The sequence below is a fragment of the Mytilus galloprovincialis genome, chromosome 12, assembly GCF_965363235.1.
Source record: "Mytilus galloprovincialis chromosome 12, xbMytGall1.hap1.1, whole genome shotgun sequence".
NCBI lineage: Eukaryota > Metazoa > Mollusca > Bivalvia > Mytilida > Mytilidae > Mytilus > Mytilus galloprovincialis.
In genome coordinates this window covers 33,023,595-33,095,540 of record NC_134849.1, presented here as the reverse complement: position 1 = coordinate 33,095,540, position 71,946 = coordinate 33,023,595, and the positions used below count along the sequence as shown (strand labels likewise).

At 32.7% G+C, this 71,946-nt stretch overlaps 4 protein-coding genes across 5 annotated transcripts in view; 2 read left to right on the top strand and 2 right to left on the bottom strand.

Annotated features, from left to right (window-relative positions):
• The window catches only part of LOC143055567 (clavesin-2-like), a 12,618-nt gene extending 10,717 nt beyond the window's left edge, over positions 1-1,901 (top strand). For both annotated transcript variants that reach the window (XR_012972087.1, XM_076228722.1), the window contains one exon: positions 1-1,901. This exon is cut by the window's left edge. The gene's annotated coding sequence lies outside the window, so the exon portion shown is untranslated.
• A 3,410-nt stretch (positions 1,902-5,311) lies between these two features.
• On the bottom strand, positions 5,312-11,509 carry LOC143055566 (kelch-like protein 24). The gene is made up of 2 exons (XM_076228721.1): positions 11,428-11,509; positions 5,312-7,129 (listed from the first exon to the last, which is right to left on the bottom strand). The coding sequence occupies exon 2, from the start codon at positions 7,097-7,099 to the stop codon at positions 5,372-5,374; it is 1,728 nt and encodes a 575-aa protein (XP_076084836.1). The 5' UTR covers positions 7,100-7,129; positions 11,428-11,509; the 3' UTR covers positions 5,312-5,371.
• Positions 11,510-19,848: 8,339 nt separating this feature from the next.
• Positions 19,849-22,653, top strand: LOC143055565 (perlucin-like protein). The gene is made up of 4 exons (XM_076228720.1): positions 19,849-20,093; positions 20,707-20,789; positions 21,344-21,425; positions 22,198-22,653. Exons 1-4 carry the CDS (start codon positions 19,991-19,993, stop codon positions 22,422-22,424), a joined length of 495 nt encoding a protein of 164 aa, XP_076084835.1. The 5' UTR covers positions 19,849-19,990; the 3' UTR covers positions 22,425-22,653.
• Positions 22,654-33,120: 10,467 nt separating this feature from the next.
• LOC143055564 (kelch-like protein 3) lies at positions 33,121-44,126 on the bottom strand. Its single transcript, XM_076228719.1, has 7 exons — positions 44,020-44,126; positions 39,921-40,448; positions 39,055-39,563; positions 38,359-38,587; positions 37,468-37,608; positions 35,277-35,469; positions 33,121-34,732 (listed from the first exon to the last, which is right to left on the bottom strand). Exons 2-7 carry the CDS (start codon positions 40,318-40,320, stop codon positions 34,510-34,512), a joined length of 1,695 nt encoding a protein of 564 aa, XP_076084834.1. The 5' UTR covers positions 40,321-40,448; positions 44,020-44,126; the 3' UTR covers positions 33,121-34,509.
• Between the last annotated feature and the right edge of the window lie 27,820 nt (positions 44,127-71,946).

The window sequence follows — 71,946 nt, the reverse complement described above, 5'->3', positions numbered from 1 at the left end:
TTAATAGATAATGTATATTAATCATCACGTAAAATTAATATTTTTTTGAACCTTGGATCAATATAAATTTTGTTGAATTCCTGGGTTAAAAATTTGATTTTTTAATCCATGACAAGAATGAATAGTTGTTATTAGTAAAAGGGGACAAACATTTAGACCAAAGATGAAGTTTAAAGAAAAAAATTAGAGGGATAATCTCATAATTGTTTATCTATTGATTTGTAGTTACATTGTATTCAATTGATATTTCATTCTCAGACCATAAAATGGCAAAGAAGGTATTATGTTAATGTGTTATTTTGTTTTTTTATATCCTGTTTTTTTCAACATATATAAGCGATTTTTATATTTTCTGAAAATGACAAATTTATCAATACTGTCATGGTATGATGCAAATTCGTAGAGGAAGCAAAGAAAAATGTACATGTATTTTCCTTCCCTTTTTTATTGAAATTATTCCATTCTTTTTTGGCCTTAAATTCTCCAAAATTAAAACTTTAAATTCATTCTTGCCTAAGAAACAATTTTTATTTGAAATTTATTCTTGTTTTCTTAATTGTTGTTAAAGATACTGTTTTGTATTTTATAATATAACTTATACATGCCTCCAGCCATAATTGTTGAAGATATATTTTTAATTTATCAACTTTTTCAAACAAAATGATATCCCCAACGTACTGAACAGTCATCCAAATAAGACCTTATCTTTTATTTTTACTTATTCTAGATTAAAGTTATTAAAGCTATTATTAAAGTGGCGGAGGAATAGACCTAAATTTGTGGTGGCGCAAACTTCTGAAACCAGTAACAAACAAAAAAAAAACAATATGTAGTTCAAAAGATTAAAAGTTTCAGAACCATCTACTCAAGTCTAATCATAAATGTTATGGTTAACATTGGCATAAATGCACTATGCATCTCATGACTGTGTATGAGGGGCGTTTTTTTTTTGGTTTTTTTTATTTGTTGGGTTTTCTTTTGTAAATTGTTTAATTTTTAATGTCTTGAAATAATAATTTTCGTCGAAAGGGAGGCAAATGTACATGTGTAGCTAATCTTATAACATTACACTGAGGAAATATATCAAAACATTCTGTCAAGGAAATTTTAGCTTTAATTCCATATCAGTGGATCTAAATTGCAAAAAGTATATTTTAACTTAAAAGTTTATTTTAATGGTCAAAGAACCTATGAAAACTATTTACTAGTTATATTTTTTTTAAGCTATTTTATAAAAAAAGAAATCAGATATCAAACTCTAAGGTCCTTAACAGGTCGATAGAGTTCTCAAAATCTTTTTATATCTGGTGTCAATCCTTTGCAAATTTTGGTGGTCGATAATCTCAATAATTTAAACTTGCATTTTGAAATTTTTTATATGAATTAAACAGGGGTTTTCTCAATATCACACAAAATTAAATCGTATCTTAGTCTAAATTAATGAAATGGCAATAATCAATGCAAACACTAATTTCTGAATTTACAAAAATTGATTGTGACCATTGACCTTGAATCATAAATGTTGGTACATGTACTTATAAAGTTGCATGCAACTAAGAGTACCTCCGCAGTTTATGCACAATTTCAAAAAAGATTTTTTAAATCTTTGAAACTGCTTTTCTACTCTTGAAGAAACCCTTTGACATTTCTAGGCAGAGGTCATAAATGAGCTTATAAAAAATAAAGATTGGTAAATGTATTCTTAAAATTATCTTTTTTAATGGTTCTTAAACAGGCCCTTCCATTTGTTAAAATTTTCTATCAAAATGTGTAGTTTATATATATTTTACATACAGTTCTTTTATTTATACATTTTAGTGATATATATTGTAATATATTTCTGCTTTTGCATAATTTGTTTTAGTCTACAAGTTTTATAAATAAATCATAGAAGAATTTTACATTGCTTTTTAGTTATTTTTCCAAGTACCGGTAAGAACTCCTTGCTACATTGGGTGTGTTTGGATATATGCCTAAGGCGTCCTATGGTTACCCATAGGTGCCTGTGGTTTGATATTTTGTGTATAAAATATCAAACCATAGGTACCTATGGGTACCCATAGGACCCCTCAGGCGTATATCCAAACACACCCATTGTTACACAAGTATTTTGTGTACTATACATAATATTATAGATATACTTTGAAACTTCTTCATGTTCTCATAGGCTCTAAATAGTACCTTAAGCTTCTAACAATTAAATTAATCAATTTTTATTTTCATAAGAATGACTTTTGTGAGTTCCTTCATAAAGTTGTTTTTTTCTGTGTTGCATTTGTTCCACTGTGTTGGAAGAAAGAGAACTTGGAGTTATAGGACCACATGTTGACAAAATAATTACATTTAACTTTTTTTAGGGGCAGGAGAGGGGGGGCATGAGCCTGGTGCTTCCAGTCTGAATCCACTTATGTGTATTTGTGTATGTATATGCATACATCTGAACCAGTGGCAAATTGACAATACTAAGACAGATTTTATCAATCAGATCACCAGTGATGGTGAAACCAGGCTGGAAACTCATTCTGTATATATAATTCGTCTTGATAACAGCCCAATGATATTTAGATCTGTAAATTTGCGGAAGGAAATTTATGTTTTTCCCTGCCAGGATTTTAACTATATAATACATACATACATAGTAGTTTGGTGGTTGTTGTTGTTGGATCATGTTTGTCATGTTTGTATTTTTCATAAAAAATTTTGTTATAAATAGCCCATGAATTTTCTCAATTGAGTTGTTTCATATTTTTCATGTTGGGGCATTTAATTGCTGACTTTACAGCCTATTGCTTCATGTTTAAGGCCTAGTTTTGACTTGGAGGACTATGAGGGGAGGTATGAGTTTATTGCCTCTTACTAAAGGTCTCATTTTGGTTTTGAGGTCTATGATGTGAGGTGTGAGCCTATTGCTTCATGTTGAAGGCCTCATTTTGACTTTGAGGACTATGAAATGAGTTGTGAGCCTATTACTTCATGTTGAAGGCCTCATTTTGACTTTGAGGACTATGAGGTGAGGTGTGAGGCTATTACTTAAGAGATAACTGTATTGTATTTGAAGCTTTAAGGACGTCCATCGGTAGTTTTACTGTCGCAAATGTAGTTTACCTGGCGACGCGGAGCGGAGACAGGTAAACGGGTATTTGCAACAGTAAAACTACCGATGGACGTCCGCAAAGCTTCAAATACAATACAGTTATCTCTATTCTAATGCAAAACAAGTTTATAATTAAATTTCAATCATTATTTCAGTGTAAAATGTTCATTTAAGAAAATTCCACGAAAAGATGTTATGTTCTTTGATCCCTACACTAGGTGACGTCATAGGTATGCTTCCGGCATCAAACATAAACACCGGGCGTTTTCTGGTTTCTGTGCCGCTTCAGAATGTAATAAAATTTGATAAAAAGAAGATTTTTAGGCGCAACAAGTGAGTTTTTTGTTTATTATTGTAGAAATAACATGTCAATACATTCCGAAATTCAAAATGTCGGCTTCCTTAGTTACAGACAAGGAGATAGAGAATTTTACGCTTGCTGTTATCCAATCAGAACAATTGTTACAAAATAATTGCATTAGAATTCCCTGTTGAAGGCCACATTTTGACTTTGAGGGCTATGACATGTTGTGTGATCCTATTACTTCAAGTTGAAGGCCTCATTTTGACTTTAAGGACTATGAGGTAAGATTAGAGACTATTACTTCAAGTTGAAGGCCTCATTTTAACTTTGAGGACTCTGAGGTGAGGTGTGATATTACTTCAAGTTGAAGGCCACATTTTGACTTTGAGGACTATGAGGTGAGGTGTGAGACTATAACTTCATGTTGAAGGCCACATTTTGACTTTTGTGGTGAGGTGTGAGCATATTGCTTCATGTTGAAGGCCTAATTTTGTCTTTGATGAGGCGGCTACTGCTTCATGTTTTTGTTTAAACATATTTATTTATAGTGGATTGGGAAACAAGTTTTGCAACTTATATTAATCCCTTTCCACTTTGCGGGTATAACAAAGAAGATGAGGCAAGATTGCAAATGAGACAACTGTCCACAAGAGACCAAAGAACTGATTTTGACTTTGAGATGAAAATCACCTATAATATATAACACTGTTAGACATGTTAGAATACAAATGGAATAATGTGTCATTAATCCATTCTCTGTATTTATATCATTTCTTCTCCACTATTTATCAGTGTTCTCCCCAGGCCGTTTTAGCACAGCGATGTTCAGCGCTATCCTAATTTACCGCTGTGGTATTTGGGCAGACCCAAAAAATCCTGGGGAGAACACTGTTTATACATTGAACATGCTGAGTATAATTATGCAAACTGCAGGTGGCCATGTATGTAAATCAAAGAAGGAATGTTTTAGGATGTTCAATATGAACTAATTAATGAGCAAGCAGCTGATAATTTGGTTTAAAACAAGTTGAGTTTTAAATAACTATGCATTAGATTTTGATAATGTATAATGAAGATTAAATTAATTCATATAACATGTATAACTTAATATATATTTCTGTTTGGATTGCGTTCTGATAAAATTGTCTCGAGTCTTAACACAACATGCATACATTGTCTTATCGGGGCCTTTTATAGCTGACTATGCGGTATGGGCTTTTCTCATTGTTGAAGGCCGTACAGTGACCTATAGTTGTTAATGTCTGTGTCATTTTGGTCTTTTGTGGATAGTTGTCTCATTGGCAATCATACCACATCTTCTTTTTTATATTTAGGATGTTCAATATGAACTAATTAATGAGCAAGCAGCTGATAATTTGGTTTAAAACAAGTTGAGTTTTAAATAACTATGCATTAGATTTTGATAATGTATAATAAAGATTAAATAAACTCATATAACATGTATAACTTAATATATATGAATATTTCTCTTTTGGATTGCATTCTGATAAAATTGTCTCGAGACTTAACACAACATACATACATTGACTAATGGACCCTTGAACATGATTCTTCATCTTTTGTTACAGAAAACCATCAAAGTACTGATGTTTACTTTCCGGCAATTGAAAAGATAAATTACAAAACAGCTGTTTCCTCAATTAAGAAAGGTCTATACCATGTACATGTTAACCAAATAAATATTTCAGTTGTTATACGTCGGTTGCACCATCTATTGATAATTTAAGTACGTACATGTTTGTACATGATCCTAAGACCTGTGACTTTGATATGATGAATAGCAATCTGAGTCCTGTTCTTTTATATGGGTTTGGCAAGTGCCTAGTGGGTCAGAAAAGTCAACTATACCATTTATATCAACTATCCCATTTCTTAATTTTACATAGAGCAAACATGGCAAAATAAAATTTATTATCATGTTAATCATGTTAATGTGATTTACATGTTGTTAATCAGCCTATTCTATTAAATTTAAAGCTGTAAGTATTTTTAGAAATTACTAATTTATGACAATGGCAATCAAATTTAGTATTCAAAAGTGGGTTGTGATCCACTGTTTTCTCTCCAGTTTTCAGATTAACCTCAACAACTGAGGTTATAGATCGGTCTTCAATATCGTCACTTTCTTCACTGTCATTGATAAGTAGGAAAAGAGAATCACCGTGTTTGATTATTCCGTATGAATCCTGCAACCTCGGTATAACCCGAACCGGTTCAAAAGCATTGTCGACAATAAACTTCATTACCTTGCCACTTTGCCGTCCTATGATATAGATATTGTCGTTTGTACCAACAGCATCAATAAGATCATACATGTTTGGAACTACACTGACAATTGTTGTTGTTTTAGTGACTGTGTCATAGCACTGTACCATTTTTAGTATGTCAAAGTCTGGAGAAAATCCGCCAAAAACGTAGATTTTGTCATGAGCTGTTGCAACGGATGAGTCGTCAACGGCCATTTGGAGATCACCGCATCTTTCCCAAGTGTTTAAATCTAAACAGAATCTTTCAATAGCATTTGTTCTCCTACTTGTAGTCCCACCTAAGATATAAATATAATCATCCAGTCCTACCATGCAATGTCTACATCGGGTTTCGGGTAAATTCTCCATTTGTTCCCACCGATTATCTGAGCCATCAAATTTAAAGAATGTGCTTGCTGTACTACCACCAGAGAGAAAAATAGTTGATTCACCATAAGTACATGTGGAAAAACCTATACCGGGGTAAGATGGAAGGGAAGCCATTTTCTCCCAATGTTTTTCGTGCAATCCATAGCGCCACATTTCGATGTGCAATCCAGCATCACTAACATTCTGTGCAAAGCTTATAACAACTATAGATGTTTCTCTACTAGATCTTAAACGGAAATCCATGGCAGAGGTCAAGTTATCTAGCTGAACTGCTGGATTGCTTTGATAAACAATAGCATCCTGCACGAAAGGTTGTAAACAGTCCTCGCGCATTAACGGAAAGTGTTCTATGAATCTTGTTAAGCAGTCACCAGAAAGAAGAGGAAAGTTACTGCATTTGAATAAGTCCTCCAAATAACATTTTCTGTTCTCAAGATCATGTTGAAACCAATGCATCAAAAACTCACATACCACATCCTCGGTTGGAGCACACAATTCTTCATGTTGTAACAGAAATATGACTTCATTTGGTTCTAAATGCAATGCTTCATCTGAGTTTGAAAAATCTGAAAAGTTTGATAGCATATAAACTTCACAAAAGTTCCTAAGAATAGTGCATTCTGGGTATTCTTTTGATGACATGTTCCATAATCGTATAACGTTGGAGTTATCTAAATTACTTCCTAAAGTCAACTCGCAAGTTTCTCTTAAACAGTCGATTTGTAGATAAACGGCTATCGCTAAAATGTCCTCTGCAGCTGTTGGATCTATGGTTATATTACCATAGAGATAATCTAACACCTTCGATATACATTTAGCCTCCAAACCTTTCAACTCAATAATATTTTTGTTGCTTTCAACCATTCCTGATACGAACATTCCCCGGAAGTAGTTTGAAAATGCACTAAGGATAACTCTGTGACAAGGAAAGGTTTGACCTTGGACATCAAGGACAACATCATGGAACAAGTTATCTTCCCGGAGATGTTGCATTCCATTTTGGAAATCTTTTAAGTAAAGTTTAAAAGGGTTGCAGGTCTCCATATGATTTATCCTTAATATGGATTGTTACCCCTGAAATGATAAAAAAATAAGATTATCTATCTTTAATCAACAAACTTTAAATTAATTTCATATTATTATGATCAATGATATTGGTGAAGTGATTGACAGCTACATGTATCAAAAATATCAACAAAATTCATTTATAAGGGTTCTGTGGAACCCTGTGTCTGATGCCTGCAGTTGCTGCCGTCAATGTAAAAGTGGAACAGTAAAATATAGAATTTTAAAAAAAAATCAAACTTTTTCTTCAGATACCTTTCCTTGGTCTTAAAGATAAGCTTCTGTCCAAGTTCCATAACAATCCATGAAAGTTTCTAAATTCAGATGTCAAAAATTTCATTTATTAGAACAAAAATGAAAATGAAAAAAAACATGTTTTCAAAAGTTTGCTTCAGACATTATAACGTCTCTAAATCATAAAAGCTTAAATTCTGCCTGGCAAAGTTTCATAAAATCCAATGAAGCTTTGACAAAGCATCAGATGTGTAACAAACTTCAATCCCAGACTGTATCTACTTAGTCATGTTAGTACTTGTTAACTGTAAACAAATGGTAAAAATTATTAAGTCCATTTATCTATAATCATGGTAAAATATGAAAAAAGAAAATAGATATTTTTCAAAATTTTCTACATAGCCTTTTTAATCATCCAGCTTCCGTCCAAATTTCATAAACATGATAAAATTCCATGAAGGTTTGACAAAGTTATCGATGTCTAAAAAAAACTTTAACCACACAGACTGAACATTTATGTTGACGCCACTGTCAGAATATTGGATCGATATGATTCGCTTTTGTGACATAAATGTTGCAGGCTAGACAATAAGAGGATGCAGTTAGGATTGCCAACATTCATGACTGATTCCGACACCTTCCCATCAATTTACATGATTTAAACTAAATGAGGTAGAACTTTTCACCATAGACTAAACATGCTAAATGAGGTACAATTTTAGATCATTTGGGAAACAGGCTTTGAAAAGTAATATATGACATTTTTAAGCGGTTATATTTGTGCAAAGTGATTACAAAGGAGTAGGTCCGGTAAGGATCAATTTTGGCCTCAAATTTCAAGTTCATCTGACGAATGAATTTGACCTCTTTTTAAACACTTAAGTGTCTATTTCATTTGAATCAATTAGTTTATGTGAAAGATTTTAACTGATTTAGTCATTGAAAACGATCCGATTCAAGCTCAAATATGAAAAATCTACCAAATATGTCGAAAAATGTCACTTTTTAGATAGTTTTTGTCAAAAATGAAAGTGGCCGCATCCGTGTTCATCCAAAATCTTTATATATGTTATGTATTATCATAAAATACAACTTACATTTCAATATTAAGGATGAACACGAATGCGGCCACTTTCGTTTTACACGAAAACCGTCTAAAATTTAGCTAAAATGATAGAATTGTGAAGATTTCAGTAACTTAGCGTGACTTAATGGTGCTAGTACTCGATATATGTGCATTGTATTGCCAAAAACAACCAATATTTATGTAGCAGAAGCATTCTACTGTCCAATATATATTTAAAAGTTTACATTTTAACAATTTTGTAAAACTGCTATATTTTGGGGCCAAAAAGGGGTCTTACCGGACCTACTCCTTTTCATATAACATGTATTAAAAAATGTACATGTTTTCGTGCTTGAAGCTTATAATATAAATGATACATACAAATATGATAAAAACTAATGTGTAAATGCTATATTTTTTTTTGGTGGCGCAATGGCAATTTTAATTCCTGTGACATGCGCTGACCATATATAGGTGTATGGTCATGACCATATGCCTGGTATAGACAAATACATCCCAGCTCCTTTGTTCTACCAGGGGTGATCCGAGCCGGATCACTCCTACCAGATCACCCCAGCTTGAGTTTCTTTGTTTTGAGTGCTTTCCTAAAGTTTTGAGACATTTTGGGGTGAATGTCAAATCCACTATAAAACTTAGAATTGTTTATTGAGAAATGACACACTTTCAAAATTTAAGTAAAAAAGCCATTGTCAATACTGGGATTCGAACTCAAAACCTTTAGCATATCAACCAAAGACACATACCCCTACACCAGGAAGACTGGCTACCAACCCTCAGTAGCTTAACATATTTAAAGGAAGCAAGATATTTTTATAAGTGGGGGCCACTTGACAGACCATTATTTAGTGGGATTATAACATTTTTCATAAATAAGGCAATTTTTCAGACTGTTTGTTCAATAGGATTTTACCCTTTTCATAAGTGGGGCGAGTTAATTAACAAGAGTGGGGCGATTTTTAAGAAAGTGGAGATCAAGTGTGAGACAATTGGTCAATGGGGTGAGTTGATATGGTTTCATATTTAAACATCGTGTTAGGGGGTCACAAAGGGTATAATAGCAATATATGAACTTCATATATTACTATATATTGGCGACTAAGGGGAGCCATGAAGGGGGGGAGGGGGAAATACTTTCTATCATGCTACACTGTACGGCGTAGACATGGTTTGTGATGGTGAAAGTTCCTCCATCGTTCAATTTTCATCCATGGAGATCCCTGATGAAGTATATTATAATGGTTGTGGGGCATTCAAAACTAGATTTTATGAATTGTATATGTTTTTTGGTCTAATATGATATAGCTGGGATGTAAAATAGTTATCCCATTTCGACTTGGTATTTCCAAACCTAAACCAGCAGAATTTATATGTACTAGCTTAATTCTTTTATGTTACTCCCCCTGTAACTGTATCGTATGCCCTTTAAACACATTAGCTACATGTACAATGACGTAGCACCCCATAAAGCATAAGCATAAAAGATTTATTTAAAGTCGGTTATACATATAAATCTTTTATGCTTATGCTTTATGGGGTGCTACGTCATTGTACATGTACATTGTAGCTAATGTGTTTTAAGGGCATACAATACAGTTACAGGGGAGGTAATGACGTTGCTAACGTCAATTGTTATTTTTTTTAATGTATTTATATTCAATTTGCCCCTTGGATCTGTTTCATGTACCCTAGCTATAATAATTTTTTATTCAATTGTTTGTTGAATAAGATATTTTTAGAGGTACATGTACATGTATATATCAATATATTTAACAAAGTTTTAATCAACACAAAAGTTTATAAAAAGGATTGAACAAGAAAAGGACAAATGGAAATGGTGAAATTCTGAAAGGTTATTTTTGGCAAACAGATCTTCTTCTTCTTTAAGTTTTCCATCTGAATAAAGATGATTAATAACTGGTGCATACATGGCATATTTATTTAAAACTAGTTAATATTTTAGTTATTTATACAAAAACAGTCATGACAGTGCAGAGAACAGATGTACATAGTGGTTAAAATTATGTACAGGAGATGAAACCGTAGGATAGGCCAATGGTCTGGACTCGGGAACATGAATTATTTTTCTGTTGATGTGTTGTGTCTTCTTCTCTTTTTATGGAACCAGGGACCCGGAACCACCCCCCCCCCCCCCCCCCCCCTGGATCCGCCACTGGAACTGTTAAAAAAATAAAACACTTGGTTATACAAAACTTGCTATATAGATGATACTATTTATCACATTAAACAAAGTCCCATCACAGTGAATACTAGTTTCATGATTATTTTTATTCATGCTTTACATTTTCATATTGTCTATCAAATACTATTTCCTATGTACCAGTATACAAGATTTGTAATCAGCATGTAATCATATAGTCCAAATAATTATGACGTCTTGAAAGGCTATTATAATAGCCTTTCAAGACGTCATAATTATTTGGACTAGTAAATTATGAATCATGTATGTTATCTAAAAGTAATCATGATTACACCCATTTTTGGCAATGTAATCGATTACATTACAATTACTTGTAATCAGAAATGGCATGATTACTGATTACATAGGATTGCACTGCAAAATGTAATCGATTACAGCTGATTACGATTACCCCATGTCTGTATGGAACACCCCTTTTTTGGGACGATCAATGCATTTGAATGGGGACATGTAGTTGGAACCGTTACCCCCTTTTTTCCGGGTTAGAAACACCCCCTTTTTAAAATGGCTGGATCAGCCCCTGCCTACGGGCCAGGAAATACTACCGTGCCACCCAATGACATTGTCTGTAGGTAGTGAAGTAGTCCAAATAATTATGACGTCTTGAAAGACGTCATAATTATTTGGACTAGCAGTGAAGCAGAGCCAGGGTAAGAAACTTTACTTTGATATTTTGATCACACAGAATTATCTAATTCTTGTAAATTGGAATAAAACACGAATTAATTTCTTTAAACTTCTTCAAATGAACAAAAATATATTTCTTACATTTGGTCTCCTATTTTTAAAAGTATCAAATTCGTGTTTACACAAGTTTTGTTTGTTTACAAAGGGAGATAATTGTCATCTGTCTCACAATATCGGAATGGATGCAAATCATTTCCGTATTTAATTCCGTTGATGTACAAAGAAGTTATAAAACTGTATCACGGGCACTAGACTTTCTGTCAATAGTAATCACATATTGGCAATGGGAAGAAAAAAAGTGTCCATATATATAACAGAGTCGGTAATAAAATATTGGCAATGGGAAGAAAATAGTGTCTTTATATATTTATAAAAGAGTCTCTTTTATGATATCATATATATATGGACACTGTTTTCTTCCCATTGACAATATTTTATTACTATTGACAGAACGCCTATAGCGCTTGTGGCTGTACATAATCACAATTAACTGTAAATAATCACCAAATGAAAATTTAACCGTGTCAACAAGTGCATCTGGGACCACAGGGACTCAGTTAGCAGATTAAAATTTTGTAATCAATGTTTTTTTAATATATTTTTTTGTATTTCCTGTCTATTTGTAGAACTTTATTAACGTATTTGACTTTGACATCACTCTTTCTTTGTTTTCTGGCAATGTGCAGTTTACTTTCCATATCAACGCTAACGGAAGCCGAAAATTACCGTTTGACGCCTGACGGTAAAAGGCATTCCTATTCTCTTAATTCAACAGCATTTGGTTCCAAAAACATACTGTTACAACCAAAAACCTTCAAAATTTCGATGAGTAGTTCTTGTATTGGTAGATGCGTTGAATGCCCTTGACTGCCAAAACAGGTCTCGCATGGACGACTCGAACATTTAGGCCTTTGCCGGTAAACATTTATATAATATTATTTGCTTGGTGGTAAATTTGGTCAGGATCATTGGCGAAGTCGCATTTATTTGCAAATTGTCTATTGCGTTCTATTGATTCAAATCTCATTTAGAAATTGATCTCTGATTTTGTTATACTATATTAGCTACATATGAGTATAACGAAATCAGAGATTAATATTTTAATTAGATTGTATTGATTCTGGCTGAGACATATGTGTATATGTCTCTGATTCTGGTCTATGATTTCAAAATAAATTATCTTATTCATTCAGCCTGCATTGCTTCCACCCACTTAAAATGTCCGTAAACTAAGGATCACTTTGTAAAAGACCTGCAGATAGAAATATATTTCTAGGTTTGAAGGTTTGGTTATTTTTCAGAAAATACATTAAATTTGCGTTTTACATTTTTGTGTTGTGGTCCTATCTCGAAAAGTAAGTCATGAAGGTATTGTTTGTTTGCATATTTCGAAAGTACCTATCAACATGTTAAAATTTCAGGGTCAAATTAACCCGAATAATTCAGTCCCTCCTCGTAATCGATCTCTCCTACTTGCGAGTAGTTAATGTAGAAAGCGGAATATAACGACTGAATTATTAGGGTTAGGGTCAAATCAATGTAATATATGCTATTTATCACAAACAAGTTAGGGTCAAATCAATGTAATATATGCTATTTATCACAAACAAGTTAGGGTCAAATCAATGTAATTTATGCTATTTATCACAAACAAGTTAGGGTCAAATCAATGTAATTTATGCTATTTATCACAAACAAGTTAGGGTTAAATCAATGTAATATATGCTATTTATCACAAACAAGTTAGGGTCAAATCAATGTAATATATGCTATTTATCACAAACAAGTTAGGGTTAAATCAATGTAATATATGCTATTTATCACAAACAAGTTAGGGTCAAATCAATGTAATATATGCTATTTATCACAAACAAACTATCAATTTACATCAATTGTGGCGGAAATATAAAATGTGCATGTATGTTGGTCTAGTATACTGTTTAAACTTCCGTGTGCACAACATTTTCAATTGGAAACGTGTTAAAAAGTTTATAATTCTTTAATCGTTTCACGTTTTTTTGTTTCATAATCCAAGAGTGGAGTTTTCGAAAGTATTTTAAGATTCGACTTAAGTCATATCTAAAACCAATTTTAGGATGGATCCGACTCAGGGGCGGATCCAGCCATTTTAAAAGGGGGGTTCCTAACCCAGAACAAAAAAAGGGGGGGTGGGTTCCAACTACATGTCCCCATTCAAATGCATTGATCGTCCAAAAAAAAGGGGGGTTCCAACCTCGGAACCCCCCTTTGGATCCGCGCATGGGACTTAGGATCATTGAAAGGCATGAACTACAATGTAGACAGGATACATAACTCAATGACACGATCAATGCATTTGAATGGGGACATGTGGTTGGAACCCCCCTTTTGTCCTGGGTTGGGAACCCCCAAATGGCTGGATCCGCCCCTGAGCTTACATCATCTGTCACGTCAAAATGCAATTACTCAGTAAATATTCGGTGTCAATTCTCAAAACACTTCCTACTGGAAAGCCCCTTAGAAAGTAGATTATCGATCTAATTAGAATATAGATCTCCAACTTTGTTATGCTCATACTACTTTGAAGAGTAACAAGTATTAAATTTTCGATAATAATTAAGGTCTTTCCTTTTTCAAAAGGGAAAGACCTTACTGTATTTCTTCTGTTTATTATTATTATTCTTCCACCAAACTTTGACAAATTTATCCGCGTTAACCGTAAGACGTGTCACTTTCATGTTCACACGTTGTATCGGTGTCATGAATACCTATCCGGAACTCACCCTGTGAGTCAAAATATTTTGTCGGTTCGGAGTAATCCCTCCAAAACCCCAAAACCTTGTTACCCTTCCAACACCGTAACCGTAATAGGTAGAAAAAAACAAAGGGTGAAATTTGTTCAGGACCAGACCCAGGTTCTTCATTACATTTGGATCGAAAAGATTCAACGACTCATTGGTAGAGTTATGCCCCTATTAAAATTAACCGGTGTCGGTTGGCCACCAAAACTCAGAAACTGTAAGTCGTAAACACAAATGGTTCTTCACCATTCATCATCAATTCATGTGACTTTGAAAAATATCTCAAGGTCAAATGTGTATATTAACCTTGACCTTTGACCTAACACCTTGCTAGCGGATAATCTCAGCAACCTTAATACTTTCAGAAGTGTTGTATAGTGGAAAATGTTTGGGTCATTAATGCGCAACTTTGTTACATTTTGACCGAAGAGATTTGACCTTTCTGTAAGGGGCATAACTCTTGTTTTAGGTTTCTGAAAAGGCAAAATCAGCTTTTACTATATGACCAAAGGTCCTAGACCCATGGAGTCTTCAGCAATGACATTGGGGACCAATGACCTTGACAAAAGTCAAAAGGTCAAAGGTCAAGGTCATTTCCCATATAGCGAATTATGTGTTTTTGACATTATTTAAAGGATTTTCAGTGTGTTTTAAAGCTTTTCAATACATTCTACGTCTATTGGAACATGTATTTTACATTACAAAAGGAAAGACCTCTCAATTGTTCAAGAACAATTGACATTTTAATTATTTCTCTATTTCTTACCCGATTTATCCTTATCCTGACCTGTTGAATATATTTTTAATTAATCAGCATGTGGTTCGTTTGATCTAAGTTACTTTACTTTTTCAACTGACTCTATATGTTATTTTATCACTGAATAAAGATGTTAGCAGTCAATATTTGTCTTATTGATAGCCATTGAAAGTTCTCTTGAAGACTGATACGCTATAATAAAATGAATCATTGAACTTAACATATACTAGTATTTTTTTGCGAATAGTATATTCACAAGTCTCTGTGTGCATGTGGGCGACATCGGGAACTGACAGGCCACAAAAAAAACAAAAAAAACCCAGATAAAACAGAAAACAATAGTCTAAGAGTCAGCCATTGTTCTCTTTCAATTTCTTATACATTTTTATTTTATTTATACTTATTCTACTGTTTATGCCAACTAACAGTTCAAAATAAAGCATTTTTTAAAATGAATTACAACTGCCCAAAAGCAAATTTACCACTTTGAAAACAATTGTGATGGAAATTACTTTGAAGTTGGATTTTGAAACAGACAAAAAGATCAAAATAAGATTTTAGTTTACTAGTGCAGTATTTTTGTTGTTAATGTCATAATACTGGTAATAACTTTGAATTATTAAACATAAAAATGAAATATATCAAAGAAATGCAAAAACAAATTTTAATATTAAATATTATCTGAAGTCTTTACATCACCTAAATTAAGACAACAGTAGCATACCGCTGTTCAAATACATAAATCGATAGAGAGAAAACAAAATCCTCTATGTCAGTTGTATTTTAAAAGATGTAAAAAAAATGTATCTACTTGCTAATGGGCATCAGTTAATGATCTTGTCTGCATTGATTCAACTCAAAACTATTGTCTGATCGGTTGCCAGGTGGAATTTTCGAAAATTCTTAAACATTTAAAAAAAAACTCCCCATCCGAATAACAATTTAAACAATTATAGGTCCAGGTACGGTCTTCAACACGGAGTCTTGGCTCACACCGAACAGCAAGCTATAAAAGGCCCAAAAAATTACTAGTGTAAAACCATTCAAACGGAAAAACCAACGGTCTAATCTATATAAAAACGAGAAACGAGAAACACGTATGAACTACATAAACAGACGACAACTACTGTACATCAGATTCCTGACTTAGGACAAGTGCAAACATTTGCAGCGGGATTAAACGTTTTAATGGTACCACATCTTTTGATAGGTTGGGAAAATCATGTATTATCCTCCTAACCCAGCACAGTGGTTTTATTGCACATCCTAAAAAAGAGATAGACATCAGTTGAAAATAACATAACTCATCGGATTCATTCAAAGCAGAAAAAATCTAGCAAAAACATTAATGGCACAATAAGTAAAGATCTGGGATTATTCAGTTACTGAAAACTATTTCAAAGCCGATAACAACTATTCAAAACAACCATGGATCACAGCCATGTTTAATGTAGTTACTTGTTTAGTAAGTTTTTTTGCTAGTATTTTGATGGCTAAAATACTAAGAAATGACACATATTAAATGTCCTGGTAATTTTTTTTTGTTGATAAACATTTAACAATCCAGTCATGTTTTGAAATCTATCAATTTTGAAAATTTCTGCATTTCCTAACTTTCAAACTTCCAATTCACCACACTCTTCTTTGAATAACCAACGTTTCAGAAATTAAACAAATAATGGTCTTAAAAATGAAAACATAGTCATGATAATCCTGTCCTCTAATAAAGACATTGTAGTATTTATTTTCACTTGCTTAGAATAAAATACTATAACATATTTCACATCTAAAAGCAATGCACAATTTCATTATTTCTTAATTTGCATATTCAAAAGCCTTAAACAGGAAGTAGTCGAAAGTACAACGAAATATAATGAGCTATCAGACTTGTATGTCTGTACTACACATTATAGAAACTTTTCAAATACAAAATGTCTATCCTGGTATCTAAGACAAGTTTATTTACCATTTTTTTATTCAAAAATCAAACCTCTCGTTTCAACTTTTGAAAGCCACTATTTATATGTAGTATATACTAAATTTTCAATAATTAATTGATGTTTGTGTCTGATTAATAAACACATTTCTGAATTTACAGTTGATCATTTTTTTATACTGTTTGTCGGCCATTGAACATGTTGAAGGAAGTAAAATATTCCCAATAACTGAACTTTTATATCCCACCTAGGGACATTATGTTTATGGGACTGCACGTCCGTTCGTCCGTTCGTTCGTCTGTTCCTATTCAGGTTAAAGGGTTTTAGCCAAAGTAGCTTTTGATGAAGTCTAAGTCTAGTACACATGTTCTGTATGATATGATTATTCGAATTTAAATGCCAAATTAGAGTTTTGGCCCCCAATTTCACGGTCAATTGAACATAAAAAATAATAGTGCGAGTGGGGGCATCCGTGTACTATGGACTCATTCTTGGATTCTATATTTATATTTCGTTGTAACAGTGCATACAAAAATAATAAACTTGATTTTCATAAAATTTGTTCGTGGACGTGGTAAGAAAAGACTTTTATTGTCTGCATGATGAACCCTAAGGACCTATGCATTGACATTTTGGTCATTCTTGAATAGTTATATTACATGTATTTTTCATTAGAATCCATTATTTTGATTTGTTGACAACAATTTTGAGGCAATTTAATAACATATGTCATTTCCGTTTATAAATACAACAGCTTTGACACCATGTTCGATCCGTTACAATGATAAAATAACATCAACAATGGATTAAAAAAGAATACGTCAAATGATAAGCTTGTTATATTATCTTTAATGTCATGGTTGCAGCATGAAAATGCAATTATCAGAAACAAATGCGTCCTTTCATAATTCTATAAGAATCACCTTGTACACATTTTTAGTATGAAGCGCATCTACGCTTCTACAAAATGTGTGTTGGTCTTCGCTTTTACACCTCAATAAAATATAAAAACAAGTACGGATCTTCGACTTAGTCAAAAAGTCATTACGTGTGTGACTCACAACTATCATGTAGCAAAATAAAATGAAAAGGTTGAAACAAGCAAGACAATGTGTAGAATTGTAAAGCAGAAATACATGCATGTCTGAACAGGAGGTCACATCTGGAGGAATAAATTGTAAGTCAAAGAGACATTGGTCCAAGAATATATTTAAAAAAAAAACAGAATAGACAAGTGCCGTCTCCAGTAAAACTCTACCATATTAATTAATATACATGCATAATCTGAATATAAAACAAGCAAAAACAATTATTAAAATTTTAACAATCAATGATTTTCTCAGATATTATTGTTTTAGTATCAAGTTTGCTGTTTACAGTTATCCTATTCATTATTGTAACCAAGATAATTGTATCACATTTATAAATTGCATTCTCTATCATGTAGCTACTTACGTTTTCTGCTTATATATTGTAGTTTCAGGATAATTGACATATATGCTTATATTGGTAAAAACAATCATCATCTACTTTTTGTTATTTCATGTGGATTTAGTTTCAGTTATCTGAGACGCATCTACACACGGGGATGTAAAAAAGAAAAGAAAATATCTGGTGGAATTCAAGTATTGTCAAAGGAAACTACATGTTGAATATTCAACACGCGAAATTTACTGGGAAAGAGGGTTCAATAAAAATGCTCAACATTACAAAAAAAACTAGGTTTTCTGTTCTTATGAACACATGAACCTCCCTTTGTAAACGATATTGGAGTGCTTCATCAATGATTTTAATATTGAAACTGCAATATGTAAAAAACATATTGATTCGATGAGACTGGCTTTAAATGCTGAAGCGACGTAAGGACCAATGAACACTTGGTTAAGACCGGATGGAAATATCTCTTTTCGTTTAAAGGGTTTATCTTCGGAAAACAAAACTTTCAGTTTTACATGAAAGATGCTGACTCGAAAATTAAGTCATGGAGGTATTTTATGTTTACATCATTCGAAAAAATGCGTATCAGCATGTCAAATTTTCAAGGACAAATCAATGCAAACCTGTTGTTTATTATAAACATGCTATCAATTTACACCATTGTAACGCAAACATAGAATTCATGTATATTGATCTATAGATAATGTTTTGACTTCCGTGTGTACAACATTTCCAATTGGAAAATTGGTGCAACAAAGTTGATAATTCTTGAAAATCGTTTTACATTTGTTTTTAAAGTTGTTTCACTAATTCATAATTTTGGCCCTAAAAATCTGGGTATTTTTTTACTGCGAAAATGTTTGTACAAAAAGACAACCACATATGATTCAATGTCTTATTGTTTAAGCTTAAACAGATATATCCACCAAATGTGTCATAAATAAAACATTTGGGACGTCATAAATATTGATGAATTTCGCTATAAAACCTGGTTTTATGTTAAAAAAAAAATATGAAAACAAATTACAGTGCATGACAACGCCCCGCTTCATTTAAGATAGTTACGAAAAGAGTCTTTATGTATATACTATATTCTCTACTTTTTAACCCATATTCCAATGAGCGAAGGGTTGCACCTCATAAATAATCAAGAAAAAAATGTCTTCAAATTGATACAACTTTAGAAAATGGACAAAAATAATATATTTTTCTTTTTTTATACTTGTATTCTATAAATATGAAGTAGCTATGCATTTTCTCTTATTATACTTTCGTATTTGTATTTCGTACTAAGCAATTATACAAACACAATACATTAATTCTAACAATTCAAATTTTAGTTTAAAAGATGCACCTTTCATGTATTGAGGTTAGTTACTATCCTCTTTTGAAGATTCATAACTTCTGCATTTTGGTGTCTTGGTTGCACATACTGTGTGTATCGTATCTTGAGCCAAGAAAATGAAATGGTGATACTATGTACAAGCTATCAGCTTACATAATATGTCATGTTAATATGCAATTATTCAGTAAAGATTCGGTGTCAATTCTCTAAACACTTCCTGCTGGAAATCCCCTTAGAAAGTAGATTGTCGATCTAGTTAGTTTATATATCTCCAACCTTGTTATGCTCATATGACTTTGACGAGTAACAGAGTTTCGATAGATCGGAATAAGAATCACATTGTTTAAGTGTTTTCAAAACGTTACACCTTTATTCAACCTAACGAATAATGGTTTTTATCTTTGTTTTCTTTGTGGTGTTGCTTACAAGTTGTAACTTATCTTTAGCCGAAGAAAAAAGGAATGGGTCTTCATGGTGGAGGACATGGTGGGGTTCGTGTTGCTTAGTCTTTAGTTTAATATGTTGTTTCTTGTGTACTATGATATGTCTGTTTGTCTTTCTTTTTTTAGCAATGGCGTTGTCAGTTTATTTTCAATCTATGAGTCCTTCTGGTATCTTTCGCACCTCTTGAATATGTTACAGTCTAAACTAAGTACATTGAACAATTGCAAGTATACGCTTGATAAAAACTTACCTTATGATAAAACGTTTTCAAAATTCATGCAAAACAGGTATTTTTGTATGTAGATAAATCTTTTCAACTTTGATATATTGGTAAATTGCTGTCTCGATCGTTGATGTGAATCGTTAATTGTCGTTCGGCAACCCTGTGTAAAAGTTACTAAAGTTATAATCCCGTCAGCTAAGAAACGTAATGACAATGCTTTAGAATATTGTTAAGGTTGCACTATTATTCATACCTTATTTGAAAGAAGAAGTGGAAATTTAAGCAATTGTAGTACGAAAATTTATGTTGCATTTGAAGGACATTTTCTTTTTTTCTTTTCTTACATTTCCGAAATTCAAAAATGGTAGGTTAGTGAATCAGCTCCTAAGGTCTGGTCGACAAAGAGTATGTCATGTTTTTGACTTATATTGTTACAGGGGGATGTCCTAATGGCTGGAAGTCATTCTCTGACCACTGTTATTTGTTTGTTTACAAACAAATTACATGGATGAATGCTGGGGTAAGTGAACTATATATCTTCATTCAAGAATACGACTTGGTGTATTGTAAATTTGTGTATCAAGCAGAAAATAAAATCCGCGGGGGAGGGTTGGTTGGGTTGGGGTCTTTGATTTTTTTACTTATGTTTAAAAGACTTAGTGCCTTTGCTTGAATATTGATCGGATTGTTGAAAATCGGGTGTGGGAGTTTTCAAAAAATCTGAAATATATTTGAATCCGTAACGTTTAAATGCAAGTATTTGTAGAAAAATATTTAAACTGTCTGGGTAATGAATAACTATTTTAACTTGTTTTGGCTAAGTAGGCATGCGCATATGGAGAAGTGGTATATACGTCAATGAGCACTGAGCTTCATAACGACAGAGAAATAACAATAAAAGGTATAATATAGAAGTCAACATTTACTCCGCAATAGTCAGGCGTCTATACAATATTTCAGGCGTCTATACACATATGTCAGGCGACTGCTTATATTGGTTTATCTTCTTGTCCTTTTATATATGGCAATTGATTACCATAATGTAATTTGTAAATTACGTATTACTTGTTATAGATTGAGTGTCATAACAGAGGCGGATATCTTGTACAGGTTGATAATAGTCACGAGGAGAGATGGTTGACGTCACAGTTGAAAGGTATTGTAACTATTATTTAATCCTCTGCTTAGAAAGTTGTATGCAGCATTAAATACAAAAAAAATGTTACATATAATGCATTTAAAAGATACGCAGCCCGTATTGGGAAATGGTCTCTCTCTGTAAACTCTTTTGCCGTGTAATTTCTTTTCACAGTATATTAAATTGATGAATGTTTCACTTGTATAATCTACAAGAAATTAGGTATTTGGCACTACATTAAGCTCAAAACAAACTCCGTACATGACCCTTTTACAATATTCAAAAACAAGTGTGCTAACTTTATAAAAATAGGATGCGCTATACTTTCCTGAGAGACAACTATTCTCAAATGTCCAGATGGCAAAGTTGTAGGCAAGAGTAGGCATCGTTAAACAAACTGCATACCGTATAGTATAAAACAATAAAATAACCCTACGTGAAAAATATGAAACAATTCGACCGACTAAACCATTCATTAGTTAACGTACAAAACAATAAATGAAAAGAAATGCAACATATCATCATTTGCAGGATTCCAATTTGAGACAGGCACATACAGAATGTGCCGGGATTAACACTGACTTTAATGTACCTTTTCGCAAACTATAAAATAATTCTGTAATTAATTTTCCATACGTCGCTCGAAATACTGTTAAAGTTTTTATTCACCGTTGACAAATAGATAAGCTGTAATTTATTTTAAGAACGAACTGTCTTGTAAGTTTGTTAAACATATTCTCTTTGTACTGTCATATTTCTTTAGTTGAAATATCTTCCTTGTCTTCTCCAGACGAAGTATGGCTTGGAATGAACGACATTCAGAATGAAGGTCATTGGCGTTGGTCAGATAACTCTTTTGTATCGTATACCAATTGGAGGTATAGTGAACCAAATGGTGGAAGATCGGAAAACTGTGGATGTTACTGTAAAAATTCCTGTTACTGGTCCAGTTTCAATTGGAATGACAGACCTTGTTCCTACCTAACAACTGGATATGTGTGTGAAAAGAAAAAATGAGCATATCTGTTAATTTGAATTGACTGTCATACCTTTATGCGTAGTTTTTTGCAACAAAATTTTAAAAAGATAATAATTATAAAACCTATGTAAGCAAGCCATATTGGTTTCTATACCGCAATGAAGTTAATAAGTTAATAGGCCAATCTATTATTTACTGTTGTATTTCTACTTTTCAACTCACTCGTTAAATGTTATTTTATCACTAAATAAAGATGATAGCAGTCAACATTTGTTTTAATGATAGCCATTGAAAGTTATTTTGAAGACTACATACAATGAATTATTGATATTAACATATAGATATAAGAAGATGTGGTATGAGAGCTCAAAAGAAAACTTTCAATCAAAGTCATACTTACTAAAAGTTAACCAATATAGGTCAAAGTACTGCCTTCAAAACAGAAACAAGCTACAAAGGGCCCCGACATGGACTGGTGTAAAACCATTTAAACGGAAAACCAACAGTCTAATCTATATAAAAAAAAACATGAAAAACAAGAAACGAGAAACACTTATTAACCACATCAATAAACAACAATTTCTGAACATCATATTCCTGCATTCAGCTAAGGTTCAAACAAATGCAGCGGGTTTAAACGTTTTAATAGGTATCAACCTTCAAACTTATTTGAAACAAAAGTGTAACAAAACAGCATAAAACACAATATAACAACATAGAAATACTTATTTGCGAATAGTACATTCACAAGTATCTCAGTGCGTGTGGCCGACATCTGAAATTGACAGGCCACAAAAACAGACAAAACATAAAACAATAATTTAGAAGTTTATTTTGCCAAAAAAGTCAAAAGAGGGGGGAAAACGCCAAATATCCCGTCTACTACACCCCTGATACTCTCTGTGTCTCTGAAATTGCAGTTGTAAACTGTAGTTTAAGAACTTTGAACAGATCGTTGGAAAGATAGATCTCGATATGCTGATAAAGTTAAAAGGAGAACATATTTGAACTTTTTTTACTTGCATCATCAGTAAGGCTATATAAAAAAGAAGATGTGGTATGATTGCAAATGAGACAAATGTCCACAAGAGAGCAAAATGACACAGACATTAACAACTATAGGTCACCGTACGGCCTTCAACAATGAGCAAACCCATACCGCATAGTCAGCTATAAAAGGCCCCGATATGACGATGTAAAACAATTCAAACGAGAAAACTAACGGCCTTATTTATATAACAAGAGTGCACACACTGAAATGTCTCGCCTTCTTTACTTATCATTGATATAATGTTGATAATCCTAAATATCAAGCTTTATTACAACTGTCACATAAACTTAACATTAACGAAGAAAATTAAACATTGACCAATGAACCATGAAAATGAAGTCAAGGTCAGATCAACCATGCCAGGCAGGTGCAGCTAACAATTCTTCCATACAACAAATATAGTTGACCAATTACTTAAAGTTTAAGTAAAACCGACCAAAACACAAAAACGTAACACTTAGCAATGTACCTTAAAAATGAGGTCAAGGTCAAATAAAACCTGCGCTACTGACATATTGATCATGAAATATTTCCATACAATAAAAATAGTTGACCTATTGCATATAGCACTAGAAAAAAAGACCAAAACTCAAAAACTTAACTTTGACCAATAAACCATGAAAATGAGGTCAAGGTCAGATGACACCTACCAGCTAGACATGTTCACCTTACAATCATTCCATACACCAAATATAGTAGACCTATTGCATACAGTATAAGAAAAACAGACCAAAACACAAAAACTTAACTATAACCACTGAACCATGAACAGTGAGGTCAAGGTCAGATGACACCTGCCAGTTGGACATGTACACATTACAGTCATTCCATACACCGAATATACTAGACCTATTGCTTATAGTATCAGAGATATGGACTTGACCACCAAAACTTACCTTGTTCACTGATCCATGAAATGAGATCAAGCGAAAACTGTTTGACAGGCATGAGGACCTTGCAAGGTACGCACATACCAAATATAGTTATCCTATTACTTATAATAAGAGAGAATTTAACATTACAAAAAAAAATTAACTTTTTTTTCAAGTAGTCACTGAATCATGAAAATGAGGTCAAGGACATTGGACACGGAAACTTCGTATCATGAGGCATCCATATAAAAAGTATGAAGCATCCAGGTCTTCTACCTTCTAACATATAAAGCTTTTAAGATGTTAGCTAACACCGCCGCCGCCGTAGCCGCAGCCGCCGGATCACTATCCCTATGTCGAGCTTTATGCAACAAAAGTTGCAGGCTCGACAAAAAAAAGAACCAAAAACAAATATGTAACACATAAACAAACGACAACCATTGAATTGCAGGCTCCTGACTTGGGACAGGCACATACATAAATAATGTGGCGGGGTTAAACATGTTAGCGGGATCCCAACCCTCTCCCTAGCCTGGGACAGTGGTATAACAGTACAACATAAGAACGAACTATACAAATCATTTAAAAAGGCTTAACTCATCAGATGGACAAACATACAGGTGGAGTACATCCCGACAACAAAAAGACACTAGGAACGGATCTGGGAGTGCTCGCAGTTATCTGACAGCTAGTTCAAAGCCACTAACAACTAATAAAAAAAAATCATGCATCTAAGACTAAACTATCAACCCGTACCATCTATGCATGACATTCATGTTTTCTATAGAAGTGTAGTCAGTGGTGCACCGGTGAACTATTAATAGTTTTATAAAACATTTATTTTTCAATAAGATTTTATCTTCTGGAGGCGTCCGCCACCTAGACCCTCGGCTTAAATTTTATTTTTCAGTGATAATCCACTGAAAGAACTAGCTCCAGTAATTATTATTATATTGATGTTTTGGGAGGCGATTTTCCTGATATGGAACTTGTTCCAGTAATCAAGATCTAGCAGACTAAGCAGTGCTTTACGACCATGGTCATTTTATTAAGAATTTGAATAAGATGGCTTTTTTTATAGCATCAGTATAAAATGAAAATAAGAATATAATAAAGTGCTCTCGACCAATGAAATCGTAGGATTTGGTGTATCTCAATTTTTTAGAAAGAATGAAATCATGTTCTTCTTAAGGGATTATCTTATTGTCTTTGCCCTCTTACAGTTCAGAACAAAGCTTTTCCTTAATTGATGAGTTAAAACTGCTCCACAGCAAATTTACCACCTTGAAAGAATTTGTGATTGAAACTTACTTTAAGATGGATTTTGAAACAGACCAACAAACCAAATTAAGATTTTATTTTACTAGTGCAGTATTTTATTGTTGCATTGGTACCGTTAACTTTATCATGATACTATTAATAACAACTTCAAAAAACTATACAAAAAAAAAACATATCAAAGAAATGCAAAGAAAAGAAATTGTTAAAATGTAATATAATCTAGCTTATACTCTTTCAAAAACTGGGTCAGCGGTTAGTGAGAGTAGACATTTCCGGTATTGAAATTTAACAGGAATTAAGTAAAACTTTAGAATATATATTTTAAACATTAAAAGGCATTCTATTCGAACATTACCCTAACGTAGTGAGGAAGTATTTGATGCAAAGGCATGGACCAAAATATTTTCCGTTTAATACTTCTTTAAAAAAAAAATTTGTACAAAATAATGATACAAAATAGCATCAGATTGATACCAAACAGAAAAACATATATATCAATAAAATTAAAGGCACACAAAGTACAGATCTGATAGTAATTAGTTACTTAAAACTAGCTCAAATTAAGTCAATAACAATATTAAAAAACAATCATGCACCAACTTCTGGTTTGATTTAGTACTGGTTACATAAGTTCTTTTCTGGTATTTTGACTATAAGATACTAACAAATGACACATATTAAATGTCCTGGCAAAATATATTTTTTTGATAAACATTTTTTTGATAAACATTTAACATTCTAGTTAATGTTTCGGAATCTATCAATTTGGAAGATTTCTGCATTTTTTTTAAACTTTCTAACTTCCAATCTATCACACTCTTCTTAAAATAATCAACACTTCAGAAAGTAAACAAATAGTTTTCTTACAAATTGAATCATAATCAATATTATATTCCTTTGATAAAGACATTGTAGTATTTATGACAGCCAATAACCTTCAAAATTTCGATTGGTACTTATTGTAGTGATAGAGGCTTTGAATGTCCATGACTACCAAAAAAGATCTCGAACATTAGGAGCTTTGATAAACATTTACATATGTACAGCTAACAATTCTTCCATATAACAGATATAGTTGACCTATTGCTTAAAATTTAAAAAAAAAACAGACCAAAACACAAAAACTTAACACTGAGCAATGAAACGAGAAAATAAGGTCTAGGTAAAATAAAATCTACGGGACTGACATATAGGTCATAAAATATTTTCATACACCAAATATAGTTGACCTATTGCATATACTGTGGATTCATTTATTTTCGTGGGTACCAATGTTCGTGGTTTGAGGAAAACTTGCAAATTCGTGGATGTTTAATTTCTTGGTTTTGACAAAGTATGCCTATATTCCTTTAGAAAATTTGCAATTCGTTGAATATTTAAATTCGTGGTTTCCCGGTACCCACGAAATCCACGAAAATTGGTATCCAACGAATATTAATGAATCCACAGTAGTATAAGAAAAAAGACCAAACTCAAAAACTTAACTTTGACCAGTGAACCATGAAAATGTGGTCAAGGTCAGATGACACCTGCCAGCTAGACATGTACACCTTACAATCATCCCATACACTAGATAGAGTAGACATAATGCATACAGTATAAGAATTTGTTTTTTACTGATAACCACTGAAACATGAAAAGGAGGTCAAGGTCAGATGAGACCTGTCCGTTTGACATGTACACCTTACAGTGCTTCCATTACCGAATATACTAGACGTATTGCTTATAGTATCTGAGATAAGACTTGACCACCGAAACTTTACCTTGTTCACTGATCCATGAAATGAGGTCGAGGTCAAGTCTGACGGGCATGAAGACCTTGCAAGAGACGCACATACCAAATAGAGTTATCCTATTACTTATAATAAGAGGGAGTTTAACATTACAAAAATTCTTAACTTTTTTTTCTCAAGTAGTCACTGAATCATGAAAATGAGGTCAAGGACATTGGACATGTGACTGACAGAAACTTCGTAACATAAGGCATCTATATACAAGGTATGTAGCATCCAGGTCTTCCACTTTCTAAAATATAAAGCTTTTAAAAAGTTAGCTAACACAGCCGTAGCTGCCGCCGCCGGATTACTATCCCTATGTCGAGCTTTCTGCTCAACAACAAAAAAGATATCTAGTGGCCGCAGGCGTCTATATAATATGTCAAGATTTCTTGGGCGACTGGTTATAATGGTTTAATTTCTGTCCTTTTAAATATGACCATTGATTATCATAATTTTTAACAACGTTTTACTTGTTTTAAACTGATTGTCAAAATAAAGGCAGATATATTGTTAATGTTGATAATGGTCAAGAGGAGACATGGCTGAAGTCAGAGTTGAAAAGTATTGTAACCATTATCTAATCATTTACTCAGAAACTGTGTGAAAACATATGTTAAACAGATACGCAACCCGTGTTTGGAGATTGCCCCTCTCTGTAAACCCTTTTGCCGTGTACTGCACATAATTGGGTGTTTTTCTTGTATAATCTTAATAAAATAAGACAATTTGGCACTACATAAAGCTCAAAACAATCTACGGACATGGACCTTTTATCATATTTAAGAACAAGTATGCTACCACTCTATGACAATAAGATGTGTTATGATTGCCACAAAGACAACTTTTCACAAGACCGAATAGTCCTGTTGGTTTAACTGTAAGCAACTATAGGTTATCGTTGAACAACTCTCTATCGTATAGATAGCAGTAACATAATCAAACATGACAAATATAAAACAATTCGGCCGACGGAATCATTTATGGGCTTACGTACAAAACAATTAACGAAAATAAATATTCAACATACCATCACTCACTCAAATGCAGGCTAATGATTAGAGACAGTCACATACAGTATTTGATGGGATTAACACTCGTATGTATATTTTTGCAAACTATGAAATAATTCTGTATTTATTTGTCCATCGACAATCCTCGAACTACCATTATTGAAGCTGTATTGTGTTTTAAGAAAGAACTGTAAGTTTGTAAAACATATTCTTGTTCTACTGTCATATTTGTTTAGTTGAACTGTTTTCCTTGTACTCTTCAGACGAAGTATGGCTTGGAATGAATGACACTCAGAATGAAGGACATTGGCGTTGGTCTAACAAATCTATTGTGTCGTATACTAATTGGAGATATAGTGAACCAAATGGTGGAAGATCGGAAAACTGTGGGTGCTACTGTCAATTTCCTGTTACTGGACTAGTTTCGATTGGAATGATAGACCTTGTTCGTACCTAACAACTGGATATGTCTCCCTTGGATCCACCAATGTACGTTTACTTTTTAACTGACTCTTTATATATGTTATTTTATCACTGAATAAAGATGAACGCAGTCAACATTTTTTTTTTATTGATAAACATTGATAGTTCTCTTGGGGACTATCTATTAATACAATGGACCGTTGAGCTTATAGATATAAGAAGATGTGGTATGAGTAAAAATGAGACATGTACATCTCTCCATCCGAGTCATAATTTGTAAAATTAAAATTATATAGGTCAAGGTACGATCTTCAACACGGACCCTTGGACTACACTGAACAGCAAGCTATACAGTGCCCAAAATGACTAGTGTAAAGCAATTCAAAAAGGAAAACAAACGGTCTTATCTATATAAAAAAATTTGTAAGGGTTCCACGGAACCCAGTGTCTCGCCTACTCTTTCTGTTTATCACAAGCTCAACAAAAATGAGGAAACAAATCAACAAAATATTACTATATGATACTATCTTTTGATTGTAAGAAGCTTCTGTCCAAGTTTGGTAAAAATCCAGGATAGTTTATGTAATAAATGTTTAAAAAAATTAACTGCACACTGAATGTAATGTTAACTAGAAGAAAACAAAATTTCCTTCTAGATACTAGCTTTTGATCATAAACAAGCTTCTTTCCAAGTTTGGTACAAATCCAAAATAGTATAAGAAAGTTATTAAAATTTTAAAAAGTTAAACCACAGAGTGAATGTGTTGTTTCGCAGCAAATCTAAGTCACTTTAAAAGTAAAATACAAAAAAATAGATTTATTTTTTTACAAAATTTCCTTCTAGATACTAGCTTTTGATGATAAACAAGCTTCTGTCCAAGTTTGGTACAAATCCAAAATAGTATAAGAAAGTTATTAAAATTTAAAAAGTTTAACCACAGAGTGAATGTATTGTTTCCTGGCAGAACATCTAAGTCCATTTAAAAGTAAAAAACAGAAAAATGGATTTTGTTTTTAAAAAATTTACTTCTGGATACTATCTTATGATCATAAACAATCTTCTGTCCAAGTTTGGTACCAACCCAGGATAGTTTAAGAAAGTTATTAAAAATTTTTAAAAACTTTAACCACAGAGTGAATGTAATATTTCCCGGCAGAAAAACTAAGTCCGTTTATAAGTAAAATACGGAAAAAATGGAATTTTATTTTTACAAAATTTACTTCTGGATACTATCTTTTGATCATAAACAAGCTTCTGTCTAAGTTTGGTAGAAATCCAGGATCGTTTGAGAAAGTTATTCAAATTTCAAAAACTTTAACCAGAGTGAATATTTGTGGACGCCGCCGCCGCCGACGACGACGACACCGACGACGACGGAATGTAGGATCGCTTAGTCTCGCTTTTTCGACTAAAGTCGAAGGCTCGACAAAAACGAGAAACGATAAACACTTATGAACCACATCAATAAACGACAATCACTGAACTACAGGTTCCTGACTTAATCTAAACATTCATTTATATACTTACTGTGGAATAGGAGTAGAATGAAAAGTCTCTTTCTCTGTGTGTGGGCAACTTTTGAACTTCTAGTTTGTTATTGAACACTTTCATTTTCATGATATATGTTTATTTTGTTTTCGCCAAAACGTCTAGAGGGGACAAAACAAATATCTCCTACTCCCTTGATACTCTCTGTTTATTGAAATTGTGTTTTTAAACCGGAATTTGGAGAATTTTTAACAATAGTATGTTTGAAACATGGATATATATGCAATCGTCATACAAATGAGTAAACATCTGATTAACTTCACTGAAAACATGTATAGTGTTACCGTACTTCTATAGCTCACATGCAGTAGAATAGACGTTAAGTGCTATGATCGTTTTCTTGAGATAAGTTGCTGATAAGGAATATACTATTCGGCTTTTATCCCCTTCCCAAAATAAGAATGATAGAAAATGGTGAACAATTTACCAAACATGTTGGAGAAATAAAACTTTTTGCAATATTTTGAGGAATTTGCATATAAAACAACATTATGGAAGATAAAAACCAAGTTGATTCATTCAGGGTAGGCTTCAATAAATTATTCTTCCATTTTGATGTACATGCTTCCTAATCAAACACAATTTATTTTATAGCCTTAGTGGTGTTGACAACACTTTGATGTTGTGATTGGATTTTTTTTCTGATAGCCGTCTCATAATTTATGGGGGCAAAATTGCTGCAAGTTTTATTGACATCTATTTTATATATATCCTAATTGGTCAATCACTAGAACCAATCATTATTCAGGGTACAGTATAATAAATATGATGAATTGTCACAGTTCCATCACATAGGTCAAGAACATTGCTATTTCAGAAATTAAAATAATCATTTGTCTTTAATCATAATCATAATCAATAATAATTCCTTCGATAAAGACATTGTAGTATTTATTTTTCTTTGTTTAAAACGAAATACAATAATATGTTATACATTTTAAAGCAATTCTCAATTTCATAATTTCATAAATAGCAAATTTGAAAAGCCTTCAACAGGAAATAGTCAAAAGTACAATGAAATAATAGTAATAAGACTTGTATGTTTTAACTGTTAATTCAGAAATATTCTGCCATCTTTTTTTATTGCTAAAATTTGACTACAGGATAAGTTTTTCGAAAATAAAACCTTTCATTTGAATTTTTGATAGCAAATTTTGATTGTAGTACTAAATTTGCAATATTTAATCTGGTGTTTATGTCTGAATAATAAATGCACACTAAAAATTTCTGAATTTTAGTTTCTGTTTGTCATTAAAGGAAATAAAATATTTCCAGTAATTTGAAAGTGTAATAACAGAAAACAGCTGATTTCACAGATCAAATATGCTTGCAAAACAGTACTGATTGAACTAATAGTGAACTTGAATATTCAATCACATTTCAGCTTTGAATAATTATACCTCAAATTAATAATAATGTCTTTTTTATTTAATTCTTCCTAATAGTGGTGTGTAATAGCATAAAACACTATATAGTGAGATACTTCATACATGCTATTGAATAAAAATACTTATCTCAATGTAAATATATAGAATAGAGATGACATTAAAAAAAGCTGCAATACAGATCTTTTAAGAGAAAAATTCGCCTTTTCATAATCTAAAGGAAAAATGAAAATAACCTCACATCAGTGATTAAATTTCAATTGTTTGGCTAATATATTAACCAGTCACAACACTTTTAGAAAATATTGCTGTAAATTCAGAAATTACTGCGACATTTTTATAATTGCGAAAAATACAACAGGGTTATAATCGCAACACTTTAAACTTGCATTCTGAATTTATTTATATAGTGAAATAGGATTTTTCTCAATATCGAAAATATAAAAATCTTATTTTAGTCTAAAAACGACAACATTGGCGATTGCAATAATAAATGGATGCAATAATTTCTAAATTTACAGTAGTTATTTCCTAAAGAGCAAATAGAAATAAAACAAGTAGTTTTAAGCATTTTAGAAAGATATTTGTCAAGGACTTGTAAGACTTAAAACAGGGAATGAAACAGTCCAAAAAGACTATTAATAATCAAGAATGAATACTCTCTGATGATGGCACAGGAACCAAAAAAATGGCACATATCATGCATATAAGGTAACATTTTCATGTTTTATGGGCAACTTATTTTCGTGGATATATCATTTCGCATTCAACTCTTTCTAGTTCACTTTCATGACAATTCAATTTTGCTATTTTCTAATTTACTTGATGAAGTTTAATAGGGAAAGATCAGTGTTTAAAATGTTCGAACAATTTACATTCACATTATTTTTCTACTAGCGATAAAAAAATCTAAAATAAGTTGGTTTACTGTACTTTATTTACTGTATCAAATTTATTCAACGAATATTTATTGATCATTGATATTCTGCATTACTTGCTCGACAGGAAAGCCACAAGAAGTCTTCAAGAAAAAGGAAAAAAGTGATTAAATACTAATTCTGTTTGACTTTTTAACATTACAAAAACTCCTAAGAGGCTTGTTACACTGTACATTTATAATACGTTATAATATAGCATGTCTGTTTTCTTCATCAGCTCTAAATAATCTTACAAAGACTAGCGTATGATCTGGTTTAATATATTACACTGTGTTTACAAATACCACTGAAAGTTCTTTCTCTCTTTACATGCTTTACAAAATTTGAGTTTATGAAGGTCTAAATAATCTTACAAAGACTAGCACATATGGTTTAATATATTACACTGTGTTTACAAATACCACTGAAAGTTCTTTATATTCTTTATAAAATAGAGTTTATGATTGGCCCCTGTAGTATTGTAGGGAAAATATTAAACACCCCCTTTTTAACCATTTTGTGTCATATGGGGAGCGGGGTCAGAGGGATCCTGATCCCGAATTCCTGGGCTCAAAAACATGAAATCCTGAGGTCCCGAATCTAAAGAAATTTATATTCCGAAATTGGAAAAAAAGAATTCCTGGATCCCAAAAAAAACGATCAATCCCTAAATCCCAAGCTCAAAAACACCTGATCCAGAAGTCCCAATAAAGGTCCATCCCACCTCTCATATCCTACATTTTTTTATTCATTATCATCACAAATTTTTCAGGCTACTGGTTAGCATGGTTAACAACAAATAGGGTAAATAAAATGTTAATGTTTAGAAAAAAAAAAGATTAATCAGGATTCACCTTATGGGAAACATGATTTCTTTGATAAGCGATTTAGTCTGAAATTGTTTTATGTCCTATTGAGCACAATACCACAAAACACTATGCAATTTAATTGATCTGTAATAATGAACATTCAATGGTATTTTTAAACACAGTGTATAATATGTACACAAAATACCCTTGTTAGGGCTACTTAAAAATACCATAATAACCAAAGACTCCAAAAAGTCTGTATTGCTCAATTCTAAAACTGGCAGGCAATATGTACATCCACATTACTTTCACTGACAATCATATATAGTAGTCTTCTTATTTTTATATTTCAATCATAAATAAACTTCACAATTTCAAAGAAAATCATTAATTTTAATGTTTAAATCCATTACCGGTGTATTTTGTTTAATATAAAGTTATAGGTATCAACTACCAGCTCAGCACGTATACCGTGGATTCTTTATTAATTTATTTATTGGATACCAATTTTTGTGGATTTTATTGGTAAAAGTGAACCACAGATTGAAATGTTCAACATGTTCAACAACATACCAATTTTCTAGAGGGTTGTATGCAGACTTTGGCAAAATCACGAAATCAAATATCCACAACAATTCAGTTCTCTTCAATCCAGAAAAAAAAACGTACCCTAATTAATAATGACTTCACAGTATACACTGCTTAGTTTCAAGTACATGGGTTTTACTTTAAAAAACATGTATAACATCTTATTTTGAAACATATACATTTTCATGCATTGAATGTATTCAAGGTTGGTTTTGATCGGCACAATTGTATAAGAGAACATTTTTTTATGTTAACGGATAATGACAGATGCTAAGTGATGGTAATACATGTAGCTCTAATTGGCTTTTAGGCCAAGTAAACTTAAAACAAAAACAAAACAAAAACTATATACACAAATCCAATAAAATATGAAAGACAAAGTTGCAAATGTTTTGACAATCATTCAAAGCATTAAATCATTGATCTATGACCTTTTCACAGTTCAAGGTCAGGGTCATGGTCATACAACTGCTGCACCACAGCCAGCTCGACTCACAATCATGTTACTCAAGAATACCCATCTATCTACTTCTGTGTCATAGACTTCGGCACTGCGGAGCCGATTCGTTCCATCAAATCCACCGAGGATATAAATACGTCCATCAAACACGGCTGCACCTGGCCAAGCTCTAGGAGTATTCAGAGATTTTATTGTTGTCCACTGATTGGTCAATGTATTGAACCTGTAAAACAAATAATATAAAATGATAAACGGGGAATGTATCAATGGGACACATATGATGCCCCTCTTGAATACTATGTTATAAAGGGACATAACTCAAGAATGGTAGTGATGATACCCAAATTCATACTTGATCTGAGTTTTGAGGTAATAAGCATTGTGTATAAGTTTCATAATATTTGGTTAAGGCAAACTTAAATTAAAAGACGGAAAAGAAAAATTCAGCTATTTTTTCCATTAGAATATCGCATTACTGGAGAACAATAAAAGTGACGCCACCCGAATTCAAACTTGATCTGGGTTTTGTGGTAGTAAGCATTGTGTACTTTTAGAAAGATGTACAGACTTCAAGGGTTAAACTCAATGCCTACTCAGCTAAGCCTCGGGTATAAAAAGAAGTGTTATGGTTGCCAGTGAGACACCTATTCAACACAGACCAAATGATACATATGTTTATTGTATTGAACTATTGTGTTGTGTGATACCATATCACTGAAGTCTGAAAATATCAAAATTTGTCTCCATTTTCCAAATAAATCCTTTACCTTTCTGACAGGTCAAAATACTGATCCCTATCCTTGTATCGTCCACCAAATGCATAAATAAAATGTTCTATGGCCACTAAAGCAAGTCCAGATCTGGCTTTCTCCATTTCAGAAACAAATGTCCATTCTTCTGATAAAGAATCATAGCATTCAACACTAGCACGGTCCATATGTAATGCTCTGTCAAATCCTCCTACAAAATCAAGTATCATATATACATTGTATGTAATGGTAAGAACAAGAGTCTATTAAAGTGAAGTATTATATTTACCGGTAATGCTTGGTCAATTCCCACAAAATGCCATGCAAAAAGTTTGGAGAAATATTCCTTTAAATAAAATTGAGAATGGAAATGGGGAATGTGTCAAAGAGACAACAACCCGACCAAATAAAAAACAACAGCAGAAGGTCACCAACAGGTCTTCAATGTAGCGAGAAATTCCCGCACCCGGAGGCGTCCTTCAGCTGGCCCCTAAACAAATATATACTAGTTCAGTGATAATGAACGCCATACTAATTTCCAAATTGTACACAAGAAACTAAAATTAAAATAATACAAGACTAACAAAGGCCAGAGGCTCCTGACTTGGGACAGGCGCAAAAATGCGGCGGGGTTAAACATGTTTGTGAGATCTCAACCCTCCCCCTATACCTCTAACCAATGTAGAAAAGTAAACGCATAACAATACGTACATTAAAATTCAGTTCAAGAGAAGTCCGAGTCTGATGTCAGAAGATGTAACCAAAGAAAATAAACAAAATGACAATAATACATAAATAACAACAGACTACTAGCAGTTAAATGACATGCCAGCTCCAGACTTCAATTAAACTGACTGAAAGTTATCATTGGATCAATACATTAATTTAAGACATTGTTGTTTACTATATGGGTTTAATTTGATATCATTGTGTTAAATGTTTTTGGTCTTTGGATTTTTTTTGCTGACAGTAAACGTCAGTCTTTTCTAGATGAAACACCCATCTGACATACACAATTATACGCATAGTGTCTTTTACTACTTTTTTTACAACCACTGGGTCAATGCCACTGCTGGCAGATAGATTGATTGGAAATTGATTTAGGCTGTATCAGCACAAAAATTCCAGGAATAGATTACATGAACAGTAAGTGGCAAACATTTTTAGGGTCCTCAATGCTCTTTATCTTCACACTTTATTTTTTTTTAACATTTTTTCAATCAAGCTTCACTCATGAGATTTTGAGATGAAACACACATCTTAGTATTATAAACCAGAGTTTTTATAAATATATATGAATTATGCTACTGTGGATTTATTTGTATACATTGTATACCTCTTTTCTTGGATTTTTTGGGTACAGATGATCCACAGGCTTGTATGTATGCAGACTTTGGCAAAAATATGAAATCAAATATCCACAAATATATAATATTTTCTCAAACCATGAAAATTGGTATCAATGAAAATAAATGAATCCACAGAAGTCAAGTGTGTATATCATTAACATGAAATACAATATTAAATAGCTGAAACTGAAGTCCTTTTTAATATGATAAAGTTTTCTAACAAAGTATATTAATTGACTACTGGTAATTTTTTTAGCATCATATGATATATAAAGGACAATTTGAAATTTTTATTTTTGAAGAAATATTTCAGCTTGGTATTGATGGCATTAATTAAATTGAGGAACATGACCCCCTCCTCTTATTTGAAGAAAATTCATTTTGTATTTTACAGCAGTACTTAACACCATCACTCAAGGGGGTGCATATTATTTAATATAAAAAATAAGATGTGGTATGATTGCCAATGAGACAACTCTCCACAAGAGACCAATGTCACAGAAATAAAAAACTATAGGTCACTGTGTAGCCTTCAACAATGAGCAAAGCCCATAGTGCATAGTCAGCTATAAAAAGGCCCCTCAAGTTTGTTTATCAAACATTGCCAAACCTAAAGTAAATTAGTGACAATGTAATTGTTTCACACTGTCACTATATGATCCCCTATGGATCCCAAAGGAGTCAGTACATTTTCTAGGGGTATCATTGCATCATGTTTACTATTATTGGTATTGTCATTGTTTATATACAAAATTATGCAGGAAAAGTCTTGTGCACAATAAAATCAGTATATAGTTTGCTTATGATCCCCTAAGGGTCCATAGAGGGTCAGTAGTAAACCGTATATGATAGTTACTGACCTGCTACATATATTTTACCATCACATACACAATACCCAGCACCAGATCTTTTCCTCTTCATACTTGGAGCAAATGACCAAGTTTCATTTTTTGTGTCATATTTCTCCACAATGTTATAACTACATGCTCGGTCCTCGCCACCTGAAATAAAGATGTATATTTCTATGTCCACATATATAGGAATACACTACATTCTGAGGGCCAGGTCGATTTGGGTGAACCTTTTGTTTTCATCCTGCTGATTGATTTGTATTCTTTGTATGCCCCCGATGCAGCAGAGGGGCATTAAGTGGTACACTTGTCTGTCCATACGTATGTCTGTTTGTTCATCTGAATGTTTATCCATATGTCCCAGTCCTAAAATTACTTTCTGTTACCTAACTTTAGTTTGCCTCAACTACATGTTATGAAATTTTACACAAAGCTTATCACCACAAGACACATACCAAGTTCGAATTTGGGTTGAATCATTTGTATTGTTCTGGAGTTATGTCCCTTTATGATGTTAAATGCAAGAGGGGGTACCATCTGTGTCCCATGGACAAATTTTCCATTTATTTATAAATATTCCTATACAAAAGTTTGTTGCAGCACAAAATATACAAGGATATATATATTAGTGATTATATATATAAGATACCTCAAATGAAATTTGATATACATGATATAAGAAAAGAATAAATCTTTGCTGTCTATTTTTGTATGTTTAATGGTAGATTTTCGTAAAAATGTTGTGTTACTTGAGCTTTTAATGTTGTTCTTTTTGTTATTTTCAAAATCCTTTTGTAAATGGCAATAAAAACCAGCCCTGGCGAAATTATTGGACTTAACTACATTTTTAAAATTTTCAAACATGAAGATTTCTTGACCTCACTGGAACTCAGTACAAACCTATTGCATATAAAAATCTTCCCACTGCAGCCAAAGCTACAAATGATCTTGCTATTTTCATCTCAGGTTTGGCTATCCACTGTCGTAATACAGGGTCATAACATTCTACAGAACGTAGATACAATGTGTTTTCCTGTGAATCGGCTAAAGCACATTCACCCCCAACAGCATATAACAGTCCATCCAGGCTACAAACTCCTACAGCAGTCCTGGCAATGTTCATGTTTGGCTAGAAAATATTACACAAGGTATATCATAATACATGTACTGAATGCAAGTAACCAATTCTGGTCTTAGAAATTTACAGAGTTATTGACTGTAAATTCAGAAATTATTGTGTGGTTTTAATACTGAGACTGTGTTTATCCCAATAATACAGTGGCGGATCCAGGCTAAATCCTATACCTTTTAAAACAAATCTTTTGGTAATTATACGTGCACATGTTGTCTTAAAAGATAAACTATATAAAATTACTGTAACAGGCCCAGGTTCAAAAAAGGGTGTTCCAGATTAAAATGCTTCAGGGATTCATTGCAGGCACTCTAATTAATGTTGCATTTTCTTTAGAATTTTGTAAGATATATATAATAAAATTTATTTTTTTTTGTTTAGGATGGTTGGGGTCATTAAAATATAGCCTATCAATCATGTGCTTTAAACTGGTGAATTAAATAACTTTATATTCTTAAACATACCACAGAATGCCACTGGTCAATTAAGAAATCATATCTTTCCATGCTTTTTAACTGGCAGTCTGTACTGTTTCTCCCACCGACAACATATACACATGGAGGCTGAGCACGAGGTGTCATCAAGTCTAAAGCTGACTGATCATAATGCAATGCAATCGCATTACCAATTAACTGTTGACATTTTAAACAATTTTTTACAAAATCTAATTTTAGAACAATATTTTCTAAATGTGTCATATCTATCAACGCTAATTTGACATATTGTAAGATATGGCAAGCATTTCTAGTTCTGATTTCGGGTTCTGCGTTGATCCAACTTAAAGCAGCTTCTAGCACCTGGTTTTCACTAGTGACTTGAAGTTTATCACTGCGTAACAACGTAATTAGTCTATCTTCTGACAGTTGTAAAAATTCCTCTGAATGAATGACATCTAGAAAGTTTTGAAATATGAACTGACGTGCTGCCATCTCCAGTTCTCCACACATATACAGGTCAGCTAAAAAGTAGATTCCTGTAAGAAAAAAAAAAAAATTAATCATATATATACTATACATGTATATATAGCCAATATTTTAGTAATTGACAACATGCATTTATTATTTTTCTTTGTATGAGTGTATTCTATGTTCAACTATAAGTCTTAATCTAAGATAATTTAGGAAACATTTGCATTTACATGTAATGTTAAGAACTACGTTGAATGTTTGATTTTTTCTTAATATCAAAGGGTTATCAAACCATGACAATTCATGAAAATGCATACAAGTACATCAATCTTATCATGCTAATTGCAAAATATAACTCATTAATTTGATTTGAAATTTGAGGCTGAAAAAAGTATTGTCAAAGGTGAAGGTTACGACCTTACCAAGGCAGTTTAAGGCTGTTAACTGAGACTGTAGAAACGTAGCAGACATCTTTCTCAACTGATGAAGACCCAGCATACTAGCACCTTGCAGTATCCCTTGTACATTATCTACTGTTATTTCTATCATACTTGTATACATAAACTCTATTAACTGTCCCATAGAACAAGGGTCCAGTCCTTGGATATCCACCCGCTCTTTTTCAGTTTCCAACATTCCATTTGTAAACATGGCACGTAAATATGGACTGCATCCACAAAGTACGATTTTATGAGCGTCAAAGTCCTGACCTTCCACAGTGATTGTGACATCGCACAACATGTGACGTTCACGAAGTTCGTGCATCACTGTAAAAGCACTTTGTGCTTGGGATGGCACTGTGAAAGTTCTTGACTCTATCATGTTTGTACGTTGGACTGGTTCCTATATGGTTGGTTCATTTTGTTGTGGGTCTTTTGGAGATAGTGGACGTCTCAGTTCTATTCTACATCCTGGTTTCTTTTGACATTTACATCTCTTACATCAAAGTCCTGAAACAGATGAACATAACATAAAAAGGTTATAAGACTTATTAGTTGTTATTGGCTTTAAATATCTAATAGTGTGTCTTTCTATGCTGTAAATTGTACTGTTATACATTTTTATTACTGTTTCAGATTAGAGTGAACATGGTAAAGGTAGGTAACTGATAAAATATTTAAACCTGCTGCATTTGTTTGCATCTGTCCTAAGTGACTGTCAGGAACCTGAAGTTCATCGGTTGTCGTTTGTTGATGTGGTTCATTAGAGTTTCTATTTTTATATTTAGATAAGACCATTTGTTTTCCTGTTTGAATGCCTTTCCACTAGTAATTTTTGGAGCCCAATATAGCTTGCTGTTTAGTTTGAGCCGAGGCTGTGTTGAAGTGCATACTTTGACCAGTGATGGTTTCCTTTTTTCAAATTGTGACTTGGATGGAGAGTTGTCTCATAGGCACTCATAACCAGCTTCTTAAATCTACATGTACAGTACGGGTAGGGACTTATTTTTATGGATGTCTTAATCCGTCTTGTCGGATATGAATAATCGGACATTTTTATGGTAGGTAGTATGGTCATTAATCAACAGATGTGAATGGTCCTTTCATCTTAATCCGTGTTGCTAGAATTACGGTTCACTGATTTCAGAATCAGGTTACCTGTAATTTTAATCTCTCAGTCACTTTATTGATTATATTAGTTCTACATCGTATTTGACATAAAATATTTTTACAGGTGAAGTACTGGAGAAAACTTTGTTTTAATAAAAATAGCCTATTTTTGTTAATTATCATGATTATGGTTTTTATATTTCAACTGCTATTTGAGCCAGTCCATGCGAAAAGGTACAAAAAGTCCTTTTGGTAAACTTTATAGGACACGTTATCAAAGTTTGTTATAGTATTTTTGAAAAACGATTTTATCCGAAAAAAAATTACATTAATGTAAACATTCATAAGATTGTCAATTCTATCCCGAATTTGTCAACTAAAACCGAAAAAGACGTAGAAATATCTGAATTTTTGGTATTTGAGCAAGTGTAAAATCATTTGTTCCCCGGACTAATGCTATACCGACCAGAAACTACAAAAAATTATGACACTACAGAGACAAAAGTCAATAATTTCCGTCAGATCTACAGGTTTAAAGAAAGAAAGACAACATTAAAACATGAGGGAAAATGCAAAAACTATGACATCTTGTGTTTTAGAAATTGAAATTTTAGTTAAGTTAAGTTATTTAACATTATATACATCAACCTTAGTTGCACGGGATTCGAACCGTTGCCCGGTTTGATTGCATTGATATCCGCATCGTAAGCGAGAGCCTTATCCCCACTGCTACCAGGTTTAACGTTATCAATTGGCAAATCAAGCCATTTAAACTGTACTTTGAAAATGATTGAAATATATGAAATAATTCACTAAAAATCTTGATAAAACTAGGGGGGGGGTCTCAACACTCCCAGGTGCGTGTAGCTCACAGCTTGATGATATGAGGGAAAGTAAATGTGTTTTATAAATCACAAGTCTACTACCAATAATTATGCACACTTTTTAGAATTTCGTAAATTTTTCGTTTTTGTACCTTTTCGCATGGACTGGCTCATTTATTTTCTTTGTTCCTAAAAATTATTTTTATTTTATGCTCCTTTTCGTTTGTTTTTTTTTGTTGTTGTATCTTTTTCTTATTTGTTTGCCTAATTTTTATGTATATAGTTATTGAGAATAAGTATCTTATCTGTACTTCATGTCATTTGTTTTTTTGCTAAGTTTTTTGATTTTTGTTGTTGTGTGTTATTATCATGATTATGTTGTACCAGTGTCTCAGGTTCAGGGGAAAGAACCCTCCTCATTCTGTATGTCTCTGCTCAAAGTTAGGAGCATCTCTGCTCAAAGTTAGGAGCCTGTAATAATTCACAGGACAAAAAGTCACGGGCAAAAAGTCACAATTCATTTTTTCTGATTATTTTCTTTTGAATAAAAAACATTTATTTCTACAGACATATTTTTGTATTTTTCTATAACTATTGTATATAAACCAACTTTTTAAACAAAATTTATCAAAAAAATATCAAAGATGATCAATTAGTTGTTAAAAAAACAGAATGTCAAAGTGGCTTGGCACTTAAATGAATTCATGGTGCTAAGAAATATATCTTTTGCATGATTAAAATTAAATAAATCTTCATTTTTCAAGTATAATGACACATTTCCTAAACTTCAATATGAATATATGTCATGTATGTATTAGAAGGTAAATATTTCAAGATATTTCTCTCTCATATCATGCATATTCAAACCATTGTCAACAAATTATTTGTGACTTTTTGTCTTGTGACTTTTAGTCCTATCAAATTTGTGACTTTATGTTCTGTGACTTTTTGTCCTGTTACTTTCTGTCCGTTTACCGAAATATAGCATCACATTACAATGATGCTAAAAGGCCTTGGAGAGAACACTGCAGGTTATAGATTTTTGTCCAAGTTAGAAAAATATTTTAGCAGCAAGCGTAACATTCTTTATTTATCAACCATGTTAGCATGTTCTAAGTTTTTCATCGCTATCAATCATTTCTTTTTAAAATTTAACACTAGAAGGTATTGGGAAAATCTGGATTCAGGAATACATTTTTTATGTCATCTTGACGAAAATATTTATTGTTCATCAAATTGAGGATCAGAATAAGTTTCTTTTTTTGAAAAAAAAACCTAACCACCTTCCCTCTTAAACATGTTAAAGTTAAATGGTTGTTTTCTCACATTTATTAACACTTATAAAATTCAAATTTGTATTTTCACTCCTCTGATATTGTCAAGAAGCTACATCAATTCAAATTCTGCTTTATTTACCTTAAAACAGAAAGAATTGAGAATGGAAACAGGGAATGTGTCTGTAACAGTGAAAGAGACAACAACCCAACCAAAGAGCAAAAAACAGCTGAAGGCCACTAATGAGTCTTCAACACAGCCAGATCTGTGGACTTTTGAATTGGCTAAAATATTATCTTTAACTTTCTTTTTGTAAAAGAGACAAATGTGTTTATATTTCTAATTATGTAAGCTTCTAATCATTGATGTATCTCTTTTAAATAAAATACCAGACTACGTCAATATTTTTCTTCAATGGGTCTCCATGCCAATGTAAATTAAATCATAAGGACGTGAAATCACATGTCAAATATTGGGCATGTGATGTCAAAAACGACCAGCTGTCGTGTTTTCATGCACATGAAATGCAACCATAAACAGATGCAGCAAGAAGGTTACTATTTTGTGTAACCATTCTAGGAATCTGTGACTTGCAAAACACAGTTTTCCATGACCAATGCATTGCTTACATAAAATTAAAGCAAGGAATTTGTACAGGTAAACGAGGGAGGGGACATATTTATATCTGTCTGACTGTCAGACTGTAGACTGAAGGCAGTAAAGAGAATTGGAGATAAGAAAATAATATTCTTGTCTAACATTAACAATCGAAACTCGTCGCAGATTGCTACAAACATAGACATATATTTGATTAATCATGTTTATCCAAGATGTTGAATTTACATCATACGCCATTAGCTATTGGACATTACCAGTATTTCAATTGCAATGTTTATAAAAAAATATCTTTAACGAGTTTGTCTGAGTTTGTTGTCAATTTTCTTACACTTCCGGTCAAAACGGAGTTATCTTTCTTTGTAAAATAACTAGAGGCTCCTATGTGTTTTTTAAATTCGTATTTGATTGATTGTTTGTTGTTTTACGCCTTTTTTAACAATTCTCTGCTACTGACAAACAGAGAGAACCATCGACCTTCTATACACACACACACACACACATACAGATTAGATTAGAATAGAATATGTTATACCCTAAAGTACATGGCAAATAAATGATCTTAAATATGCCAAGCCAAAGTGGACAAAAAAGCAATTCTGAAATATTAGAAAATCTTTTTTTAATATTGAAAATTCATTTCTTAATTTTAAGAATTTTATTTCTTTGTATTAAGAATTCATTTTTAAGGTAGATGGGGTGTCTAAATTATAATCCATAGAATTTTTTGATAATTTGCCAAAATGAAGTTTATATCCTGCTTGTCTAAAAACATTAACGGCGTAGATATTTCGCGTGACTTCCGGTCGGCATGGTCAAGCTTTTTCTGCTGCTACAAAAATTCAAGAAAAGATAAGTTTTCTGTGTGTTTTTGTCAGTTTAGTTGTCAAACAAGTCAAACATTTTCAGTATATAAGTCATAAATAACTGTATATAAATGTAAATATTGATTAATCAGCGAAGAAAAGTGAAAAATCTCCTCTGAAATTGTGCATTGACACTAGGCTAGTTGCCGCCATTTTGGATTTTTTTTTTCCGGGAAATTTGAAATTGAATCTTGAATATATATATATATCCGTAATTGACATTGATTAATTAACTTGTAATTCATGTCAGTGAATAAGATTATAAAAGAATACAAAAAGGTTTATAACCTATTTAAAAGGCAGGGCCTTTCACGAGATACCGTACTATTCACGGATAGCAAGGGGTTCAGTCTAGATAGAATAGTCCCAGATAGCATCAGTGACAAGTTTCACATAGTAGCAAAGAGTGGAGCTACAGCTTCCAATGATGAACATCTAGAAACCCTTTTTGCAAAACTAGAAGAGTTGAAAACTAAAGATCCAATCATTTTAATCTGGTTCGGAACTTGTGAAATAACAACAAAGGGGAAATACATATACTTAAGGAACTACCCTTATCAAAATATAGAGTCAATACTCACAGGATACAGAGGTTTAAGAGACAAAATATTGGCAAAATTCAAATATGTCACTATAATCTTTCTTGATTGCCATTACTACTCGATAACAATCTTTAACAAAAAAATCAGAGATAGAGAAGAGAAGAAAAACAAAGATAAATCAGATCAAAACAACAACCAAACAAAATCAACAAACTTCTCCTTAGTAGTGAAAAAGTATAAGGGTACCAGAATTGTAACAAAAAGGACAAAAATAAAAGGCACTATCCGGCACTGGTAATCGACAAGACAAAAGGGTATAGATCAGTAACGCAAGCAAGTAGCCTGGATAAAGAACTGTGCTATCAAGTAGACTACTACAATAGACAGCTAAAATTACTAAATAAGAAGTATAGAGCACCTAGATTCTCACAAGACCAAATAATATCTAATAAACCCAAAAACAAAACCAGGGTGAGATATAGGAAAAATTACAAACTACTGTCAGACGGCATCCATCCAAATAGAACATTAGCTAAACTATGGGTTTATAAAATGGTGGAACTGTCCCTAGAAGTGTCTGAAACCTGTTAAGGAAGTATCAACGAAATAGGGAAGCCCTGTTTTCAGTTGCATAAGGTAAAGGTTATTATACAGATATATATTAATAAAACCAGACAGGGAAGCCTTGTCTAGGTAAAGTAAATATAAGGGAGGTAATACAGAATAGGGAAGCTCTGTTCTGCAGATATCGTAGTGAAATATTGTCTCTATAGATAGGTAAATAGTTCCGTAGACAAGGAAGCCTTGTCTCCAGATTTAAAAGGTATAAGCATATTCTAACAGAGAAAAAATAGGAATAGGGAAGCCCTATTAACTAGAGGTAAGCATAGTTTTATTAACAAACAAAAAAAAAAACAACTAAAAAACAAGGAAGCCTTGTTTTCTGAGCGAAGGAAAGGAACATATACAACAAGGAGAACATTTAAAAAAAACAAAAAAACAAAGGAAGCCTTGTTTCTTTTATTTTTAATAAAGAGGTCAGTGCTATTAATCAACAAATAGGAAAGGGAGATAATTATTGAAGAAACAGGGAAGCCCTATTTCCATCATTCGAGAGTGCAGTCTATGTCACACGGATAAGGAAGCCTTGTCCCGAAAAAATAAAAAAACGCATGATAGGGAAGCCCTGTCAAAATTAGGATAGTCTAGCTTCATTCGACAATCAAATATAGTCAAGGATAGGGTAGCCTTGTCCTTTAAATAAAAAAAAAAACAACCATAAGATAGTCTAACCTCGGCTGAAGTATAACAATCAAGGATAGGGAACCCCTGTTCTTTAAATAAAAACAGTACAAAATAAAATAAGAAATTGGTGTAAGGAAGCCTTATACAATCTCTCAGACAGATAAAAAAAAAATAATAATAGGGAAGCCCTATTTTATTTAATTAAAAGTATGACAACTAGAAAAGGTAGTATAACAGGTCCCAAATCGTTACAAAAATTAAATCAAGACGAGGAGGAAGCATGGACATGCGCTAAATGTACCAAAATCTTCAAAGAGCCAGAGGCTCAACTTATGGAATGCCAAAGGTGCAAGGAACATTTTTGCATATCCTGCCTAAAGAAAACAAAAGCGGAATACAGCATGTTATGTAAAACAGATGCAATGTGGTTTTGTGGAAAATGCAGGATAGTCATGGAACAACACGCAGTTACCGATATTGAGATAGAAAAAAGGTGCAAACAGATAATGGAGAGTTATGAGGAAAGAATTACATCACTCGAAAAAACAGTTGAAAATAAATGTGACGAGGACAAAGTCAAGCAGATTGTTTGTGAGGAAATTAAGAGCTGCAATGAAGAGATGGTAAAAATAATGGTAAAAGAGGAAGTGAGCAAAATAGAGGCACCAATCACAGAAGAAGGTTGTGACGAGGATAAAGTGAAAGCCATAATAACAGAAGAAATAAGCAAGATACAAAAGCCAGATAATAAAGGAGATAGTGACTCCACTAACAACGAGATAGATAAAGCAGCGACAAATATAACAAGGAAGGGGACTGTTACAAATGTCCTCGAAGAAATTAATGAGAGAAAGTCCAGAGAAAATAACTTGATCATCTTTGGGATTCCGGAAATAGACGAAGAGAGCAAAGAAGTAAGAGAAAACACTGACAAAGAAAGACTAAATGAGCTATTTAAAGACTGCAAAATACAATTGGATAAGGAAAACTTGAAGACAATTAAAAGACTTGGGAAATTTAACAGAGAAAAACTAAATAGACCAATCCTAGTAAAATTACCAAGTGCAGAGCCTAAGATCACCTTATTCAGAAATATACACTACATAAAAACAAATCCCAAATATGCAAAAGTGGGAGTTAGTAACGACCTAACCCAAGCAGAAAGAGAGCAAGAGAAAAGATTATGGGACAAAGCAAAAAAACAAACGGAGGAAGAGATTTCGGGGGACTACCACTTCAGAGTAAGGGGCCCACCTTGGGCAAGGAAGGTTGTCAGATTAAAGAAGCTAGACTCCTAAAAGGAAAAAGAGGAAAAGAGGATGTAAATAATTTTAATGGTAAAAAGGTTTTTAAAAATGTAAAAACAGATAATTTTACAGTTTTACCCAAATTGAGCTGTATATACACAAATGCAGACCAGTTATTTAACAAGCTGCCTGAACTAACAGTACGAACACGAGATGACAAACCAAAAATAATTGGTATCACAGAGGTTAAACCAAAAAATAATCGTTATAAACCAGGAATCTCAGAATATTCTTTAGCCGAGGTATCTGACTACAACATGTTTGGTAAAAACCTAGACGTCGACACAGGCAGAGGTCTTTTATTGTACATAGATAAACAACTGGACGCATCACAGGTCCATATGAATACAGAATTCCAAGAAAACTTATTTATTAAGATTAATTTAAATCAGTCAGACCAGCTATTATTAGGCTTGATATACAGGTCACCATCAAATAGATCACAAGAGTACACTTAACAATTAAATTTACTTACTACTGAAGCGTGTAATAAAGGCTACTCACATATCTTAATAATGGGAGATTATAATTATCCAGAAATAAACTGGGATAGTTGGAATTCACCAGGTGATAGTACAGAAAGTAATGAATACAGATTTTTAGAAAATCTACAAGAAAATTTCTTATTTCAACATGTTACAAGACCAACAAGATGGAGAGGCACCAATACACCGCATACCCTGGACCTGATTTTAACCAATGAGGAGAATATGGTCTCAAATTTAGAATACCAAAGTCCACTAGGGAAAAGTGATCACTGTACCATGAAATTTGACTTCAATTGCTACACAAATATTAAAAGCAAACCTAAATTAATTAAATTATTCAGTAAAGGAAACTACATAAAAATTAAAGAAGAATTAAATAAAATTAAATGGCCAGAATTACTACAGAAAGAAAATGATATAAATGAAAACTGGAAATCAGTTTTAAGTATAATTCAAGATATGGACAAAAAGTATATACCAACAAAAGAAAGGAAACAAATCGGTAGAGGGAAAAATAATTTCCCAATGGACAAAAACACCATAGATAAAATTAAAAGGAAAAACATCCTGTCAAAAAAGATTACCCATAATAACGACCCAGAAGTGAGGAAGGAATACAATAAGATAAGGAATCAAGTAAAAAGTAGGGTAAATAAGTTGAAGAGGGAATATGAGAAAAATCTATCAGAAAAAGCTAAAGAAAACCCTAAAGCTATCTGGAGCTATATCAAGTCAAAAACAAAAACCAAAGAAGGAATTGGGGACTTACATTTGGATCCAGAAGATACAAAATCAGATAAAACGGAAGATAACAGCAAAAAGGCCAAATTACTAGTAGAATACTTTTCCAGTGTCTTCACAAAGGAACCTGACGGCAAGGTACCATCACCAACGCCTGTATTAGTAACTAATGATATGCCATATCAAAAAATTAAGGAAGAAGTAGTGCTGAGACATTTAAATGCATTAAAAATAGACAAATCTCCAGGGATGGATAAACTACACCCCAGACTGTTTAAAGAGATCGCTGAATCATTGGCAAAACCTTTATGTATCATTTATAATCAATTACTTGAAAGTAAGACTGTACCTAACGATTGGAAGAATGCTATGATAAGTGCAATATTTAAAAAGGGTAATAAGTCGCTAGCCAAAAACTATAGACCAGTCAGTTTGACATCAGTAGTATGTAAAATAATGGAGAAAATATTACGTGAATTTATAATAGAGCATATGAAAAAGAACAACCTATTCTCTAAAAAGCAATATGGATTTATTGCAGGAAGGTCAACTGGTCTCCAATTATTAGAAGTGATTGATAAATGGACAGAGGCACTAGATCAAGGATTAGACATAGACTGCATTTATACAGACTTTATGAAGGCCTTTGATAAGGTACCACATAAAAGATTAATAGCCAAAATCAAAAATCTAGGTGTCCACGAGGATATAGTAGGGTGGATAACGAGCTTTTTAGAAGATAGGAAACAAAAGGTCGGAGTGAATGGTGAAGAGTCAGACTGGGCTAACGTTACATCTGGGATACCCCAAGGATCAGTATTAGGACCACTACTATTTGTTTTATATATAAATGATCTCCCAGACCAAGTAGATTCTGATGCATACCTATTTGCAGATGACACTAAGATCTTCAGAATAATTAAAACACAAAATGACAGACAAATTTTACAAGAAGATCTTAATAAGATGGAATCCTGGAGTGACAAATGGCTACTAAAATTTCACCCAGAAAAATGTAAATATATGAAAATAAGTAAGAAATCTAATAGCACTGACCATCCACCAATCTATAACCTACTACATCATCCTATAGCACAAGTTAAAGAGGAAAAAGATATTGGAGTCCTCATTGATGCAGAACTCACATTCGAAAACCACATTAGTGAAAAAGTGAACAAAGCAAACTCCATATTCGCAGTTCTTAGAAGAACATTTAAATACCTGGGAATAGAAACATTCATGCCACTATACAAAACCATGGTTAGAACACACCTAGATTATGCCAGCTCAGTCTGGTCCCCATACAAAAAGAAAGATATAGACAAAATAGAAGGTGTTCAAAGAAGGGTAACAAAACAACTACCAGGGCTAAAAGACATGAGATACCCAGAGAGACTAAAAAAACTAGGCTTACCTACATTATCCTATAGGAGAATAAGAGGAGACATGATCGAAACCTTCAAAACAATGAACGGATACTACGACAAAGAAGTTAGCTCATTTTTAAGAAAGGCAGAAGATTCTCAACAAAGATGTAGTAGTAGGACCAACAGCAATAAAGTAGTTCATCAAAGATTCCAATCTAATATCCGTAAACACTCTTTCTCTGTTAGAATTGCTAAAACCTGGAACAAACTACCAGATAAAATAACAAAGTCACCATCGATAAATTCATTCAAAAATCGACTAGACAAATATTGGTCAGACGAAGAATTATACTATAATGACTATAGAGCAGAAATATCCGGAAGTCACGGTCAAAATAGTATAAGAAACACATTAAATTACGAGTCTGGTGAAGAGGAACCTTGAGGGATCCTGTACTGGAAATCAACTATAAGTAACTATAAGTAAATTAATAAAAAGAATTGGTCACCGGACTCATTTTCACACTACAAGTTGTGCAAAATTGATAGATTTTGTATAGATTATACATGGAAAACCCAATTTTCCGCCATAAAACAGAAACTGCACCATAGAATTTTGAGATAAAACATGAGAAGATAGCTGCAATATTATGCTTTCAGATAAGAAAAAGAAAAAATGGGGTCACCGGACTCGTTTTCTTGATACATAATAAAATGGGTAAATTCCTAACACATTCTATTGTAAAAATAACGCTTTCTGAATTATCTGCCCTTGTATTTGAGTTGCCTCCCCTTATTTGGCATAGATGGGGGGAAAAAGTAAAGTAAAAGTATGCGTGTTTTTGTAAAATACAACTTTAAAGATGATAAAACATGGCATTTAATATATTACAATGAAAATTCTTACACATGAATTACCTTCAACTCACAAAATTTGCACATTTATTATCAAAGATCTAGACCTTGTTTTCTGGTATTTCAAAATCCAAAATGGAGGAAGACACCCTATCTTTTTTTTTTTCTATGAGCACTCAGACTGAAGGGTTTGGAAGACAATTTTAAAAATCACAATATGACTTTACTTAATTATTACAGTAACATGATTAGTACAGTCCTACAAACAGCCCTCAAATTAAAAAGTTTTACAAAACTACTGTTTAGATAAAAACAACATAAAACTGAAGTGGCTGTCAACATTCATTAAATGAAATTTGTCAAATTTGTAATTTTATCAGTAAAATTAACATTACACAGGTTGGGTCAGTTCAAACATCTTGCTAGCTACAGTGATAATTTCTGCATCCTTTGTGATAAAACTCGTGTACACATAAATGGCATTGTTTTTTTTAGCAGAACATGAAATATAATTTCAGGTGTATATAGAGATAAAAGAATAAACAATTTCATGACTTTTTGTAAGGATAAAAAAGAAATCAACAGAAAGTAGATGTTTGGTATAAACATTTCAACTAGTTATAATAAATAAGAAGATTTTAAATAGATAACATTTTACATGCAAAAATGCATGACAATTGGCATTTTCAAAGTTCATCTTATCAGTTATTTTGCACTTTACATGTATCACAATTTAAGTTAACAAAATAAAGAACAAAAAAGGGGGGTTGAAAAATTAAAATAAAAGTTTCATTTGAATTTTACTAATGAATTCGAAATCCATAAATAAGGATCCATAATTTATTCTTTTAGTATTTTTAATTTCACTAAGGCAGAATCTCCTCCCACTCCACACACACATCCCACAATAATGATCAATAATATTTCAGGACAAATGTAACTGTTATTTTGTCATCATTAGTCATCTGAGAAACAACATTCCAATTCTGAGCTGACCACACTTTTGCAGTTACTCTTTAATGAATTGTGCTTTATGGAGAAGTCACACAAGCACCAATCTTATTTTGTATTGTCTTAAGAACGTCCTACCCTCTTTGAATCAAAACGTCTAGACTATAAAATCAATGATTAAATTTTATTAAAAAGGGGGATTTTCCAGTTTTGGGACAGTAACTCAAAAATGCTTTCAGCAATTCTCATGAAACTTTGGTGAATTGTTAATATTTATTGATGTTACAAGCTCCCTTTTGATTTTCATAAATTTCTAATATGACATTGAAAAGTAATTGAACTTTATTCAATTAAAATGTGATGCCACGCGGGCGTATCATGCACTCAAGGCGCAGCTATTTATTCATAATCTATGACAAAACTGTAGTCAGGTAGTGTTTACATTAATGGGAATCATATTACACCATCTTGTACATAGTTAAACTTTTTACAGATAAAAATTGAAACAATGATATATTTAATTGAAAGTGACAAGTACTTAGATAATACCAGCTTATCTGACATTTAATACTAGATGAAAGAGCGCTCCAGAAGAGCGAAAAACAATCTAATTAAAATATTGATCTCTGATTACGTTATACTACACTCATATGTAGTATAACGTAATCAGAGATCAATATTTTAATTAGATTGCCATTTACACACTTTAATATTGCACATGAACAACTCAGAAAATTAATCATTTCCGAGTAATTTTCATTTACGATTCTAAATAGACTATGAATAGGTTAAACATAAAAAAGTAACCATTTTGAATCTAAAAAATGTTGTTAACAATTATTGATATGAGTTTTCAATGACAGGAATGGTATGTCATTCTCGGTAATTTTAAAACTTACGGAGGCTTAGCATCCGCTCATCTACATTGGCCTGGATCCAATAGGGCCTGACCGAGGTTCGGGCGTACACTTGAAAACGACCTAGCTACGCCACTGTTGATTCTGTTCTGTGGCATATATTAGCGAGCGCGGTGACTTAGACAAGACTTGGTAGTCTGAAGGAGGTTATATATATATAGGTAATATACTAGAAACCTCCTTAGCAGACTGTTTTTTTCTCTCTGTGATGTATTAACCAATTGTAAATATATTAGCTACAAATATTTCCCTATTATACATTTCAAAGGCCATTATAAAACAAACATATCTGAAATAAAAATGTAAGTTGAAGTAGATGAATAAAAAGGGGATAAAAATAATAAAACAACTTTGGTTGTAAGTGTAATATCTGTTTCCTTATATGTCGACGCATACCTTTATAAATCAAATTTATTGAAAGTCCCTGTACATCTACAGTTTTCAAATCATGGCTTTGGTCCATATACGGGTCATTTTCAAAAAATGTCGAATTTTGAAATTGAAAAAATTATTAAAAGTTACTTATTCAAACAACCCTCTACATAAGCAAATCATAACAAACAGTACTTTAAGAACAACATATTAAAAGATGCAATCTTAATGATGTCATACAAGAATATGTTATAACATTTTTTGATCGGTGGTACATTATTTTGTCTATCCTGTTACCATTTTCAAAAGAAATTTTGGGTTATTAAGAAAAGGTTAAGATAAAATGTTAAGCTTGTTTTACGTAGACAATAAGATGGTTTTCAAGAGAATAAACTTCTATATATATTCATTCTGTAATATAATAGATAATTTGCCAATTTTCCAGGTTGTACTGAAAAATGCCTCTAAAAATTGGTTTTCAAAGGTTGTAAAAATTAGCACCAGTAATGCAAGTCTAAGATAGCAATTTATATTGTTCGGCATTTTTTCACCCTTTCAAATAAACCCAACATCAAGTAAATCCCTCATAAGTTAGTTTACTTTTCTCTATATTTCATTGGTAACAGGAACGTACGTTTCTGATATATTACTATATAAAAGTCTATCCTGTTACCTTTTTGTCTATCCTGTTACCGATATCAGTATTGCACCTGTGAATGCTTAATTGGGAAGATTAAGACGTTATAACCTGAAGATGACTTCAAACAACGAAATATTTCATTCGTTTTGCACCTATATGTTAAGATAAAAAAATTAACGACGTTTTTGTCTACAATTGTCTATGCTGTTACTGTAATCATAGCAACCATAGTAACAGGATAGACATAACAGGATAGACAAATTTCTTCGTTTTTGATTGCTGTTGTGAAATAACTACTCCCTTTGGAGAAGTGATTATGTTTTTCTATTGTGAATTTGGTTTCCAACACGTTATTGCACTTTTTACAAATATACTGTTGGTGTATTTAATCAAAATTGGTGGTAACAGCATAGACATAAAAAAAAGTACGCTATATTTTTTTCACTAAATGTCTTGAAATTTCTTTTCTCTACACTGTCGTTCAAGAAACGAGGCGTTTTAAATGTAAAGATTACTTTGCACTTTTGAAATCAACACTGACTGATTCAATATTCATAGGGAGATTAATTTCACGGCTGATATAAGTAGCGGTAACAGGAAAGACATGAACCTCCTGTACGCAGATTCAATTTAGTTTGTAGATAATATGTTACATACAGTGATATAGAAGCTACGAATTTTCGTTAGAATAATATTTAACGTTCTTAAAAAGTCCCTTTTGTAGATATCAAGGCGATCAGAAAATCGCAAAAAAATCATTTGAAATGTGTTTTTCTGACACTGTACGCAGACAAATACCCCCAAAATGGGTCTTAAATGCAGTTTAATCTTATCAAAATAGATGTAAGGTGTGTTTATTATTAATGTTCTGAATCACAAATCCGACAAGCTTTCATTTAAACCATTACAACTGAAATTTCCATTAGAAATAAAAAAGTTAGCATGGGTGTACTGAAAATTCGACATTTTTTGAAAACGACCCATACAATGTCATGGAGGGTATTGACCTCGACCGGTAGTTGATTTAGAAGTTAATTAATAATATATATGGAAGTGTTTAACGACCTTGACTGGCTTTTCAGCCCTCGCACGGTCGGCTCGGTGCCGGTAGGCGTTTGGTGAGCCTTATCATATTTTGATGCGTAGGGTCAGGAACAGGTGAGGACGCCATCTGGGTTTTGGTGAGTTGTTTTTCTTTTGTTGACTATTTTGATGTTTCTTTTACTTCACCATGGCTGCTTTCAGGGCCAGTTTGGTCAGCTTGGCAGCCCGCTAACCTCGATGATGGAGTACTGGTAGATGAGTCGTGGACGTAGTGCTAAAGATGACAGGAAGCGTTATCAGGACCAAAGCCGTGAGGCAGTGAAATGAAGGTCAATCATCTAACACCTAGGATACAGCCCTCGGACGTTAATCGGCATAACACTCCCCCATGATACAATGTGTTTTGGAATGCATGTTAATGCGGGTACGCCTACTACTACGTCTACTCTACGGTGATGGATTGGTTTCTGTCATCTAAAGTAGTAATTTTAAGTCGTTGATCATCTAACTGTAAACCCTCATCGAAGATAGCGGGTAAAGGAGAGCTGGCCCAGCACGTCCGTTCAGCTGTAATGACTGATCTTGAGACGTGACTGAAGTAGAACAGATTTAGATAGTTCTACCCTAGAACTGATCCTGACAGTTCTACCTAGAACTGATCCTAACAGTTCTACCTAGAACAGTTCTAGGGTAGAACTGTTCTAGCTAGAACTGTTCTATAGGACAGGTTAGAACAGTTCTATGACAGAATATTCTGACAGTTCTAATGAGAGGTTAGAAGTGATCTCCACTGTATGTGCTGATCAGTCAGACACGTGCTTCTTCTTTTTCTGATACTTTGAACTTCAAAGGGTATGTATGCTTTATTAGCTCGACGACACGTACATACATTCTTGGTATTCACCTTGTCTGTCTGTTCACTTATCCCTCCTTTGATCTCCTTTCTTCCGACAACGATTTCCGTCCCACTTTTCTCAGGTACTCCTGGGAATATGATGGTTCGTATCTGTTTAGCAGGTTGTCACGTTTCCAGGACATGTCAGACGCCTATCTCCTTTTCGACGATACTTTAAATTTTTCAATATGCTGCATAAACTAATACAAATGCGTCACACATTTCTTCTAGTTTTTACTATAATACTGAAAAGAATGATTATATTATGGTTAGGAGCTTTGCAGTGATGAGTTGAAAAGAGTTACGATTTGGGTACCCTAGGCAACGAAAACTCGTGCATCATTGGTTTTTTTTTTTAAGTGTTGAAACCGAATTAATCACGATACAATTATATTTTAAAAAAATCAATTAATTTACTTCAAAGATTTCTAAAGAAAAGGATGCCTTTCATGCCTTGGTTAAATCTCTCCTTTGTATATTAGCTGTTATCCTGTTGTTATGTACATTCTGTCGTAATGAAAGGAAATAGCTGTCGCCCTTTTCAGATTTTGTATCTGTAATGTACTCAACGGAAGCCTTGTATCGTGCAGTCTCGCTTTTCAAAGATACTCATGAGAATATAATGGTTCACATCTGATTAGCAGGTTGATATTTATGAATATTTGCCGCTCAACAAAACAGTAAGAGATAGATATTTCTGTCCGAAAAGTAAACTTGTATTGGCGATAAATGCTTATTGTAATGTTTACTATAGTAACACAAATTTTAAAAGTTAATAGACACAAATAAAACGACAATTTTCTTCTCAAGTACATGTACGAAGTGTTTTATTTTAAAAACACCATTTGCATAAGTTTTCAATTTATCTATTACATAGTAATGCAGAACAATTAGATATGATCAGATATCTAGTCGACGACATGGGTATCTCAGTATCAAGTTGGATGTAGAAAATGCATAACCTCCGATTTAAAAAAAAATTACCACGGTCGGAAACATATCAATCTATTAGTTCAGTAATTTTCGTGTCTGCCCTTCCATTATATGACTCAAGAAATAATTCCAAAAAATGGGAAACAATTGTATCGAAAAGAGAAATTCGAGTGCACATTTTTATGTAAGGGCATGTTTGGGTTGTATATTTTGTCTTTAAAACGTACAAAGCAAGAGTATTTGATATATCATCTCGCTTCAGATTCTATCATGTTTATATATCAAAGCTACAGGTTGACTTTATAACATAAAAAAAATCACAGTACGAAAAGATGAAATATATGGACCAAGTGAAATACCTATCTAATGAATCAAAAAAACAGAGTAGGTGTGTTCGAATAGCTGTTTTTTTTTTTTTACTAAAAGTACTTGACGACAGTCTTTTAACTTGGATGAAAAAATATAATTTTGTGTGTGATAACTAGGGTTTATAATCTTCAAGCAATGAAAATTTTTAGTCTGCCCTTGAAATATTTAACTAGCGGGACGGCTACAGTGCAGGCGATTTGGTGTCACGATATCTCAGTAGTATGGTTTCGAATCCCGGCGAGGGAAGAACAAAAAAAATTGCGAAAGCAAATTTACAGGTCTAACATTGTTGGGTTGATGTTTAGACGAGTTGTATATATATACATAATGTACACAGCCATGTATCACCATCACTGTTGGTGATCCGATGGATAAATCTGTTGTAGAGTTGTCACTGGCTCAGACGTACTTATAAATATAATTATTTTCTGTGACTTTATCTTACATTAATTTGTAGGATCCTTTACTATAGATAATTTAGCTGATCTGTAAAAATAACATGTCCATGCCTTATATATCATGTACTGTAGTACGACGCTAGATTAAAACTGACGTGGAAAGGTAACACATGGCCACCGAAAGCTTCATTTTTATAAAGCCCAGGTGGTCGTGTTGTCTAGCGGGACGGCTACAGTACAGGCGATTTGGTGTCACGACATCTCAGTAGCATGGGTTCGAATCCAGGCGAGGGAAGAACAAAAAAATTGCGAAAGCATATTATCAGGTCTAACATTGTTGGGTTGATGTTTAGACGAGTTGTATATATGTATGTACTAAAAAAATATTGACACCTTATGTTTGTGGCATAACATCGTGGCCACAAGTAAAAAAAAAATTCTGTTTAGTATTAAATTTATATTAAGATCCATTTTGTTACATCTTGTGATCAATTTTATTTGGCAATCGCCAATGGCAGTCTGCAGGGTTAAAGAACATCAGTTGTTCGACCTGTCCGCTATATTAAAATATAACTTCAATAGTCGTAGTGTTACCTTGTCACGGAAGGCTAATCTAGAGATAGACATGAGACACGTCATACGCAACTATTATCAGCACCCGCAGTGCGCATGCGCTAAATTTGATCGCAATCGATATCGATAAATTTACTATACTAGTAGATTATTAAAGGAAATATTGAATTTTGGTTAGCTGACAGTAAACAAAAATAAATATCTGTTTCATTGGCATCACATTAGAAAATACATTTTCTTAGCTTTCTAATGACATATTTTATAATTGAATCGGGATAGCAGAAGTTATGGCCATTTTCATTTTTAAAAAAGTGGTTCATTCCCTATTACTTCATACAATTCAAAATCAAAAACGTTTGCAAAGGAGTTTTCATATATGATTACATCTTTCACTATTTTTAGAAATAAATTCATTGGCATAAATATATATTCTTTGCTTTATAATCTTTCCAATGATATATATTTGATATTTAAGAAAATTTAATGAATCGGGGCCTTTTTTATCCAAAACTGGAGTTATTGTCATTGTTTGAAGATTGCGAGAAAAATTCTAAGTCCATGGAAGTATTATATTGATATAGTACTTCCATGGTCCTACCAAGTAAATCGCTCGATCACAAGTCACAAAGCAAAGTTTAATCTATTTGCACATAAAATATTTATACATTTAATACAATGTTTTATATCATGAATTTAAAAATTCAGTAAATAAAGTAAAAGAAGTGTAACTTTTAATTTAAAAGATTTTTTTTGTCCAGCCGTCAGTTTTATTTTTGATAATATAAAATCTTTCACTACTACATTAACTCAGACTTTTGGATGTTTTTCGTGAAGCGTATTAAAAAAAATGAAATCCCATCTAAAATGATTTTTTTTTTTTTTTTGCAATTTTCTTACATATCTTTTTAAAAGTTTTTTTTTTTAATAATTAGGCGGCCGTAACTAAACAATTTTGATACTTAAACATGCTCATCTGATTTACATAGAAGTAATAGATACATATTTTATATATATTATTTTCATGTTATAAAAAGACCAATTAGTTTTGATGAAACAGGAAAAGTGTCATTATCTTAAATTTTTCAGATGCAGTAGCACTTCCAGAAGATCTTTTGTAGTAGATGGATTTGCAATGAAATCTTAAACGTCAAATTTTTTTTCATCAATTTTATACCTTTTCACTGCTTTTGATTGGCAATATGAATCGCTGTACTATCTTACATGTACATGTGATGTATACTAGCCTATTGCTTGTTTGATGTACATTCTCCTTTTATCATTTTAACTGTTACTGAGAAAAATAAATCGCATAGAACAAAATAAAATTAATTTTAATTTGTCTCTCTCCTTTCAGAAGTTTCTATCGGGAAATATATTTAATTTTATACTTGAACATTTATGTAAAATTTGTATCAAAAAGGAAACTTATTTTAATTATTGTTCTGTTAAGGTAAAGTTTACGGAGAGCTGTCTCATTTGAACTCATACCAACTCATCCCCGGAAATCTTCTTGCATTTATATTGTACATGTATTTGCAGAATTTTTTATTTTTTTATTTATCGAATGAATGAGATTGTTGGAATCGTTAAAATTTAGTAATATACATGCAAAGAGATGCCTGCGACCCCTGTTGTTTCGATTAGCATGATTTCTAAAGATATCCGTGTGAAGTTAACAAATTTCATCATTCATTTGATCACCTGTTGTGAATTTCACTGTCAAGTTCAGTCAAATCCGTGGTTTAAACTTTCCTATACATATCAGTAATATTATTTTCCGGGTAGGGTATTCCCCCCTTTTTTATATATTATACTCGGAACATTATTGTAAACACTTTTTCTGTGGGACTTTCTTTACGGTTTTAGGTATCAGTATATAAATTCATTAGTATGTGCTTCGATTGGCTTATATCTATATAAAAAAAAAGTAATCTAAGACTATATCATTATTGTAAGTGAGAGACCTACCTTCCATCCATCAACGAACATGTGAAGCGTGTATAAATATTGTTGAAACTGAGAAATATGTATTGATATAGTGTCCATTCTAAGATCACCTGCAAACTGATCTTTTATAGAAAAACTTTGTCACTTCGGAACATCCAAACTTTAAAAAAACAATCCAATTTGAAAAAAAATTGTTTATTGTTTTATAGGTAGCCAGTGAATGTGATAGAAGTGCCAAAATCTGCAATCTTATTTTACATAGAATACGCTGCTTTTCAAATCGTTAAACAGTTTGTCTTAACTGAAGACATTTTTAAAGAAATTTGAAAATTTAGCTGTACATTTATACTTATTCATTATTAAAACGACATTTGTCTTTTTTTCACATAGCAAAATTAAAGCTATTTAGAGGACAATACGTTGATGTACTGTAGCGTGTTTTCCATTGTGATTTATAAACAAACTGCATCGTCGCGGGCAAAAGTACTATTAAACTGCATCGTCGCGGGCAAACGTACTATTAAGCATTTAGTGTTGAAGGCCAATTTTTCTTTCAGAAATCATGTCTGAAAAGTTAGAGCAAATATTGATAAACAAACAATTCTGGGAGGTAACTGAAAATAAGAGTAAAATCAGAGACTGAATTTATTCTTTTAATAAAAAAGCAAAATCAGTGTTGCAATGAGTGTGTGTTTGTGTATGTATATTCAAACTCTGCGCTGTCTCATATTCGGGTTTACGTCGAAAGATATATATATATGTTTGGTAATCATGATCTCATATTTGTCCTTTTTCGACTTTTCATTTTGTATGCATGGTTTGATATTCGGTAAAATCGAATTGTATATCTTTCGGGAAATAAATTCAGTTTATAATCTTTATACAACTCGTATTCATGCCGCGGAACCTAGCATGCTACAGTGTCATATATTTATAATATTGTTTACTTAGGGTAGTCAAATTATTTACGAGTGTCAACATTGTCTTTACAAACTCAGCATGGTGTCTTGATAAGATATCACACACAGAAAAGACTGATCAGACGGATAAGAAATCAAAATCATGCGCGATAACTCGTACTGGCTTACACTGAGGACAATAGTTGTCCATGTGTTTTTTAAGCGTGTGTAGATGTTATATTATTATTTTTACATTATACAAGTTAAGACAACAAAGCAATAGATCACATTGTGAATACAAGATAAATAACCGATGCATTTCTTTAACAAAATATTTAAAAAAAAAAAAAAAAAGCATGCGTCATAAAAGAAAATTGTTTTGACAGCCATATTTGTTCTGAATACATGTTTTGAAACCGATTCTGCAAGATATCTGTATAAAAAGTTATTTCTATATGATATACAGCTATTTATATCTGCGTAATCGGATACATAAATTGACCTTGAGAAAAGATTTCTATAGACAAGGAAGTCTTCACTATATATAAATATATTATTTGTGAAAGTCAAACTCATTTTGTTTCCAAACCTTTAACAAAGCATTTTAATATCGCCTCATATATTATCCTCTTGTGATGCAAATTCTGTTGTGAGAAACAAGATATTTGTCATCACTCCTAGATTTTTCTTTAATGCACACAATTATTGAAGCCTTTCTTAGAACTAAATCATCATTCTATGACACGTGGTTGGGATCGAAGTTCCTTTCTTAGAACTAAATCATCGTTCTATGACACGTGGTTGGGAAGTTCGATTTATTCATTACTGATGTTTTCTTCTCTTTCCTGGTAGAATAATTTGTTCTTTCTTATATACTTCTCATATGCTCATACTGTTTACATTTCAATACCGGAAGAAGACAAAGAGGATCCACTACCCCCCCCCCCCCCCCCAAACTGAAATGAAACTGTGGTGTTTCCTTATTTTCAATTACATTTAATCTATGAAAAACGGAATTCTTTTTACACTGACTTTTTACTACTCCAGCTCAGGACAAATTTAAGATACATGTACATGTATCAAGATCATTATATATATATATCTTTATTTCAGACTCAACGTTAAGGTCCATTATATTGTCATGACACAACATATTAGTCTAAATAGGATGAAATGTTAAAGTATTGAATATTGAAAACCGGGCTGAAGTGCGTTCATTATTTACTTTTCACCTAAAGCTGTATTTATAGCATAAATTATAGCTAAAAACTTTAAAATGAAACTGACAATTCTTTAAAAATGTCATGTGTCCAAAGCCCTTTTCTGAATTTACCTTCTTCAGGAACATGTGTAAGCCAATGCCGACACAGATGATCCGCTATATAACCAAACAAGCATTAGCCTTTCAAAAAGGGCTATTCGACTCTTAGCTGATGAAAACGGAAAGTGCTCTCGCTTTGTAGATTCATTCATTTACTAGAATAGCCACGTGCATCAATCGTAATTTTTTACCACACAAGTGATGTCACACGTTATGAAGTAGTATATATATATATATCGTTTAACGTTGTTGTTTACGAAACTCTAGAAGATTCGACTATTTATAGATAAAAGTTACCTGTGTACCAATATGAATATGCATGATTAATGACCAGGCAAAATCTAATTGCTAAAATAGAGAGGACAAATCCGATACTCTACGGGATTGAAAGACATTTACTGGGTTTGGATTGTCCTAACCAATCAATAAACTTTGATTATTCACGTCTCGTAATTTCTTCTAATCAGGTAGCAAGAAAAATTCACGCACTAACTGTCCATCGTTCAATTCTTAATCACGACTCCTAGGAGTCGATATAAAGTCCTTTTTGCTTGAGGGAGCTGCTCGCAAACTATTATAAATTAATTTCGTAATTCATAAATGGACAAAATGTTAAGCTATAACAATAATGAATATATCGTAAACCATCTATTTGTGGACATTATTATTAGTGAATTATGATCAGTAAAACAATCAGCAAACTGCAACAGATGTTTCTTTCTTTTTTTTTTTTTTGTAATTTCGTTTCGCGTATTCATAAAGTATATCGATTCTCACGTGTTATCTTCTTGACGTGTGTACCGGATATCAATACCGAATACACAATATTCCTTTATCTCTAATTGTAAAGCCTAAAAGCAGTGGTAAATTATACATTTACAACATGACTTCTTGTGTACAAAATGTCTCTTAACGAACGTTTAAGGTGGTATGGGTGTCTTCCTCCATCTTGGATTGTAAAAAACAGAGAACCAAAGGTGCAGATTTTCTATCAAGTTAGCAAAATTTGATGCAGGAATGAAAATTTTAAATGTGAATGTTCATTTAAAAGAACCAATTTATAAGAATATAAATATATTTGCAAATATTGATTATTTTTGTTTGTTTTTAATTTTTTTTAAAATTGGCATTTTAAGGGGAAGTAACTCTGAAAACGTGCATTTTCTGAAGGATTCTACATGGAATTTTCCTATTTTGTATTTTAGCTAGAAAAAACGTACGGTGACCCTATCTTTTCTTTTGATATTCTCAAAGCATTGTCTGAAAGCTATCTTTTCCTTAAGTATTTAACAATTCTATCATTTTGTTTAGTTTCTAATAACAAAATGGTGTTTTTCCCTGTATAATCCATACAAAAAGTGTCATTTTGTCACGTCCTGTAGCTTGAGAAAATGCACGGTGACTTATCATTTTTATTATATTTTTCAACATATATCAATAGATACTACGTTTTTGGCAAAGTATGAACAAATTCTATCATTTTTATTTTAGACTCCCATACCACCTTAATGATAACTAGTGTATTAATGGCATTTATTTGGTAATCGAGACGGGATCCTCGTTTGCCGTAATCGATATTTGTAACTAAATAACTAATGCATACACGTACAGTGAATGATATTATAAATACATGTAAACAAAGAGAAAATGGATAAAAATCTTGACAATAAGGAAGTCAAAGAAAAGAAGACAGGTAAATCACATTTTATTTATAAAAATAGAATTAACATGAATACATTGTAAGTCACGGATGTAGTGTAAAATTTGGAAAATGTTTCCGCATATATTCATTACGTAATTAATGTATACATGCAGGGGTTTTTGCTCATTGTTGAAGGTCGTACGCTTGCGTATAGTTGTTAACTTCTAAGTCATTTGGGTTATTGGTGAGAACATGATTATTATAGCTGACTATGCGATATGGGCTTTGCTCATTGTTGAAGGCCGTACGGTGACCTATAGTTGTTAATGTCTGTGTCATTTTGGTCTTTTGTGGATATTTGTCTCATTGGCAATCATACCACATCTTCTTTTTTTATATTAATTGGAATTCAAACTACAACATATTCTTATTTTTTTATGTACTGTTATTTTGTATCGCCGGTCTGCCTCATATTTTTATTTTTATATCCGTAATGTACTGTTTTATTCACTTTTATGTTTCATCTACCTCGAAGGACCATATTGATTAATTTGTTTCATATTGAAGTGGGTCAATAAAAAGACTGCAAAAGTCACACTTACAAATGAAGGTTTGAGTTGCTGACTAAGTGTAAAACGCAATGCATTTACAATTCATAAGAAGAAGAATATTAAATAAACCTAAATGTAAATGTTGATACTTTTTCATTTAAAAAAGGTGGCAGGTGATTAGGCTTATACCATGCATACAGACGGAATATTTAGTTCGAAAGTGGTGAAATGTCAACACCACATTTTCGGAGTCTTTTACGTGCAAGAAGCGAAGTGGAGAAAAAATTAGTAAAAAATATTACAATTTGCCCTTCAACATGATCAACGTTCCCTTATTTTCGTCAGTATGCTACCTTAAACCATAAGTATTATTTGGATACGAAATAAATTAGAAATATGTATAATAAGTTAATTATAAAATTTTGCACAGTTTATATTTCATTTCATTGCAACATATTATCAAATTATATTATAATAATGAATTTATAATGTCAATCAAGGGTATTTAATTGGTAAAATGAATATACTTATTTTTTTTATTCAATTGGAAGAGTTACTAATAGTATCGTCGACTATCATGACCAATTTCCAACGGAGCTGCTTGTTTATGTTATCCATGCCGCCACCGTCATTTTGCACCAAATTTATCAAATTTTGGAAGCCTTTTCAAATAATTCTCTAGAAAATATTTCAATAGGTTTTAAAATTTATATTGTAAATTTATATACTGCAGTTATTCATAGATAAATAAAAAAAATATATTGTACCCTTACATCCAATCACAGCGCTCCTAAGTTGACTTCCTTCACCTGTCTTGGGGTACACAAAAGGCCAACCTAATACTGGGAAAATGTAATACTACCGTTTTCCCTATAGTTACGAGCATACCTGTATATGATGGTCTGGATGAGGGTCCTTCATTTTTGTATGCTTCAATTTTTTAGGTAATCTTTATTTTTATGCCCTATTTATGGGCATATTGTTTTCTAGTCCCACTAATACATGAGGGGCCTGATTTGGGGGGGGGGGGGGGTGTCTCATCAAGATTCACGAGTTTTTATTTTTTTGTCAATCACGATTCACAGAAAATAAATTTCCATGATCACGGATCACGAAGATATAAAAAAAAATCTGTAGAAAAACGGTTCACGATCTAGCGAAAATGCGCCGATCACGAAGAACGAAAATAACGGCCATCAGGCCCCTCATTCATCTCAATAAAAAGTGTTATATTTAAGTTGCAGGTGATTTTTATAATTATTTTCTCTCTTTTTATTTTTCTGCTCTTAATTATTATATTATAAAATTGTTAATTCTTATTAGCTTTGATAATGGCATTATGCCTTAAATTTCTCAAATACGACACGAACTATATCCAAAACGGAAAGGGAAGTAATAGACAACTTTCGAGTTCGATGCATTTCCGTCAAAAACTCTGGTTTTAGTGAACGTCATTTGTGCGTTTAGGGGCGTCGTCATTTTGAGCGAGTGGTTGGTAAACTATATTGTACGAATTATTCGGCAAATTGAATTCTCAAAATTGACAATCAGCATTGCTGTCATTAGGGAATTGTCATTAAGTGCCTACAGAACAACCATTATTTCTAGTTTATCCTGCACAATGACGATCACTAAGACGCTTGATGAACGTAAATAGTGCAGGGATACAGGCGACCCCCTCTATCTGGTAAATGACGTCATAAAGGCGCGTATAATTGACGAGTTTTTTTCGGTGACGGATGAACTCGAAAGTGGTCTATTCTCCGCCTTTTTAACAAAAATATACGTATTGTTTTGATCCGGTTTTATATTATATATAGATATAGATAGATACACAATTGAATAAAATAAAGAGGTTTATAGCTGTGTAAAGCAATACTTGCAAAAATATACCTTTCTTACGTACTTAAGTTAGTAAGTAAACCAATGACACACTTTAAAATAGTCTTTTTGTGGTTTCATCAAAGATTTCTTTAATATTTTACGTCAAAAATACCTTGCATGATATGTGATATATAAAAGTAAGAGCTTTAATGCCTGTGAAAGAGAAATTGAAGTGACAGATGTCTCTTAGTATAAATGCCTATCTGATTAACAGAAAAACTTTTTCACATAAGGATATAAAAAAAATTGAGCAGGCAGCTATTTTCTGGGTAGTTAGGGTAGTTCTGTCCTCATTCATTTGTTTTAAAACTACTAATTCTAAATACATGTAAGATCATGTACACATTCAGTTAAATATTTAAATTAGTCATATCGAACAAAAAAATGAAATGAAGAGATACAAATAAGACTGACAATTGACAAAATTTACCCAGTTTGCCAAATAATAATTAAAAAAATGCCTACCTACTTACCCACTGTCTCGAGGTTTGGGTAGGGTTTGGGCAATTCAAAATATTTTAAGTTTGGCCTTAATACTACATAATCCACAGACTGACTCCTTAACCGTTATCGACATATAACTCAAGTAAGAAAGGCTCTCCATAATAAATCAGCCATTTAATAGTATTGAGACAACACACAATTCAAACCTTGTACATTTTCAACACAATCTTGTAAATTTCTATTTGTTAATTAAAAGTGTCTACCCCAATAATCTGATATACTTACTTGAGATGTTCATGTTCAGTATCAACATTATTTATTTGATTGGTGATATCTTTTTTGTAGTATGTAATAATTTAACCATTATGACGACGTGCAATTGTAATATAGTCAGTGATTAAATAATTTTATTATGTAATTACAAAGTAAAGAAAGATTCTAAAGTTCAAATGTTCGAATGTTCACAAACTGTCTTAAAAGTTGAATTGTTCGAATGTTCAATAACTCATCACACGGGCACGTGATCGTATAGTGGTATAACTGTTCGTTCCTGTTGGAGTACTTCGGATAATAAGCGCATGAGTTCCAGCCTACCCACGAGGGGGAGACCTTGGCGGAATCTCCGGTACCAATCTGTCCTGATCGAATTGTGTCCTTGAAGTCCATTGAGGGATCTTATATAGTCCAGTGGTCCATACAAATGTCCATAGCTGTAGGCTGGTTACGTAGTAGTCTGGTTGCTGAGTAATACTAGTCTGTGGTTAATTGTCAAACTATGCAATTAACCCCTGACGGATACATGTTATTTCACAGTAGACATGGTCATTTATTGGCTGCAGGGTATATGTCTATAATATTCGTATACATTATTATTATGTGTCTAAAGGGCACATGTAGTTGTTTCGTTTATGCTATTTTAATACACTTGATATGAAACACAATTGATTTGTTTTTATGTACTTTTGATACAGAGTATATTCCTTAGAGTATATTCCTTTATCTCCACATTCCCATTTCCAGTTTCAAGCATCTTTGAATTGTATCTGATAATTGGTTTTATAGAAATGTACAAACACTCAATCCAGGCATTAATATTCAAATGATATTTATATTTATTTATTTCCATCTTTAAACATGATTAACTTTTGTAAAAAACAATGGACATACAATTTGATATATATAGATATAAGAAGATGTTGCATGAGTGTCAATGAGACAACTCTCCATCCAAGTCACAATTAGCAAAAAGTAAAACTTTATAGGTCAAAGTACTGCCTTCAACACGGTTCCTTGTCCTTGTCTCACACCGAACAGCAAGCTATAAAGGGTTAAACAAAATGAAAAGTGTAAACCTATTCAAACGGGGAAACCAACGGTCTAATCTATACAAAAACGAGAAACACTTATAAACAATGGACATACAATTTGATATATAGATATAAGAAGATGTTGCATGAGTGCCAATGAGACAACTCTCCATCCAAGTCACAATTAGCAAAAAGTAAAACTTTATAGGTTTATAGTACTGCCTTCAACACGGTTCCTTGTCTCACACCGAACAGCAAGCTATAAAGGGTTAAAAAAAATGAAAAGTGTAAACCTATTCAAACGGGGAAATCAACGGTCTAATCTATACAAAAAACGAGAAACACTTATGAACTACACTAATAAACGACAACCACTGATCCACATGTTTCCAACTAAGGACAGGTGAAAACAAATGAAAGTGTAAACCTATTTAAACGGGGAAATCACTGTATTGGATACCTAAACTACATAAGTGTCCTTACAAACAACGGTATATTGCTGGGTCTTCCAAGTGCTCCACGAAATCTCTTTCTAAATTATTAACATCTATTTTATCAGCAATCAAAGACGGGCTTCAAAGTTATTGTGCCTATTCTAGAGGTGGCGTGAATCAGATGTTGATACTTAAAAATTCCAAAGATCTTTTAGAGTACATACAATCTAACTCTCTTTCATCTTGTACCAGTATTAAAACATTTGACTTGTCTACTCTTTACACTAGTATTCCACATTCCAAACTAAAAGACAAATTGAAAGAGTTGGTATTGCTTTGCTTCATAAAAAAGAATGGCCAACGTAGATACAAGTATCTTGTCTAAAGAAGGGATAAATCCTACTTTGTAAAGGATCACTCTGATTCAAACAAAACATTCTCTGAAATTCCAATGGGAACAAACTGTGCCCATCTACTTGCCGACTTGTTTCTTTATCATTATGAGGCTGACTTCATGCAGGAACTTTTTAGGAAGAAAGATAAGAAGTTAGCAAGATCCTTTAACTCTACTTTCCGCTATATAGATGATGTTTTTTCACTAAATAATTCAAAGTTTGATGACTATGTGGAACGCATCTATCCCATCGAACTAGAGATAAAGGAAACTACAAATACAGTTAAGTCGGTCTCATATCTTGACTTACATCTAGAAATTGACAATGAGGGTCGGTTGAAAACAAAACTTTACGACAAAAAAGATGATTTCAACTTTCCTATTGTGAACTTTCCATTTCTAAGTGGCAACATTCCAACAGCACCTGCATACGGGGTATGTATCTCCCAATTGATACGATTCCCGTGCTTGCATTTCCTATCATGATTTTCTTAATAGATGGTTGCTGCTCACAAGGAAGCTTTTAAACCAAGAATTTCGAATGGTCAAGTTGAAATCATCCCATCGTAAATTTTACGGACGCCATCACGAGTTGGTTGACCGTTATGGAATTACCGTTTCACAAATGATATCGGATATGTTCCTTACGTCGTAACTACAATCCCCTTCCCTTTCTAGAATGTGACCTACCGAATTAGACTATTTACCGGATTTGTTATCACATAAGCAGCACGACGGGTGCCACATGTGGAGCAGGATCTGCCTACCCTTCCGAAGCACCTGAGATCACCCCTAATTTTTGGTGGGGTTCGTGTTGTTTATTCTTTAGTTTTCTATGTTGTGTCATGTGTACTATTGTTTGTCTGTTTGTCTTTTTCATTTTTAGCCATGACGTTGTCAGTTTGTTTTAGATTTATGAGTTTGACTGTCCCTTTGATATCTTTCGTCCCTCTTTTATTAAAATGATTTCATATTTTTTGCAAAACACATCAACTTGTAACCAAAGAAAGATAACTCTGATTTAAAAAAAAGAATAATGACCTGTAATAAATTGCATTTTTATGCCCCACCTACGACAGTAGAGGGGGGCATTATGTTTTCTGGTCTGTGCTTCCGTTCGTGCGTTCGTTCGTTCGTTCGTCCGTCCGTTCGTTCGTCTGTGCGTCCGTTCAGGTTAAAGTTTTTGGTCAAGGTAGTTTTTGATGAAGCTGAAGTCCAATCAACTTGAAACTTAGTACACTTGTTGCTTATGATATGATCTTTCTAATTTTAAAGCCAAATTAGACTTTTGACCCCAATTTCACGGTTCACTGAACATAGAAAAGGAAAGGGGGAGTTTCAGGTTAAAGTTTTTGGTCAAGGTAGTTTTTGAAGAAGCTGAAGTCCAATCAACTTGAAACTTAGTACACTTGTTGCTTATATGATCTTTCTAATTTTATAGCCAAATAAGACTTTTGACCCCAATTTCACGGTCCACTGAACATATAAAATGAAAGGGGGAGTTTCAGGTTAAAGTTTTAGGTCAAGGTAGTTTTTGATGAAGCTGAAGTCCAATCAACTTGTAACTTAATACAATTGTTGCTTATGATATGATCTTTCTAATTTTAAAGCCAAATTAGACTTTTGACCCCAATTTCACGGTTCACTAAACAGAAAATGAAAGTGGGAGTTTCAGGTTAAAGTTTTTGGTCAAGGTAGTTTTTAATGAAATTGAAGTCCAATCAACTTGAAACTTAGTACATATGTTCCCTATAGTATAATCTTTCTAATTTGAATGCCAAATTAGATTATTACCCAATTTTTACAGTCCATGGAACATGGAAAAGGATAGTGCGAGTGGGGCATCCGTGTACTTTGGACACATTCTTGTTTTTGCAAGGATCATGGAAGCATGATGTATATCAACTTTTTATTTTATTTAGCTGTGACGTAATTGTGTAAGCTTGTGTCATCATGCATGTTACATTTCATTTTGAAATAAAGGTTAGTTTCATAATGACGAGAGATGCTGTAACCAACCAAAATAACGTATTATAATGAAACATACTTGTAATGTAACTATTGCCATAACATCACTGTTCTTATTCTGTAATCATTACACAATTTTGAAACGTAGCTGTTAAATTTGATATCCTCTAGTATTTAACGAAAGATTTATCAATGAAACAATTACTCAAGTTCCTTGACTTATGCACGACGATCTGTTATAGTTTGGCTATAGTCACTTTAAATTTAAGTATTGCTCGTCTCTGTTCCATACAAAATCATTCTGTTATACTAGTACCCTAGTTGGAGAAATTATTCGTTCTCTTTTAGATGTTGAGAATGAACAAACGATCTTAGTCTTAATCTATAATCTAATTGGACAAATATATATATATTTACTTTAACAGAGACATATGATATTTATAGATTATCGGTGATCATTTCAACGAGATTGATTTTCTCGCTTGAGCCGGGACGGCGAAAGCGAGAAAGGCAATCGAGTTGAGATGAACAATGATTATCTTTTTATCGCTATTTTACCTATGACGACGTTGTCAATTTCATGTCAATTTCATGTCAATTTCGTTAGCAACGCCACGTGCATGCTTAGTTTCTAGCGATAATTTTCCATCTCAAGCGAGTAGCATGATATGAAAATTATCAAAAAAAAGATCAAAGGGAAAATGCACAAAATAGCGATAAATAATAATATTTTATTATATGTCTCCGGCTTTAATAAACAACATATGATGTTGCGTCTGTTCTTAGTAAATCATTTAGGTAAAACTGTATACTGTATTATTACATAGTAACGACTAACCCTAATTTCACCTATCATGTATTCAACAATTTTGTACATATTTACCATGTCA

Bases quoted from the DNA above. Each gene is read 5' to 3' on its own strand.
- LOC143055566 (XM_076228721.1), bottom strand. From the start codon at position 7,099: ATGGAGACCTGCAACCCTTTTAAACTTTACTTAAAAGATTTCCAAAAT.
- LOC143055565 (XM_076228720.1), top strand. From the start codon at position 19,991: ATGGTTTTTATCTTTGTTTTCTTTGTGGTGTTGCTTACAAGTTGTAAC. The intron at 20,094-20,706 runs GTTCGTGTTGCT...ATATTGTTACAG, and splicing joins ATGGTGGAGGACATGGTGGG to GGGGATGTCCTAATGGCTGG. The intron at 20,790-21,343 runs GTAAGTGAACTA...TACTTGTTATAG, and splicing joins TTACATGGATGAATGCTGGG to ATTGAGTGTCATAACAGAGG.
- LOC143055564 (XM_076228719.1), bottom strand. From the start codon at position 40,320: ATGATAGAGTCAAGAACTTTCACAGTGCCATCCCAAGCACAAAGTGCT. The intron at 39,564-39,920 runs GTAAGGTCGTAA...TTTTTCTTACAG, and splicing joins AACAGCCTTAAACTGCCTTG to GAATCTACTTTTTAGCTGAC. The intron at 37,609-38,358 runs GTTTGTACTGAG...TCTTTATTTCAG, and splicing joins AAGATTTTTATATGCAATAG to GTGGCGAGGACCGAGCATGT.